We start from the raw sequence: 60,948 nt of genomic DNA on the forward strand, positions 1-60,948 counted from the left end.
ATTGTCTTCCATTGGTGGAAATTCCATTAATCTATTGACTGTTTGCAATTCTTTTTCAGAGTATGAGCTGTTAAAAAAGGCTTTTCTGGCTTTGTGCATGTGTTTCATATTTTCAGAGGCTGTTACCAATTGCAAATTTTCAATTGAATTGTTCTGGCGATTGGAATCAATGTGATTTACCTGTATTTTAGACGGAATATGTGTCTGATTTACGGCCTCATAGACCTATCGATGAGCGGGGCATGTATTGTTACGTCCCGGAGAAATTATATAATAGCCGTTCTCAGACAAATATCCTTTTCTTGGTTCCAATCTTTTTCGGTTGATTATGTAACCATCATCTGAGGCTCCGTAATTTTCAAATGTTGGATGAATAAAATATGTTTTATCATTGTGATCAAAGGTGTTACTCATTTTTCGAATATAAATAAGGTTACATAAAATTGAATAACCGGTTTAAACCGGTTTTGAAAAACCTAAATTTAGGTTTTTGAGAAACCGAGGATAAAAATTTAGGTTTTTGAGTTTAGGGTTGAATTCAAAAATCAAGATGGTGGATAAATCAGTAATTGTGGTTTCAGATAATTTATGCAGTAATTGGGGTGAGATAATGTGGAGTTAATAGGGTTTAGGAAAAATATTGGATTTATAAGGTTTCGTATGGGATTTTTTATCATTTTTTGAAAAGTGAGCTGATACCCTCAAACATCTAACTACTGAAAACTAACACCCAAACGTAAGAATCCTTAACCTCCAAACGTGAGAAAACTAACCCCCAAACGTAAGAATCTCGAGCCCCCAAACGTAAGAAAACTAACCCCCAAACGTAAGAATCCTTAACTCCCAAACGTAACAAAACTAACCCTCAAAGGTAAGAATTACTAACCCCCAAACAAAGGAAAACTAATCCTTAAACGTAAGAATTACTAACCTCCAAACGCAAGAGAACTAACCCTCAAACATAACAAAACTAACCCCCAACGGTAAGAATTACTAACCTCCAAACGTAAGAAAACTAACCCCCAAACGTAATAATCTCTAACCGCCAAATGTAAGAAAACTAACCTCCAAACGTAAGAAAACTAACCCCCAAACATAAGAAAACTAACCCCCAAAGGTAAGAATTACTAACCCCCAAACGTAAGAAAACTAACCCGCAAACATAAGAATCCTTAATCTCCAAACGTAAGAAAACTAACCCCCAAACGGTAAGAAACTAACCCCCGAACGTAAGAAATACTAACCCCCAAACGTAAGAATTACTAACCCCCAAACGTAAGAAAACTAACCCGCAAACGTAAGAATCCTTAATCTCCAAACGTAAGAAAACTAACCCCCAAACGGTAAGAAACTAACCCCCGAACGTAAGAAATACTAACCCCCAAACGTAAAAAAACTAACCTTTAAACCTAAGAAACCTTAACTTCCAACTTAAGAAAACTAACCCCCAAAGGTAAGAATTACTAACCCCCAAAACGTAAGAAAACTAACCCCAAAACGTAATATAAGAATCAATAACCCTCAAACGTAAGATTCCTTAACCGCTTAAACGTAAAAATCCCTAACCCTCAAACGTAAAAAAACTAACCCCCAAACGTAACTATTACTAACCCCCAAACGTAACAATCCCTCACCATCAAACGTAAGAAAACTAACCCCCAAACGCAAAAAAACTAACCCCCAAACGTAGGAATTCTTAACTTATAAACGTAGTAAAACTAACCCCAATCGTAAGAATCCCTAACCCCCAAACGTAACAACAATAACCCCCAAACGTAACAAAACTAATCACTGAACGTAAGAATTACTAACCCCCAAACGTGAAAACCCTAACCTTCAAACCTAAGAATCGCAAACTTCCAACGTAAGAAAACTAACCCCCAAAGGTAAAAATTACTAACCCCTAAACGTAAGAAAACTAACCCCAAATCGTAAGAATCCTTAACCCCCAAACGTAGGAAAACTAACCCTTAAACATAATATAAGAATCAATAACCCTCAAACATAAGATTCCTTAACCCTTTAAACGTAAGAATCCCTAACCCTCAAACGTAAGAAAAATAACCCCCAAACGTTAAAATACTAACTTTCAAACGTAAGAATTTTTAACCCCAAAACGTAGGAAAACTAACCTCCAATCGTAAGAATCCCTAACCCGCAAACGTAACAAAACTAACCCCGAAAGGTAGGAAAACTAACCCACAAACGTAAGAATCCCTAACCATCAAACCTATAAAAACTAACCCCCAAACGTAAGAATTTCTAACCCCTAAACGTAAGAATCCCTAAACATCAAACGTAAGAAAACTAATATCTAAAGGTAAGAATCCCTAACACCCTAACGTAAGAAAACTAACCCCAAAAGATAAGAATTACTAACCCTCAAACGTAAGAAAACTAACTTCCAAACATAAGAATCCCTTACCCCAAAATGTAGAAAACTAATCCCCAAACGTAAGAAAACTAAACCCCAAACGTAAGAACACTAACCCCCAAACGTAAGAACACTTACCCCCAAACGTAAGAATTTCTCTCCCCCAAACGTAAGAATCCCTAACCATCAAACGTAAGAAAACTAACCCCCAAAGGTAACAATTACTAACAACCAAACGTAAGAAAACTAACCCCCAATTGTAAGAATCCTTCCTCCCCAAACGTAACAAAACTAACCCCTAAACGTCAGATATAACAATCAATAACCCCCAAACGTAAGATTCCTTAACCTCCAAACGTGAGAAAACTAACCCCCAAACGTAAGAATCTCGAGCCCCCAAACGTAAGAAAACTAACCCCCAAACGTAAGAATCCTTAACTCCCAAACGTAACAAAACTAACCCTCAAAGGTAAGAATTACTAACCCCCAAACAAAGGAAAACTAATCCTTAAACGTAAGAATTACTAACCTCCAAACGTAAGAGAACTAACCCCCAAACATAAGAAAACTAACCCCCAACGGTAAGAATTACTACCCTCCAAACGTAAGAAAACTAACCCCCAAACGTAATAATCTCTAACCGCCAAATGTAAGAAAACTAACCTCCAAACGTAAGAAAACTAACCCCCAAACATAAGAAAACTAACCCCCAAAGGTAAGAATTACTAACCCCCAAACGTAAGAAAACTAACCCGCAAACGTAAGAATCCTTAATCGCCAAACGTAAGAAAACTAACCCCGAAACGGTAAGAAACTAACCCCCGAACGTAAGGAATACTAACCCCCAAACGTAAGAATTACTAACCCCCAAACGTAAGAAACCTAACCCGCAAACGTAAGAATCCTAAATCTCCAAACGTAAGAAACCTAACCTCCAAACGGTAAGAAACTAACCCCCGAACGTAAGAAATACTAACCCCCAAACGTAAAAAAACTAACCTTTAAACCTAAGAAACCTTAACTTCCAACTTAAGAAAACAAACCCCCAAAGGTAAGAATGACTAACCCCCAAAACGTAAGAAAACTAACCCCAAAACGTAATATAAGAATCAATAACCCTCAAACGTAAAAAAACTAACCCCCAAACGTAACTATTACTAACCCCCAAACGTAACAATCCCTCACCATCAAACGTAAGAAAACTAACCCCCAAACGCAAAAAAACTAACCCCCAAACGTAGGAATTCTTAACTTATAAACGTAGTAAAACTAACCCCAATCGTAAGAATCCCTAACCCCCAAACGTAACAACACTAACCCCCAAAGGTAAGAATTACTAACCCCCAAACGTAACAAAACTAATCACTGAACGTAAGAATTACTAACCCCCAAACGTGAAAACCCTAACCTTCAAACCTAAGAATCGCTAACTTCCAACGTAAGAAAACTAACCCCCAAAGGTAAAAATTACTAACCCCTAAACGTAAGAAAACTAACCCCAAATCGTAAGAATCCTTAACCCCCAAACGTAGGAAAACTAACCCTTAAACATAATATAAGAATCAATAACCCTCAAACATAAGATTCCTTAACCCTTTAAACGTAAGAATCCCTAACCCTCAAACGTAAGAAAAATAACCCCCAAACGTTAAAATACTAACTTTCAAACGTAAGAATTTTTAACCCCAAAACGTAGGAAAACTAACCTCCAATCGTAAGAATCCCTAACCCGCGAACGTAACAAAACTAACCCCGAAAGGTAGGAAAACTAACCCACAAACGTAAGAATCCCTAACCATCAAACCTATAAAAACTAACCCCCAAACGTAAGAATTTCTAACCCCTAAACGTAAGAATCCCTAAACATCAAACGTAAGAAAACTAATCTCTAAAGGTAAGAATCCCTAACACCCTAACGTAAGAAAACTAACCCCAAAAGATAAGAATTACTAACCCTCAAACGTAAGAAAACTAACTTCCAAACATAAGAATCCCTAACCCCCAAATGTAGAAAACTAATCCCCAAACGTAAGAAAACTAACCCCCAAACGTAAGAACACTAACCCCCAAACGTAAGAATTTCTCTCCCCCAAACGTAAGAATCCCTAACCATCAAACGTAAGAAAACTAACCCCCAAAGGTAACAATTACTAACAACCAAACGTAAGAAAACTAACCCCCAATTGTAAGAATCCTTCCTCCCCAAACGTAACAAAACTAACCCCTTAACGTCAGATATAAGAATGAATAACCCCCAAACGTAAGATTCCTTAACCACTTAAACGTAAAAATCTCTAACCATCAAACGTAAGAAAACTAACCCCCAAACGTAAGAATCCTCAACCCCCAATACGTAAATAAACTAACCCCCAAGCGTAAGATTCCTTAACCCCTAAACGTAAGAAAACTAACCCCCAATCGTAAGAATCCCTAACCTGCAAACCTAACAAAACTAACCCCCAAAGGTAAGAATTACTAACCCCCAAACGTAAGAAAACTAATCACTGAACGTAAGAATTACTTACCCCCAAACGTAAGAAAACTAACCTCCAAACTTAAGAATCCCTAACCCCCAAACGTAAGAATCAATAACCCGTAAACGTAAGAGTCGTTAACCCTCAAACATAAGAATCCCTAACCCCCAAACGTAAGAAAACTAACACCCAGACGTAAGAGTTTCTAACCCCCAAACGTAAGAATCCCTAACCATCAAACGCAAGAAAGCTAACCACCAAACGTAACTAAAACTAACCCACAAAGGTAAGAATTACTAACCTTTAAACATAAGAAAACTAACCCCCAAACGTAAGAATCTCTAACCCCTAAACGTAAGAATCCCTAAGTTATAAACGTAAGAAAACTAACCCCCAAAAGTAAGAAAATTAACCCCCAATCGTAAGAATCCTTAACCCCCAAACGTAAGAATGAATAAATACTAAACGTTAGAATCATTAACCCCCAAACGTAACAAAACTAACCTCCAAAGGTAAGAAAACTAACCCCCAAACGTAAGAATCCCTACCCCCAAACGTAAGAAAACTAACCCACAAAGGTAAGAATTACTAACCTTTAAACGTAAGAAAACTAACCCCCAAACGTAAGAATCTCTAACCCCTAAACGTAAGAATCCCTAAGTTCTAAACGTAACAAAACTAACCCCCAAAAGTAAGAAAATTAACCCCTTATCGTAAAAATCCTTAACCCCCAAACGTAAGAATGAATAACTACTAAACGTTAGAATCATTAACTCCCAAACGTAAGAATCCCTAACCATCAAACGTAAAAAAACTAACTTCCAAGCGTGAGCATCCCTAACCCCCAAAGGTAAGAATTCTTATCCCCCAAACGTAACAAAACTAGCCCCTAATCGTAAGAATCCCTTACCCCCAAACGTAAAAAAACTAACCCCCAAAGGTAAGAATTACTAACCCTCAAACGTAAGAAAACTATTAAATCGCTGAACGTAAGAATTACTATCCTTTGAACGTAAGAAAACTAACCCCCAAACGTAAGAATCCCTAACCCCCAAACGTAAGAAAACCAACCCCCAATCGTAAGAATCCCTAACCCCTAAACGGAATAAAACTATCCCCTAAAGGTAAGAATTACTAATCCCAAAACGTAAGAAAACTAACTTTTGAACGTAAGAATTACTAACCCCTAAAGGTAAGAAACTCAACCCTCAAACGTAAGAATCGCTAACCCCCAAACGTAAAAAAACTAACCCACAAAGGTAAGATTTACTACTTGCCAAACATAAGAAAACTAACCCCCATTTGTAAGAATCCTTAACTCCTAAATGAAAGAAAACTAACCACTAAACGTAAGAATTGCTAACCTCCAAAACGTAAGAAAACTAACCCCAAAAGGTAAGAATTACTAACCGCAAAACGTAAGAAAACTAACCCCCGAAAGTAAAAATCCGTTAACCCCCAAATGTAAGAAATCATAACGCCCAAACGTAAGAAAATTAACCCTTAATCGTAAGAATCCCTAACTCCCAAGCGTAACAAAACTAACCCCCAAAGGTAAGAATTACTAACCCTCAAACGTAAAAAAAACTAACCCCTGAACGTAAGAATTACTAATCCCCAAACGTAAGAAAACTATCACCGAAACGTAAGAATCGCTAACCCCCAAACTTAAGAAAACTAACCCCTAAAGGTAAGAATTACTAACAGCCAAACGTAAGAAAACGAACCCCCAATCGTAAGAATTTCTAACCCTTAAATGTAAGAAAACTAACCCCCAAACGTAAGAATTACCAACCCCCAAATGTAAGAAAACTAACCCCCAAACGTAAGAAAACTAATCCCCAAACGTAAAAATCCCTAGCCCACAAACGTAAGAACACCAACCCCTAAACGTAAGAAAACAAAACCCCAAACGTAAGAACTACTAACCCCCCAAAAATAAGAAAACTAACCCCCAAACGTAAGAATCGTTAACCCCCAAATGTAAGAATCCCTAACCCCAAAACGTAAGAAACCCTAACACCCAAACGTAAGAGAACTAACCCCCAAAGGTAAGAAAGCTAACCCCCAAACATAAGAATCCCTAGCCCGCAAACGTAAGAAAACTAATCCCCAAACGTAAGAATCTCAAACCCTTAAACGTAAGAAAACTAATCCCCAAACGTAAGAATCTCAAACCCTCAAACGTAAGAAGACTAACCCCCAAAAATAAAAAGTACTAACACCCAAACGTAAGAATCTTTAACCATCAAACGTAAGAAGCCTAACCCCCAAACATTAATATCCCTAACCCCCGAACGCAAGAAAACAAACTCCGAAACGTAAGAATTCCCAATTCCCAAACGTAAAAAAACTAACCCTCAAACGTAAGAATCCCAAACCCCCAGACGGAAGAAAACTAAACCCCAAAGGTAAGAATTACTAAGCCCCAAACGTAGCAAAACTAACCCCAAAAAGTAAGAATCCCTAACCCTAAAACGTAAAAAAAAGAACCGCCTAAACGTAAGAATCTTTAACCCCCAAACTTAAGAATCCTTAACCCCCAAACGTAAAAATCCCTAACCCTTAAACATAAGAATCCCTAATCCCCAAACGTAAGAATCCCTAACCCCCAAACGAAAGAAGACTAACCTTTCAACGTAACAATTACTATCCCCCAAACGTAAAAAAAATAACCCCCAAAAGTACGAATTTTTAACCCCCAAACGTAAGAAAACTAACTCCAAAACCTAAGAATTTCTAACCTCCAAACGTAAAAAAACTAAACCCCAAACGTAAGAATTACTAACCCCCAAAAATAAGAAAACTAACCCCCAAACGTAAGAATCCTTAACCCCCCAACCGTAAGAAAACTAACCCCTAAAAGTAAGAATCCCTAACCCCCAAACGTAAGAATCCCTTACCTTCAAACGTAAGAAGACTAACCCCCAAAAATAAGAATTACCAACCCCCAAACGTAAGAAAACTCACCCCCAACTGTAAGAAAACTAAACCTCCAATCATAACAATCCCTAACCCCCAAACGTAAGACAACTAACCCCTTAACGTAAGAATCCCTAACCCCCAAACGTAAGAATCAATAACCCCCAAAAAAAAGAATCTTTAACCCCCAAACGTAAAAAAATCCTAACCCCCAAACGTAAGAATTAATAACCCTTAAATGTTAGAATCCCTAACCTTTAAACGTAGGAAAACTAACCCCCAAACTTAAGAATCCCTAACTTCCAATCGTAAGAAAACTAAGCCCCAAACGTAAGAATTCTTAACCCGTAATCGTAAGAAAACAAACCCCGATTCGTAACAATAACTAATCCCCAAACGTATCAAAACTAACCCCTAAACGTAAGATTTCGTAACCCCCAAACGTAAGAATCCCTAACCTTAAAACGTAAAAAAACTAACCCCAAAACGTAAGAATCCCTGACCCCCAAACGTAAGAATCCTTAACCCTCAAACGTAAGAATCCCTAATCCCCAAACGAAAAAAGACTAACCTTCAAACGTAAGAATTACTATCTCCCAAACGTAAAAAAACTAACCCCCAAAGGTAAGAATTTTTAATACCCAACCGTAAGAAAACTAACTTCTAAACCTAAGAATCCCTAACATCAAAAGTTAAGAATTCTTAACCCTTAAACGTAAGAAAACTAACCCCAATCACAAGAATCCCTAACTTCCAAACGTAACCAAACAAACCCCCAAACATAAGAAAACTAATCCCTGAACGTAAGAATTACTAACTGCAAAACATAGGAAAACTAACCCCCAAACGTAACAATCTCTAACTCTAAAATGTAAGAAAACTAACCCCCAAACGTAAAAAATTTAAAAACCATACGCAAGAAAACTAACCTCCAAACGTAAGAATCCCTAATCCCCAAATGTAAAAAACTAACCCCTAAAGGTAAGAAAACTAACCCTCAAACGTAAGAAGACTAACCCCGAAACGTGACAAGACTAACCTTCTAAGGTAATAATTACCCACCTCCAAACGTAAGAAACTAACTCCCAAACAAAAAAAATTTCTAACCCTTAAACGTAAGAAAACGAACCCCCAAAATTAAGAATCCCTAACCCCCAAACGTAAGAATCAATAACCCATAAAAGTAAGAGTTGTTAACCCCCAAACCTAAGAATTCTTAACCTTTAAACGTAGAAACACTAGCCCCCAAACGTAAGATTTTCTATCCCTCAAACGTAAGAATACCTAACCCTCAAACGTAAGAAAACTAATCCCCAAACGTAAGAATCCCTAACCTCCAAACGTAAGACAACTAACCCCCAAAAGTAAGAATTACTCACCCCCAAACGTTAGAATCCTTAACCTCCAAAGGTAAGAAAACTAACCCCCAAACATAAGAAAACTAACCCCCAAACGTAACAATCCCTAACTCCCAAACGTAACACAACTAACCCTCAAAGGTAAGAATTACTAACCCCCAAACGTAGGAAAACTAACCCCCAAAGGTGAGAATTACTAACCTCCAAACGTAAGGAAACTAACCCCCAAACGTAAGAAAACTAACCCCCAAAGGTAAGAATTACTAACCTCCAAACGTAAGAAAACTAACCCCCAAAGGTGAGAATTACTAACCTCCAAACGTAAGGAAACTAACCCCCAAACGTAAGAAAACTAACCGCCAAAGGTAAGAATTACTAACCTCCAGACGTAAGAAAACTAACCCCCAAACGTAATAATCCCTAACCGCCAAATGTAAGAAAACTAACCTCTAAACGTAAGAAAACTAACCCCCAAACGTAAAAATTACTAGCCCCCAAACGTAAGAAAACTAACCCGCAAAGGTAAGATTTACTAACCCCTAAACGTAAGAATCCTTAACCACCAAACGTAAGAAAACTAAACCCAAACGGTAGAAAACTAACACCCGAACGTAAGAAATACTACCCCCCAAACGTGAAAAAAAACTAACCTTCAAACCTAAGAATCCTTAACTTCCAACTTAAGAAAACTAACCCCGAAAGGTAAGAATTACTAACCCCCAAACGTAAGAACACTAACCCCTAAACGTAATATAAGAATCAATAACCCTCAAACGTAAGATTCCTTAACCCCTTAAACGTAAGAATCCCTAACCCTCAAACGTCAAAAAACTAACCCCCCAACGTAACAATCCCTCACCATCAAACGTAAGAAAACTAACCCCCAAACGCAAAAAATCTAACCCCCAAACGTAAGAATTCTTAACTCCTGAACGTAGTTAAACTAACCCCAATCGTAAGAATCCCTAACCCGCAAACGTAACAAGACAAACCCCAAAGGTAAGAAAACTAATCACTGAACGTAAGAATTACTAACCCCTAAACGTGAAAACACTAACCTTCAAACCTAAGAATCCCTAACTTCCAACGTAAGAAAACTAACCCCCAAAAGTAAAAATTACTAACCCACAAACGTAAGAAAACTAACCCCAAATCGTAAGAATCCTTAACCCCCAAACGCAGGAAAACTAACCCTTAAACGTAATATAAGAATCAATAACCCTCAAACGTAAGATTCCTTAACCCTTTAAACGTAAGAATCCCTAACCCTCAAACGTAAGAAAACTAATCCCGAAACGTTAAAATACCACCTCCCAAACGTAACAATTCTTAACCCCTGAACGTAGGAAAACTAACCACCAATCGTAAGAATCCCTAACCCGCAAACGTAACAAAAATAACCCCCAAAGGTAAGAAAACTAACCCCCAAACGTAAGAATCCTCAACCATCAAACCTATAAAGACTAACCCCCAAACGTAAGAATTTCTAACCCCTAAACGTAAGAATCCCTAACCACCAAACGTAAGAAAACTAATCTCTAAAAGTAAGAATCTCTAACACCCAAACGAAAAAAAAGATAAGAATCCCTAACTTCCAAACGTAACCAAACAAACCCCCAAACATAAGAAAACTAATCCCTGAACGTAAGAATTACTAACTGCAAAACATAGGAAAACTAACCCCCAAACGTAACAATCTCTAACTCTAAAATGTAAGAAAACTAACCCCCAAACGTAAAAAATTTAAAAACCATACGCAAGAAAACTAACCTCCAAACGTAAGAATCCCTAATCCCCAAATGTAAAAAACTAACCCCTAAAGGTAAGAAAACTAACCCTCAAACGTAAGAAGACTAACCCCGATACGTAACAAAACTAACCTTCTAAGGTAATAATTACTCACCTCCAAACGTAAGAAACTAACTCCCAAACAAAAAAAATTCCTAACCCTTAAACGTAAGAAAACGAACCCCCAAAATTAAGAATCCCTAACCCCCAAACGTAAGAATCAATAACCCATAAAAGTGAGAGTTATTAACCCCCAAACCTAAGAATTCTTAACCTTTAAACGTAGAAACACTAGCCCCCAAACGTAAGATTTTCTATCCCTCAAACGTAAGAATACCTAACCCTCAAACGTAAGAAAACTAACCCCCAAACGTAAGAATCCCTAACCTCCAAACGTAAGAAAACTAACCCCCAAAAGTAAGAATTACTCACCCCCAAACGTTAGAATCCTTAACCTCCAAAGGTAAGAAAACTAACCCCCAAACATAAGAAAACTAACCCCCAAACGTAACAATCCCTAACTCCCAAACGTAACACAACTAACCCTCAAAGGTAAGAATTACTAACCCCCAAACGTAGGAAAACTAACCCCCAAAGGTGAGAATTACTAACCTCCAAACGTAAGGAAACTAACCCCCAAACGTAAGAAAACTAACCCCCAAAAGTAAGAATTACTAACCTCCAAACGTAAGAAAACTAACCCCCAAAGGTGAGAATTACTAACCTCCAAACGTAAGAAAACTAACCCCCAAACGCAAAAAATCTAACCCCCAAACGTAAGAATTCTTAACTCCTGAACGTAGTAAAACTAACCCCAATCGTAAGAATCCCTAACCCGCAAACGTAACAAAACTAACCCCCAAAGGTAAGAAAACTAATCACTGAACGTAAGAATTACTAACCCCTAAACGTGAAAACACTAACCTTGAAACCTAAGAATCGCTAACTTCCAACGTAAGAAAAATAACCCCCAAAAGTAAAAATTACTAACCCCCAAACGTAAGAAAACTAACCCCAAATCGTAAGAATCCTTAACCCCCAAACGTAGGAAAACTAACCCTTAAACGTAATATAAGAATCAATAACCCTCAAACGAAAGATTCCTTAACCCTTTAAACGTAAGAATCCCTAACCCTCAAACGTAAGAAAACTAATCCCGAAACGTTAAAATACTACCTCCCAAACGTAACAATTCTTTACCCCTGAACGTAGGAAAACTAACCACCAATCGTAAGAATCCCTAACCCGCAAACGTAACAAAAATAACCCCCAAAGGTAAGAAAACTAACTCCCAAACGTAAGAATCCTCAACCATCAAACCCATAAAGACTAACCCCCAAACGTAAGAATTTCTAACCCCTAAACGTAAGAATCCCTAACCATCAAACGTAAGAAAACTAATCTCTAAAGGTAAGAATCCCTAACACCCAAACGTAAAAAAAGATAAGAATTACTAACCCTCAAACGTAAGAAAACTAACCCCTAAACGTAAGAATCTAAAACCCCCAAACGTAAGAAAACTAACTTCCAAACATAAAAATCCCTAACCCCCAAATGTAGAAAACTAACCCCCAAACGTAAGAATCCCTAACCCCTAAACGTAAGAACACTAACCCCCGAACGTAAGAATTTCTAACTCCCAAACGTAAGAAAACTAACCCTCAAAGGTAAGAATTAGTAACCCCCAAACGTAGGAAAACTAATCCTTAAACGTAAGAATTACTAACTTCCAAACGTAAGAAAACTAACCCCCAAACGAAAGAAAACTTACCCCCAAAGGTAAGAATTACTAACCTCCAACCGTAACAAAACTAACCCCCAAACGTAATAATCCCTAACCACCAAATATAAGAAAACTAACGTCTAAACGTAAGGAAACTAACCCCCAAACGTAAGAAAACTAACCCCCAAAGGTAAGAATTACTAACCTCCAACCGTAAGAAAACTAACCCCCAAACGTAATAATCCCTAACCGCCAAATGTAAGAAAACTAACGTCTAAACGTAAGAAAACTAACACCCGAACGTAAGAAATACTAACCCCCAAACGTAAAAAAACTAACCTTCAAACCTAAGAATCCTTAACTTCCAACTTAAGAAAACTAACCCTCAAAGGTAAGAATTACTAACCCCCAAACGTAAAAAAACTAACCCTTAAACGTAATATAAGAATCAATAACCCTCAAACGTAAGATTCCTTAACCCCTTAAACGTAAGAATCCCTAACCCTCAAACGTAAAACAACTAAACACCAAACGTAACTATTACTAACCCCCAAACGTAACAATCCCTCACCATCAAACGTCAGAAAACTAACCCCAAAACGCAAAAAATCTAACCCCCAAACGTAAGAATTCTTAACTCCTGAACGTAGTAAAACTAACCCCAATCGTAAGAATCCCTAACCCGCAAACGTAACAAAACTAACCCCTTAACGTAAGAATTACTAACCCCCAAACGTGAAAAAACTAACCATCAAACCTAAGAATCCCTAACTTCCAACGTAAGAAAACTAACCCCCAAAAATAAGAATTACTAACCCCCAAACGTAAGAAAACTAACACAAAATCGTAAGAGTCCTTAACCCCCAAACTTAGGAAAACTTACCCTTAATATAAGAATCAATAACCTTCAAACGTAAGATTCCTTAACCCTTTAAACGTAAGAATCCCTAACCCTCAAACGTAAAAAAAACTAACCCCAAACGTTAAAATACTAACTCCCAAACGTAAGAATTCTTAACCCCTAAACGTAGGAAAGCTAACCTCCAATCGTAAGAATCCCTAACCCGCAAACATAACAACACTAACCTATAAAAATTAACCCCCAAACGTAAGAATTTCTAACCCCTAAACGTAAGAATCCCTAACCATCAAACGTAAGAAAACTAATCTCTAAAGGTAAGAATCCCTAACACCCAAACGTAAGAAAACTAACCCCAAAAGATAAGAATTACTAACCCTCAAACGTAAGAAAACTAACCCCAAACGTAAGAATCTCAAACCCGCAAACGTAAGAACACTAACTTCCAAACATAAGAATCTTCAACCCCTAAATGTAGAAAACTAACCCCCAAACGTAAGAAGACTAACTCCCAAACGTAAGAATCCCTAAACCCCAAACGTAAGAACACTAACCCCCAAACGTAAGAATTTCTATCCCCCAAACGTAAGAAAACTAACCCACAAAGGTAAGAATTACTAATCTTTAAACGTAAGAAAACTAACCCCCAAACGTAAGAATCTCTAACGCCTAAACGTAAGAATCCCTAAGTTCTAAACGTACGAAAACTAACCCCCAAAAGTAAGAAAATTAACCCCCAATCGTAAAAATCTTTAACCCCCAAACGTAAGAATGAATAACTACTAAACGTTAGAATCATTAACCCCCAAACGTAAGAATCCGTAACCCCCAAACGTAACAAAACTATTCCCCAAAGGTAAGAATCCCTAACCATCAAACGTAAGAAAACTAACCCCCAATCGTAAGAATCCCTTACCCCCAAACGTAACAAAACTAACCTCCAAAGGTAAGAATTACTAACCCTCAAACGTAAGAAAACTAATCGTTGAACGTAAGAATTACTATCCTTTGAACGTATGAAAACTAACCCCCAAACGTAAGAAAACCAACCCCCAATCGTAAGAATCCCTAACCCCTAAACGGAATAAAACTATCCCCTAAAGGCAAGAATTACTAATCCCAAAACGTAAGAAAACTAACTCCTGAACGTAAGAATTAGTAACCCCTAAACGTAAGAAACCTAACCCTTAAACGTATGAATCGCAAACCCCCAAACGTAAGAAAACTAACCAGCAAAGGTAAGATTTACTACTTGCCAAACATAAGAAAACTAACCCTTAATTGTAAGAATCCTTAACCCCTAAATTTAAGAAAACTAACCCCCAAACGTAAGAATCGCTAACCTCCAAAACGTAAGAAAACTAACCCCCAAAGGTAAGAATTACTAACAGCCAAACGTAAGAAAACTAACCCCCGAAATTAAACTCCTTAACCCCCAAAATAAAGGAATTCCTAACGCCCAAAAGTAAGAAAATTAACCCCCAATCGTAAGAATCCCTAACTCCCAAACGTAAAAAACTAACCCCAAAGGTAAGAATTACTAACCCTCAAACGTAACAAAACTAACCCCTAAACTTAAGAATTACTAATCCCTAAACGTAAGAAAACTAACCCCCAAACTTAAGAAAACTAACCCTTAAAGGTAAGAATTACTAACAGCCAAACGTAAGAAAACTAACCCCTAATCGTAAGAATTTCTAACCCTTAAATGTAAGAAAACTAACCCCCAAACGTAAGAATTACCAACCCCCAAATGTAAGAAAACTAACCCCCAAAAGTAAGAGAACTAATCCCCAAACGTAAAAATCCCTAGCCCCCAAACGCAAGAATCAATAACCCATAAACGTAAGAGTTGTTAACCCCCAAACCTTAGAATTCTTAACCTCTAAACGTAGAAACACTAGCCCCCAAACGTAAGATTTTCTATCCCCTTAAACGTAAGATTCCCTAACTTCCAAACGTAAGACAACTAACCCCCAAAAGTAAGAATTACTGACCCCCAAACGTAACAAAACTAACACCCAAACGTTAGAATCCTTAACCTCCAAACGTAAGAAAACTAACCCCCAAACTTAAGAATCTCGAGCCCCCAAACGTAAGAAAACTAACCCCCAAACGTAAGAATCCCTAACTCCCAAACGTAACAAAACTAACCCTTAAACGCAAGAATTACTACCCGTCAAACGTAAGAAAACTAACCCCAAAACGTAAGAAAACTAACCTCCAAAGGTAAGAATTACTAACCCTTAAATGTAAGAAAACTAACCCCCAAACGTAAGAATTACCAACCCCCAAATGTTAGAAAACAAACCCCGAAACGTAAGAATTCTTAACCCCCAAAAGTAAGAATCCCCAACCCCCAAACGTAAGAATCCCTAACCCTCAAACGTAAGAAACCCTAACACCAAAACGTAAGAGAACTAACCCCAAAGGTAAGAAAACTAACCCCCAAACATAAGGATCCCTAGACTGCAAACGTAAGAAAACTAACCCCCAAACGTAAGAATCTCAAACCCTTAAACGTAAGAAAACTAACCCCCAAACGTAAGAATCTCAAACCCTCGAACGTAAGAAAAATAACCCCCAAAAATAAAAAGTACTAACCCCCAAACGTAAGAATCTTTAACCATCAAACGTAAAAAGCCTAACCCCCAAACATTAAAATCCTTAACTCCCGAACGCAAGAAAACAAACTCCGAAACGTAACAATTCCCAATTCCCAAACGTAAGAAAACTAACCCTCAAACGTAAGAATCCCAAACCCCCAGACGGAATAAAACTAAACCCCAAAGGCAAGAATTACTAACTCCCAAACGTAAGAAAACTAACCGCAAAACGTAAGAATCCCTAACTCTAAAACGTAAAAAAAGTAACCCCCAAACGTAAGAATCTTCAACCCCCAAACATAAGAATCCTTAACCCCCAAACGTGAAAATCCCTAACCCTTGAACATAAGAATCCCTAACCCCCAAACGCAAGAAGACTAACCTTTCAACGTAAGAATTACTATCCCCCAAACGTAAAAAAACTAACCCCCAAAAGTACGAATTTTTAACCCCCAAACGTAAGAAAACTAACCCTTAAAGGTAAGAATTACTAACAGCCAAACGTAAGAAAACTAACCCCCAAACTTAAGAATTTCTAACCTCCAAACGTAAGTAAACTAAACCCCAAACGTAAGAATTACTAACCCCCCAAAAAAAGGAAACTAACCCCCAACCGTAAGAATCGTTAACCCCCAAACGTAAGAAAACTAACCCCCAAAGTAAGAATCCTTAACCCCCAAACGTAAGAATCCCCAACCCCGAAACGTAAGAATCCCTAACCCCCAAACGTAAGAATTCTTAACCCGTAATCGTAAGAAAACAAACCCCGATTCGTAAGAATCCCTGATCCCCAAAAGTAACAAAACTAACCCCCAAACGAAAGAATCCCTAACCCCCAGACGTAAGAATCCTTAACCCGCAAACATAAGAATCCCTAACCCCCAAACGAAAAAAGACTAACCCTCAAACGTAAGAATTACTATCTCCCAAACGTAAAAAAACTAACCCCCAAAAGTAAGAATTTTTAACCCCCAAACGTAAAAAAACTAACCTCTAAACCTAAAAATCCTTAACCCCCCAACGTGGAAAAAAATTACACCCCAAACCTAAGAAGTACTAACCCTCAAAAATAAGAAAACTAACCCCCAAACGTAAGAAACCCTAACCCCCAAACGAAAGAACACTAACCTTTCAACGTAAGAATTACTATCCCCCAAACGTAAAAAAAGTAACCCTCAAACGTAACAATCCCTAGCCCCCAAACGAAAAAAGACTAACCTTCAAACGTAAGAGTTACTATCTCCCAAACGTAAAAAAACTAACCCTCAAAAATAAGAATTTTTATCCCCCAAACGTAAGAAAACTAACCTCTCAAACTAAGAATTCCTAACGCCCCAACGTAAAAAAACTAAACCCCACATCTAAGAAGTACTAACCCCCAAAATAAGAAAACTAACCCCCCAAACGTAAGAATCCTTAACCCATAACGTAAGAATCCTTAACCCCCAGACATAAGAATCCCCAACCCCCAAACGTAAGAATTACTAACCCCTAAACGTAAGAATCCCTAACCCCTAAACGTAAGAAAACTAACCCCCAAACGTAAGAAAAATAACCCCCGAACGTAAGATTTACTAACCCCTAAACGTAAGAATCCCTAACCCCCAAACGAAAGAAGACTAACCTTTCAACGTAACAATTACTAACTAACCCCCAAACGTAAGAAAAATAACCTCTGAACGCAAGATTTACTAACCCCCAAACGTAAGAAAACTAACCTTCAAACGTAACAATCCTTACCTTCCAAACGTGAGAAAGCTAACCCCAAAAGGTAAGAATTACTAACATCCAAACGTAACAAAACTAACCCCAAATCGTTAGAATCCTTAACCATTAAACGTAAGAAAACTAACCTCAAAATATAAGTATTCCTGATCTCCAAACGTAAAAAAATCAATCCCCAAACGTAAGAATCTCTCACCCCCAACGTAAGAAAAATAACCTCCATAGGTAAGAATAACTAACCCCCAAACGTAAGAAATTAAACCTCCAAAGAAAACAATCCCTAACCATCAAACGTAAGAAAACTAACCCACAAAGGTAAAAATTACTAACCCCCAAACCTAAGAATTCTTAACCCCCAAACCTAAGAAAACTAACCCCCCAACATAAGAATTACTAACCCCTAAACGTAAGAATCCCTAAACCCCAAACGTAAGAATCAGTAACCCCCAAACGTAAGAATCCTTAACCCCCAAACGTAAGAATCCCTAACCTCCAAAACTAAGAATTACTAACCCCCAAGCGTAAGAATCCCTAAACATCAAACGTAAGAAGACTAACCCCCAAACTAAAAAAGCCCTAACTTTCAAACGTAAGAACACTAACCCCCAAAACGTAAGAAATACTAACCCCTAAACTTAAGAAAACTAACCCCCAAACGTAAGATAACTAACTCTTAAATATAGGAATCCCTAACCCTTAAACGTAAGAAAACTAACCCCAAAAAATAAAAAGTATTAACCCCCAAACGTAAAAATCTTTAACCCTCAAATGTAAGAAAACTAACCTTCGAACGTAAGAATCCCTAACCCCCAAACGTAAGAAAACTAACACCCAAGTGTAAGAATCCCTAACGCACAAACGTAAGAATCAATAGTCCCTAAACGTAAGAATCGTTAACCCCCAAACGTAAGAAAGCTAACCCCCAAACGTAAGAATCCCTAACCATCAAACGTAAGAAAACTAACCCCCAAACGTAAGAATTACTAACCCCCAAATGTAACAAAACTAACCCCACAAAATAAGAATTACTAACCCCTAAACGTAGGAAAAGTAACCCCCAAACGTAAGAATCCCTAACCCCCAAATGTAAGAAAACTAACACCCAAGTGTAAGAATCCCTAACCCCCAAACGTAAGAATCAATAACCCCTAAACGTAAAAATCGTTAGCCCCCAAACGTAAGAATCCCTAACCCCGAAACGTACGAAAACTACCCCCAAACGTAAGAGTCCCTAACCATTAAACGTAAGAAAACTAACAACCAAACGTAAGAATTCCTAACCCTCAAACGTAAGAATTACTAACCCCAAACGTAAGAAAACTAACCCTTAAACGTAAGAATCATTAACCCCCAAACGTAAAAAAACTAACCCCAAACGTAAGAATCTCAAAGCCCCAAACGTAAGAAAACTAACCCCCAAAGGTAAGAACTACTAATCCTCAAACGTAAGAAAACTGACCCCCAAACGTAAGAATCCTTAACCACAAGACGTAAGAAAACTAATCCCCAAACGTACGAAAACTAACCGCCAGACGTAAGAGTTACTAACCGCCAAACAGACGAAAGCTAACCCCCACTTGTAAAAATCCTTAACCTCCAAACGTAAGAATGCCAAACCCCCAAACGTAAGAAAACTAACCTCCAAACGTAACAATTACTAACCCCTTAACGTAAGAATCCCTAACCATCTAACGTAATAAAACTAACCCCCAAACGTATTAATCCCTAACCACCAAACGTAAGAATCCCTAACTATCAAACGTTATAAAACTAACACCCAAACGTAAGAATCCCTAACCAAAAAACGTCAGAAAATTAACCTCCAAAGGTAAGAATTACTAACCGCCAAACGTAAGAAAACTAACCCCCAAACGTGAGAATCTCTTACCCCCTGGAAACATAAGAAAACTAATCCCTAAACGTAAGAATCCCAAACCCACAAATGTAAGAAAACTAACACCCAAGTGTAAGAATCCCTAACCCCCAAACGTAAGAATCAATAACCCCTAAACGTAAGAATCGTTAGCCCCCAAACGTAACAAAACTAACCCCCAAACGTAAAAATCCCTAACCACCAAACATAAGAATCCCTAACTATCAAACGTTATCAAACTAACACCCAAACGTAAGAATCCCTAACCAAAAAACGTAAGAAAATTAACCTCCAAAGGTAAGAATTACTAACCGCCAAACATAAGAAAACTAATCCCCAAACGTAACAATCCCTAACTGCTAAACGTAAGAAAACTAACCCCCAAAGGTAAGAATTACTAACCCTCAAACGTAAGAAAACTAACCCCCTAACGTAAGAAAGCTTAAAAGCAAAACGTAAGAAAACTAACCCCCAAACGTACGTGAAACTAACTCCCAGACGTAAGAGTTACTAACCCCAAACGTACGAAAACTAACCCCCAGACGTCAGAGTTACTTACCCCCAAACGTAAGAAAACTAACCCCCAAACGTACAAAAACTAACCCCCAAACGTAAAAATCCTTAACCTCCAAACGTAAGAAGCCCTAACCCCAAACGTAAGAATCCCTAACCCCCAGACGTAAGAATCCTTAACCCGCAAACGTAAGAATCCCTAACCCCCAAACGAGAAAAGACTAACCCTCAAACGTAAGAATTACTATCTCCCAAACGTAAAAAAACTAACTCCCAAAAGTAAAATTTTTAACCCCCAAACGTAAAAAAACTAACCTCTAAACCTAAGAATCCCTAACCCCCCAACGTAAAAAAACTACATTCCAAACCTAAGAAGTACTAACCACCAAAAATAAGAAAACTAACCCTCAAACGTAAGAATCCCTAACCCCCAAACGAAAGAAGACTAACCTTTCAGAGTAAAAATTACTATCCCCCAAACGTAAAAAAAGTAACTCTCAAACGTAAGAATCCCTAACCCTCAAACGAAAAAAGACTAACCTTTAAACGTAAGAGTTACTATCTCCCAAACGTAAAAAAACAAACCCTCAAAAGTAAGAATTTTTATCCCCCAAACGTAAGATAACTTACCTCTCAACCTAAGAATCCCTAACCCCCCAACGTAAAAAAACTAAACCCCAAACCTATAAAATACTAACCCCCAAAATAACAAAACTAACCCCCAAAACGTAAGAATCATTAACCCATAACGTAAGAATCCTCAACCCCCAGACATAAGAATCCCCAACCCCCAAACGTAAGAATTACTAACCCGTAAACGTAAGAAATCCTAACCCCTAAACATAAGAAAACTAACCTCCAAACGTAAGAAAAATAACCCCCGAACGTAAGATTTACTAACCCCTAAACGTAAGAAAACTAACCTTCAAACGTAACAATTCTTACCTTCCAAACGTAAGAAAACTAACCCCAAAAGGTAAGAATTACTAACATCCAAACGTAACAAAACTAACCCCCAATCGTTAGAATCCTTAACTATCAAACGTAAGAAAACTAACCTCAAAATATAAGAATTCCTAATCTCCAAACGTAAAAAAATCAATCCCCAAACGTAAGAATCTCTCACCCCCAGCGGAAGAAAAATAACCCCCATAGGTAAGAATAACTAACCCCCAAACGTAAGCAATTTAACCTTTAAAGGAAAGAATCCCTAACCATCAAACGTAAGAAAACTAACCCTCAAAGGTAAAAATTGCTAACCCCCAAACGTCAGAATTCTTAACCCCAAAACCTAAGAAAACTAACCCCCCAACATGAGATTTACTAACCCCTAAACGTAAGAATCCCTAAACCCCAAACGTACGAATCAGTAACCCCCAAACGTAAGAATCCTTAACCTCCAAAACTAAGAATTACTAACCCCCAAGCGTAAGAATCCCTAAACATCAAACGTAAGAAGACTAACCCCCAAACTAAAAAAGCCCTAACTTTCAATCGTATGAAAACTAACCCCCAAACGTAAGAAATACTAACCCCTAAACTTAAGAAAACTAACCCCCAAACGTAAGATAACTAACTCTTAAATATAGGAATCCCTAACCCTCAAACGTAAGAAAACTAACCCCAAAAAATAAAAAGTATTAACCCCCAAACGTAAGAATCTCTAACCCTCAAATGTAAGAAAACTAACCTTCAAACGTAAGAATCCCTAACCCCCAAACGTAAGAAAACTAACACCCAAATGTAAGAATCCCTAACCCCCAAACGTAAGAATCAATAGTCCCTAAACGTAAGAATCGTTAACCCCCAAACGTAAGAAAGCTAACCCCGAAACGTAAGAATCCCTAACCATCAAACGTAAGAAAACTAACCCCCAAACGTAAGAACACTAACCCCCAAACGTAAGAATTACTAACCCCCAAATGTAACAAAACTAACCCCACAAAATAAGAATTACTAACCCCTAAACGTAGGAAAATTAACCCCCAAACGTAAGAATCCCTAACCCCCAAATGTAAGTAAACTAACACCCAAGTGTAAGAATCCCTAACCCCCAAACGTAAGAATCAATAACCCCTAAACGTAAAAATCGTTAGCCCCCAAACGTAAGAATCCCTAACCCCGAAACGTACGAAAACTACCCCCAAACGTAAGAGTCCCTAACCATTAAACGTAAGAAAACTAACAACCAAACGTAAGAATTCCTAACCTTCAAACGTAAGAATTACTAACCCCCAAACGTAAGAAAACTAACCCTTAAACGTAAGAATCATTAACCCCCAAACGTAAAAAAACTAACCCCAAACGTAAGAATCTCAAAGCCCCAAACGTAAGAAAACAAACCCCCAAAGGTAAGAATTACTAACCCTCAAACGTAAGAAAACTAACCCCCAAACGTAAGAATCCCTAACTATCAAACGTAAGAAAACTAACACCCAAACGTAAGAATCCTTAACCTCCAAACGTAAGAAAATTAACTTTTAAAGGTAAGAATTACTAACCCCCAAAACGTAAGAAAACTAACCCGCAAACGTAAGAATCTCTAATCCCCAAAAGTAAGGATCCCTAACTTCCAAAGGTAACAAAACTAACCCTCAAAGGAAAAAATTACTAATTCTTAAACGTGACACAATTAACCTCAAAACGTAAAAACCCCTAACCCCCAAACGTAAGAATTACTAACCCCTAAACGTAAGAATCCCTAACCATCTAACGTAAGAAAACAAACCCCCAAACGTAACAAACCTAACCCCCAAACGTAGGAAAACTAACCCCCAATGGTAAGATTTACTAACCCCAGAACGTAAGAAAACTAACCCCTAAACTTAAAAAAACTAACCCCCGAACGTAAGAATTACTAACCTTTAAACGTAAGAAATTTAACCTTTAAACGTAACAATCCTTAACTTCAAAACGTAAGAAAACTAACCCCCAAAGGTAAGAGTTACTAACCCCCAAACGTAAGAATCAATAACCCTTAAACGTAAGAATCGTTAACCCCCAAACGTAAGAATCCCTAACACCCAAAGGTAAGAAAACTAACCCCCAGATGTAAGAATTACTTACCCCGAAACGTAAGAAAACTAACCCTTAAACGTAAGAGTCCTTAAACCCTAAACCTAAGAAAACTAACCCCCAACGTAAGAATCCCTAGCCCCCAAACGTAAGAAAACTAACCCCCAACGGTAAGAATTACTAACCCTCAAACGTGAAAAACTAATCTCGAAACGTAAGAATCCTTAAACGCAAAACGTAAGAAAACTAACCCCTAAACGTACCAAAACTAACCCCCAGACGTAAGAGTTACCAACAACAAACGTACGAAAACTAACCCCCAGACGTACGAAAACTAACCCCCAAACGTAAGAATCCGTAACCCCCAAACGTAAAAATCCTTAACCTCCAAACGTAAGAATCCCTAACCCCCAAACGTAAGAATCCCTAACTATTAAACGTAAGAAAACTAACACCCAAACGTAAGAATCCTTAACCTCCAAACGTAAGAAAATTAACCTCTAATGGTAAGAATAACTAACCTCCAAACGTAAGAAAACTAACCCCCAAACGTAAGAAAACCAATCCCCAAACGTAAGAATCCCTAACCCCCAAAGGTAACAAAACTAACCCTCAAAGGAAAAAACTACTAACCCTAAACGCAAGAAAACTAATCCCTAAACTTACGAATAACTAACCCCCAAACGTAACAGAACTAACCCCAAAACGTAAGAACCCCTAACCCCCAAACGTAAGAATTACTAACCCCTAAACGTAAGAATCCCTAACCATCTAACGTAAGAAAACAAACCCCCAAACGTAAGAAAACTAACCCCCAATGGTAAGATTTACTAACCCCTGAACGTAAGAAAACTAACCCCCAAACTTAAAAAAACTAACCCCCGAACGGAAGAATTACTAACCTTCAAACGTAAGAAATTTAACCTTCCAACGTAACAATCCTTAACTTCAAAACGTAAGAAAACTAACCCCCAAAGGTAAAAATTACCAACCTTCAAACGTAAGAAAACTAACAGCCAATCGTAAGAATCATTAACCCCCAAAAACGTAAGAAAACTAACCCCTGAACGTAAGAATCCCCAACCCTCAAACGTAATTTAAGAATCAATAACCCCCAAACGTAAGAATCCTTAACCCTTAAACGTAAGAATCCCAAACCTTCAAACGTATGAAAACTAACCCCCACACGTAACTATTATTAACCTTCAAACGTGAGAATCTCTAACCATCAAATGTAAGAAAACTAACCCCTAAACGTAAGAATCCCTAACATCGAATGTTAAGAATTCTTAACCCTTAAACGTAAGAAAACTAACCCCAATCGTAAGAATCCCTTACTTCCAAACGTAACAAAACAAACCCCCAAACATAAGAAGACTAATCCCTGAACGTAACAATCTCTAACCCTAAAATGTAAGAAAACTAACCCCCAAACGTAAAAAATGTAACAACCATACGCAAGAAAACTAACCTCCAAACGTAAGAATCCCTAATCCCCAAATGTAAAAAAACTAACCCCTCAAGGTAAGAAAACTAACCCTCAAACGTAAAAAGACTAACCCCGATACGTAACAAAACTAACCTTCTAAAGTAATAATTACTCACCTCCAAACGTAAGAAACTAACCCCCAAACAAAAAAAATTCCTAACCCTTAAACGTAAGAAAACGAACCCCCAAACGTAAGAATCAATAACCCATAAACGTAAGAGTTGTTAACCCTCAAACCTAAGAATTCTTAACCTCTAAACGTAGAAACACTAGCCCCCAAACGTAAGATTTTCTATCCCTCAAAGGTAAGAATACCTAACCATCCAACGTAAGAAAACTAATCCCCAAACGTAAGAATCCCTAACCTGCAAACGTAAGACAACTTACCCCCAAAAGTAAGAATTACTGACCCCCAAACGTAAGAAAATTAACACCCAAACGTTAGAATCCTTAACCTCCAAACGTAAGAAAACTAACCCCCAAACGTAAGAATCCCTAACTCCCAAACGTAACACAACTAACCCTCAAAGGTAAGAATTACTAACCCCCAAACGTAGGAAAACTAACCCCCAAACGTAAGAAAACTAACCCCCAAAGGTAAGAATTACTAACCTCCAAACGTAAGAAAAACTAACCCCTAAACGTAAGAAAACTAACCCCCAAAGGTAAGAATTACTAACCTCCAAACGTAAGAAAACTAACCCCCAAACGTAATAATCCCTAACCGCCAAATGTAAGAAAACTAACGTCTAAACGTAAGGAAACTAACCCCCAAACGTAAAAATTACTAACCCCCAAACGTAAGAAAACTAACCCGCAAAGGTAAGATTTACTAACCCCTAAACGTCAGAAAACTAACCCCCAAACATAAGAATCCTTAACCACCAAACGTAAGAAAACTAAACCCAAACGGTAGAGAACTAACCCCCGAACGTAAGAAATACTAACCGCCAAACGTAAAAAAACTAATCTTCAAACCTAAGAATCCTTAACTTCCAACTTAAGAAAACTAACCCCCAAAGGTAAGAATTACTAACCCCCAAACGTAAGAAAACTAACCCCTAAACGTAGTATAAGAATCAATAACCCTCAAACGTAAGATTCCTTAACCCCTTAAATGTAAGAATCCCTAACCCTCAAACGTAAAAAAACTAACCCACATACGTAACAATACCTCACCATCAAACGTAAGCAAACTAACCCCCAAACGCAAAATAACTAACCCCCAAACGTAAGAAAACTAATCCCAAAACCTAAGAATTTCTAACCCCCAAAAATAAGAAAACTAACCCCCAAACGTAAGAATCGTTAACCCCCAAACGTAAGAAAACTAACCCCCAAAAGTAAGAATCCTTAACCCCCAAACGTAAGAATCCCCAACCCCCAAACGTAAGAATCCCTAACCCCCAAACGTAAGAATTCTTAACCCGTAATCGTAAGAAAACAAACCCCGATTCGTAAGAATCCCTAATCCCCAAAAGTAACAAAACTAACCCCCAAACCTAAATATCCGTAACCCCCAGACGTAAGAAACTCTAACCCGCAAACCTAAGAATCCCTAACCTTAAAACGTAAAAAAACTAACCCCCAAACGTAAGAATCCTTAACCCCCAGATGTAAGAATCCTTAACCCGCAAACTTAAGAATCCTTAACCCCGAAACGAAAAAAGACTAACCCTCAAACGTAAGAATTACTATCTCCCAAACGTAAAAAAACTAACCCCCAAAAGTAAGAATTTTTAACCCCAAAACCTAAAAAAACTAACCTCTAAACCTAAAAATCCCTAACCCCCCAACGTAAAAAAACTACACCCCAAACCTAAGAAGTACTAACCCCCAGAAATAAGAAAACTAACCCCCAAACGTAAGAATCCCTAACCCCCAAACGAAAGAACACTAACCTTTCAACGTAAGAATTACTATCCCCCAAACAAAAAAAAAGTAACCCTCAAACGTAACAATCCCTAAACCCCAAACGAAAAAAGACTAACCTTTAAACGTAAGAGTTACTATCTCCCAAACGTAAAAAAACTAACTCTCAAAAGTAAGAATTTTTATCCCCCAAACGTTAGAAAACTAACCTCTCAACCTAACAATCCCTAACCCCCCAACGTAAAAAAACTAAACCCCAAACCTATAAAGTACTAACCCCCAAAATAAGAAAACTAACCCCCAAACGTAAGAATCCTTAACCCATAACGTAAGAATCCTTAACCCCCAGACATAAGAATCCCCAACCCCCAAACGTAAGAATTACTAACCCCTAAACGTAAGAATCCCTAACCCCTAAACGTAAGAAAACTAACCCCCAAACGTAAGAAAAAGAACCCCCGAACGTAAGATTTACTAACCCCTAAACGTAAGAATCCCTAACCCCCAAACGAAAGAAGACTAACCTTTCAACGTAACAATTACTAACTAACCCCCAAACGTAAGAAAAATAACCCCCGAACGCAAGATTTACTAACCCCCAACGTAAGAAAACTAACCTTCAAACGTAACAATCCTTACCTTCCAAACGTAAGAAAACTAACCCCAAAAGGTAAGAATTACTAACATCCAAACGTAACAAAACTAACCCCCAATCGTTAGAATCCTTAACCATCAAACGTAAGAAAACTAACCTCAAAATATAAGAATTCCTAATCTCCAAACGTAAAAAAATCAATCCCCAAACGTAAGAATCTCTCACCCCCAACGTAAGAAAAATAACCCCCATGGGTAAGAATAACTAACCCCCAAACGTAAGAAATTTAACCTCCAAAGGAAAGAATCCCTAACCATCAAATGTAAGAAAACTAACCCTCAAAGGTAACAATCAATAACCCCCAAACGTAAGAATTCTTAACCCCCAAACCTAAGAAAACTAACCCCCCAACATAAGAATTACTAACCCCTAAACGTAAGAATCCCTAAACCCCAAACGTAAGAATCAATAACCCCCAAACGTAAGAATCCTTAACCCCCAAACGTAAGAATCCCTAACCTCCAAAACTAAGAATTACTAACCCCCAAGCGTAAGAATCCCTAAACATCAAACGTAAGAAAACTAACCCCCAAACGTAAGAAATACTAACCCCTAAACTTAAGAAAACTAACCCCCAAACGTAGGATAACTAACTCTTAAATATAGGAATCCCTAACCCCCAAACGTAAGAATCTCTAACCCTCAAATGTAAGAAAACTAACCTTCAAACGTAAGAATCCCTAACCCCCAAACGTAAGAAAACTAACACCCCAAGGTAAGAATCCCTAACCCCCAAACGTAAGAATCAATAGTCCCTGAACGTAAGAATCGTTAACCCCCAAACGTAAGAATCCCTAACCATCAAACGTAAGAAAGCTAACCCCCAAACGTAAGAAAACTAACCCCCAAACGTAAGAATTACTAACCCCCAAATGTAACAAAACTAACCCCACAAAATAAGAATTACTAACCCCTAAACGTAGGAAAATTAACCCCCAAACGTAAGAATCCCTAACCCCCAAATGTAAGAAAACTAACACCCAAATGTAAGAATCCCTAACCCCCAAACGTAAGAATCAGTAACCCCTAAACGTAAAAATCGTTAGCCCCCAAACGTAAGAATCCCTAACCCCCAAACGTACGAAAACTACCCCCAAACGTAAGAATCCCTAACCATTAAACGTAAGAAAACTAACACCCAAACGTAAGAATTCCTAACCCTCAAAGGTAAGAATTACTAACCCCCAAACGTAAGAAAACACACCTTAAACGTAAGAATCATTAACCCCCAAACGTAAAAAAACTAACCCCAAACGTAAGAATCTCAAAGCTCCAAACGTAAGAAAACTAAACCCCAATGGTAAGAATCCCTAACCCGCAAACCTAACAAAACTAACCCCCAAACGTAAGAAAACTAATCACTGAACGTAAGAATTACTTACCCCCAAACGTAAGAAAACTAACCCCCAAACGTAAGAATCCCTAACCCCCAAATGTAAGAAAACTAACCCCCAAACGTAAGAATCCATAATCCCCAAACGTAAGAAGATCAACCCCCAAACTTAAGAATCCCTAACCCCCAAACGTAAGAATCAATAACCCCTAAACGTAAGAGTCGTTAACCCTCAAACAACCCCCAAACGTAAGAAAACTAACCCACAACGGTAAGAATTACTAACCTTTAAACGTAAGAAAACTAACCCCCAAACGTAAGAATCTCTAACCCCTAAACGTAAGAATCCTTAAGTTCTAAATGTAAGAAAACTAACCCCCAAAAGTAAGAAAATTAACCCCCAATCGTAAAAATCCTTAACCCCCAAACGTAAGAATGAATAACTACTCAACGTTAGAATCGTTAACCCCGAAACGTAAGAATCCTTAACCCCCAAACGTAACAAAACTAACCACCAAAGGTAAGAATCCCTAACCATCAAACGTAAAAAACTAACTTCCAAACGTGAGCATCCCTAACCCCCAAAGGTAAGAATTCTTATCCCTTAAACGTAAGAAAACTAACCCCCAATCGTAAGAATCCCTTACCCTCAAACGTAACAAAACTAACCCCCAAAGGTAAGAATTAGTAACCTTCAAACGTAAGAAAACTAATCGCTGAACGTAAGAATTACTATCCTTTAAACGTAAGAAAACTAACTGCCCCAAACGTAAGAATCCTTAACCCCCAAACGTAAGAAAACTAACCCCCAATCGTAAGAATCCCTAACCCCTAAACGGATTAAAACTATCCCCTAAAGATAAGAATTACTTACCCCAAAACGTAAGAAAACTAACTCCTGAACGTAAGAATTACTAACCCCTAAACGTAAGAAACCTAACCCTCAAACGTAAGAATCCCTAACCCCCAAACGTAAGAATCGCTAACCCCCAAACGTAAGAAAACTAACCCGCAAAGGTAAGATCTACTAATTGCCAAACATAAGAAAACTAACCTCCAATTGTAAGAATCCTTTACCCCTAAATGTAAGAAAACTAACCTCCAAACGTAAGAATTGCTAACCTCCAAAACGTAAGAAAACTAATCCCCAAAGGTAAGAATTACTAACCGCCAAACGTAAGAAAACTAACCCCCAAACGTAAGAATCCTTAACCCCCAAATGTAAGAATTCCGAACGCCCAAACGTAAGAAAATTAACCCCCCAATCGTAAGAATCCCTAACTCCCAAACGTAACAAAACTAACCCCCAAAGATAAGAATTACTAACAGCCAAACGTAAGAAAACTAACCCCCAATCGTAAGAATTTCTAACCCTTAAATGTAAGAAAACTAACTTCCAAACGTAAGAATTACCAACCCCCAAATGTAAGAAAACTAACCCCCAAACGTAAGAAAACTAATCCCCAAACTTAAGAATTCCTAACCCCCATACGTAAGAAAACTAAGCTTTAAAAGTAAGAATTAATAACCCCCAAACGTAAGAAAACTAACCCCCAAACGTAAGAATCCGTAACCCACAAAACGTAAGAAAACTAACCCCTAAACGTAAGAATTACTAACCCCCAAATGTAAGAATCCCTAACCGCTAAACGCGAGGGCAACTACCAGGCCGCCCATCTCCGTTAACTAAAATAAGGGACCCTTCTCCCTCCTCTTCGATGTCGGGAAAATGATCACTTTCAACAGCAGTCAGGTTGAGTCATTCTAATACTGTATTTGGTCATTATTTACTGTTTTAACACTTAACCTAAATAGATCCCAAAGCAAAAAACGGGCCATGGTTTGATAGATCTAGATCAATTCCCAGTGACATTTGCATAAACCAAAGATGCAGTTGAAGATGCCTCGGGCTGACGGCACAGATTTGCATTAAAAATATCGAAAACAGCCGACCAATTTTGGCAAAATTTCTCTAGAGGCCTATTGTATCATGCAGGTATAGTCTTCGTTCTTGCACAATCAGCCGGTTGAACTGGAAACAACGGCAGTGAATTTCAAATTATTAAAGGATAGACGTTATTTCAAATTAGCTCTTCTCACCTCGTTCTTAAGCTCAAAAAGGCAAAAGTAGGTTTTACCTTGAACGAGGCAAGAAGGGCTAATTTGAACGCAAACAAAGTACTGCATTAAAATGGAGCCATTTTGGAATAAGGTTTCAGCATAGCAGCGCAACTCAATTAGCTCCCGAAAAAATCTCAGTTATTCTATACTGAATAAGAAACGATCCGTCATCACCTGCTTACACGGTCAACATATCCGTTTCAGACGGATAATTCCTCTTACAAAAACCAGGTGTTTTTATAGGCGGAAAAACAGAAGAAAAATCTGTGTGTGCTACATTGATGTGTTTACTGAGAACACGCCTGAAGTATAACTTGCTTTAATTAATTATAATCTTGTCCATACAATCATTATTCCTCTAAAGTTCGCACCCAACTTACATAAACTGCTAGTAAAAGTTTTCCCACTCCCGAATTATATTTCTTAGTTGTTTAGATAGGTATTTACACTTTAATCGTCTGCGTTACAAGTCTTCTGGGTGGTAAGAACAGGTTTACATTATTTACTTTGTTATCATTGTGCCTTGATTCATAATTACACCATAAAACGTCAAGTTCTCTATCTTAACAACAGAAAAATGACCATTCAAAAAGTTAAAAAAAATTTGATTACGTATTTATCTCTACCTGATATTTATCCAGAACCGACCACATCTACTGAAGCTGACTCAACCATCGAAAAATTGACAACTTTCAAAGAGCACAATTTCTCGGATAATCCCATTTCAACAAGTTCTTTGAATCTCCTGTCTACAATAGTGCCATTGATATCCAATATTTCCAGGACAATCGAAGGTGAGCTGCTTTCAAATAAAACATGTAAAAATTCATACGCTCCTAAATTTCTTATCAAATTCTGGCCAATGCGAAGAACTTTCAATTTCGAGTTATTAGCGACGCCCTTTGCGAGACAGCCTGCAGCTTGTGCAGTGAATAGATTTCCACAGGCAGAAATTTCGATAAGGCTTTCATTGTCAGCGATTATTTCACCAAGAATTTCAGCTCCTATGTCATGGAAATAATTCCAAGAAATGTTTAAAACACGTAGCGTTTTAGTTTTTCGCAGTCCTGGCCGCAAGGCTTGCAGGCCTGTTGCTTCTAACTGATTTGAACTGATGGAAAGATTTTCGAGAACAACATTCTTCTCCAAAACACCTGACATTTGCTTTGCGAATTGGTCGCACAAAATGTTATTGGACAAGTCTAGGTCTTTTAAAACATTTTTACGCGAGAGAAAATTGAGCAAGACTTCCACGTCTTGATCTGTTAAGTCGTTTCTGGAGAGATTTAATTTTTTTAAAGTTTGGTTTTTGTTCAGCATTTTGCCAATGGAGGATATGGCATTTTCTCCAAGCATATTTCCAGACAAGTCCAGCTCTCTCACAGAGAAGTTCTCTTGCAGGCCTTTGGCAATGGCTTTTCCACCTTCGTCCCCCAGGCGGCTGTTAGCCAGACACAAACGAACAATATTCGTGCACGACACCAACTCAGGTGAAATGATTTCTGAAGCAATTTCAGGCCCAAGAATCCATCCACTAAGATCAAGCTCTTCATCAAAACGATGCAGTTTAAAGTAGTCCAACGGGTTCGAAACAGGTTCAACTAGTTCCTCAGTTCCAGTCTCCTGTTCCTCCTTTTCAGTCTCATATGTTTTCTCTGCATTCATAACCCTGTTCCTAGCACCAAAAGATAATCGAACCAGGCTTGTAATCTTGGGTGATCTGCTGATTCTAGGAATGCCTCGCGATCTTGGATCGTGCATAGCTTTCACTTGTAGCTCGTTCCACCGCGCAGAGTACGATAGGTCATATACTGATGAGGCCATTTCGGTCAAAACTATTTACTCATTAACGCCAGAATTTACGCCAAATTCTCGGAGAATTTTACCAAAGTATCTGAACCAAACCAGCGTCAAATACAGCTTCTATTTCGCTTTTGTCTGTAGGGCAACAGTGTCTAAAGGTCTTCTGTCAGAATTACGTGTACCTTTGAATATTTCACAAGGCATTTTTTGAACCACAAATATAAAGAACCTTACTTGTATATAGTCTAGGTGTTTTTCTTTTCACTAGAAGTGTTTGTTATAGTCTGCGGCTCTATATTTTAATCAAGATAATTTGACTGAACCCGGCTGAAGGGCAAAGAAAACATAAAGATGGCGACGAATGAGTAAGCTTACAGTAAGAATATTATCACTGTCTATACGCTCTTTATATTTAGCAAAGCCCAGTTTGTGGGTAAAGCAACACTTATCTGTCTTCTTTACTCATTTTTTACAGTGCATTTATGTTTTTGGAGAAGGCAGTCTGGTTTGATTCTAACATGTGACAAATACAGATAGAAACTACGATAACCAGTCATTGTAGTTCCTATTTTCGCAGTGCACAAAACTGCATTACCATAACTGTTACCAATGGGGCGACCTTTAGTCAACATCCTACAGTACACTGCAGCTACTCTACTTACACAGTCGCTTTCCTATAAGTGCTGCTAATTATTTTCAGTAAATACATTTTTTAGTCGACTTCTGTTGCCCCGAGGAGTTGCAAGGTTTACTTATCTGTTTGATGTGAAGAGCGTTACGTACTTGTCCAAAGAATTTAAAATTTTCATGTTTCAAATGAACAGCGACGTTTACTTCATACAACCTGCCTTTCTTATCCATTTTGCGCGTTCTCTTTCCAAGTAGACTTCACTAAACGTCGAGCAGGCTAGAAAATGACAGTGCTGTTAAAATTAGGTCGGATCTCACATCGACTATTTATCAACGATCAAACACAACGGAGATGTATAAGAGAAAATGTGGTTGCATCTCCTGAGTTGGTAAAGTCAATTGGCCACCATCTAAACTAGCAGTTGATTGTACAAAATTTTCGTGTTTACACTTTCTCACCAACGTAGCACCACAGTTTCCTTGGAAACTAACCTTTTTAGCCATTCGATATAATTAAGCGGATTACAGTCGGGTTGGAAACGGGATTACTGGCACCGATTCAGACCTAAGCTTAATAGAAAGCACGCGAAAATCAGGAAGGATGAAGATCGATAATCGCCTCAGGAACAACCCGACAGTTAACCGGTTTATATTTAAAAGATAATTTGAAGTAAAATTCTATGATTTTTGTTTAAACAATTTTTGCTTTGCCTTCCGACTAGAATCTAAAGTACGCTATTTGTTTTGGTCTTGTTCCTTCAATGCTTTCGAAAGAACACGGATTCTAATAAAACTTGCCCATCCAATTGTGGACATTTACCTTTCAATCAAGTGTGGTTCATTTAATTTAAAAGGCCCTTGGCAACAAATTAACAGGTTTTTTTTTTAATTTAAATTAAAAGACCGTCCACATGTTCGCATTTTTATTTGCGAAAGCTCTCCATTACAACAATTGTAATAACTTATTATACAACCTAAACAAATTTTATAATTAATTATCGAATATCAATACATAGTCTGCTGTAGAATAATGGTTCTGCTCCGAGATCGTGCAAAACGTTATACATACACAGAACCGTAGCTTTAGTCCCAAACTGTAGTAACATTGCATATAGAAAACCGCGACAAAGATGCAAAAATAAAGTGTACACGTGATTTGACACATTTACAGGTAATTTGGTTGTGTAGTCATTAGTGATAACATTCAACCGTGAAATATACCATGTGGAAATCCTGCTCACTGGTCCATAGATCTAGTGTTAAGGGAAAATTACTGTTTCAAGCATTGCACGAAATAAATTATCCACGAAGTAGAACGACATTGTCAAACTTGAAAGAGTAAGGGTTATGTTTCATTCGTCTCCTCTACAATATCTTTACCAGCGTGCACTATTAATTTTGATAGAATACCAGAAAATCTCGGGCCTTGGCAACGTCCCGTTCAAGACTACGTATCTTTTGAACGCTTATACGAAACGGAAAACAAAAAGACCAGTTCTTTTATTTATTAAAAACAAACAGCAATGCAGATATCTCTAGATGGGAACTCGCCCCATCACCGTGCTATAAGTTAGAACCATATTACACGTGAACGGATGAGGCAACATTTTTTTTTAAGTTGTTAGTATTGAAATAACAAACAGATTTGCAACAAATCGTTAGCAAGGAAGAACAATAAAGTAATTCCTTCAAAAACGAGACATTCCAGCCATTACAGACAGCTAAAACCATGTTAAGGCTCCATTTCTTGGTAAAAAAAAAGTCAATTTTCTCCCAAGCATTAGAGTATTCTGATCCACTTGGGTTTAGGAGAATACATTACCATCAATAATTCTAATAACGTATCATTAACTCATTACAGTCACAAACTTTACATTTTTATGAATAAACAAAAATATCAATTTATATTATTGACAAATAAACAATTAACCTTTATTTGGTTCAAGAATATGCACGGATATGTGTCCTCGGACAGTGTCTGTCTCGAAAAGCGAACAATTCTCAGAGATGTTTAGTTGTAACGACGAATAACCGTGCCTATTTTTTAAAGCCAAATAAAGGTTGTTTTGTTTAATACCCTTCAAATATTTTCGCTGAATGCACGCGTAGGATGTTTGTATTTTACTGTTTTTCGGCGCCATTTTCACAAAGTAAAGTTTCAAATTATGTCTTTCACAGCACTGAAGCAACTAAGTTTTGAAAACTGAGAGATATCACATTGAGACTGGCATCTGGTATGTCCTCAATCGGAGGTCAGCGAAAATATTCGATGGATTGTTATAACCCATATTAACCAAGTAGCTACTAATGACTATGTATCAACGAATTCCTTTAGGGCAACGTCACGCTATTTAGCAGATTTTCACCTTTCATTCAACTACTCCAAACTTTAAAAAAATAATTTTAAAGAATGTGTATAATAGGCAAAATGCTTAGTTGATATACAAATCAATTTACAGCAGCCTGACAGAAATCAATTATCACTTTTTCATTCCTCATCCAGCCTAACTCTTTCCTGGATTCTTGTGTTTTTTCTACTGAGTTTCATGTATCAATTAAAATCCAGTGAAACCACGAAAGTGAATCACACAAATAAAAATCGCGTGACCTAACCCTACACATTATTTCTGAAAAACCTAAACTTATGTCAGAAACGTCAATCTTGTATCTAGTTCACGATGCTCCCACCCCACCTCCCCCCCCCCCCGCCCCAAACAAAAAATGGAAAGAAAATCACAAAGAAAACAAAGCAATAATCGACTCCTTAACAAAAGAGGGTTTCCACAAAACAAAGAATTTGAAGGGACAGAAGTTGGGACACCGCGCACAACGAAAACAGGCCACTTACGAAAAGTTTCTCTCTTTTTTTTTTTTTTTTTCACCGTGAGATCTGGTGCCTAGCCTTTAACTCGAAAATAAGTATCATTCATAAGCAAACAAAACCAACTCCATATGAGAGGCTCGACACCAGGACTCGCTTTGGCAAAGAAGCTTAAGACTTGGTTTTCACTAACGACACAGGCAGAAGCACAAGAGTCAATACAATCACACAAGCACGAGGAATAACATGAATGATCCCTGTGCTGTACTTTGCGCTTCTCAGTGCTTGTATGCGTCAGGTGCTTGCACGCTAGTGAAAACCACGCCTATTTTTACTCGAACATGACCTGGAGCAGTGTGTATGCCCCCTCTCGTCTACCGTGCCTTGGAAATTGCGTACAAAATCGTACATAATGGTGCGAAAAGCGTCCAGGCCTTTAGCCTCCTACTGAGGCAAAAACGAAAACAAAATATACTGAACACGAAAGAAATGCAGCAAACACGTACCTTGACGCGTCGAAATGGATAGCTGTGATAAATATGTTGGACACCAATAAAATTAAGTATTGTTTTGGTATAAAAAAAAAAACAAATGACGGCAAAATAATAATTTTGTTGGTCAATAAAAAGTTCACTTAATATCTCTTTCAGATAAACACTTTACAGGCAGAACGTGATGGCAGCCATATTGAATAAGCAACGAGCCTACCAAACCAAAACAAAATGGTTTGAACGTAAACGACGAGAAATTTTCTGAATCATCGAGGCGACAACATCACTCTACTACTTACAACTAACGGATAAGTTTCCATTTAGCATTTTCTCGTGATTTAAAAGTTGGTTAGCCATCGCCGTAGTTTATTATTTAGTGAATGGACAATTTAAAATTGAATCCCACGACTTAACAATCAGTTATAATATATTCCAATAATTATCAGAAGTCAAACCACCACCTTCATCTCACATCATTCACTTTAGCGACCCCCAAAAATAAATAGCTTTTCACCATACCAATATACTAGGGTCTGTGGGATTATGCCAGCATAATTTTGAGCATAATACTATATCTGGAGCATCAGACGTACTGTTGGCATAATACTAATGTATTTTGCAGCATAATGCTGTTGTTTCTGAAAACTGGGAAAAGTGTACGCAAATTTTGCCAGCAACTCTAGCTAGAATGTACAAAGTTGATAAAAGCGGGAATATTTAAGGAACTGGATACCTTAGACTCGTACCCAGTATATTTTGGTATAATCGAAGGCCTGGTTACCTCTTTATGCCAGGCTTCCAATGACTAGGAATGTTTAATAATAGGTATGGTCCTATGGGGGGTGGGGTGGAAGTGACATTTTAGTCCGGCATAATTGAGCATTATACCACCAGCCGAGCATAATTTTGAGCATAACACCCTGCTTTCCAGGTGACGCCCGAAAGCATAATACTCTATTTTACGAGCATAATCTGACAGACCCTACAATATACCTACTTTCCACTATAAGTATCCTCGATTCAATATGACCGCCAAACGCAACCCCCTCCCCATTCCCCTGAATACTAAATCGTCATTCACGACGAGGGCATGGGGATAGCAGAATTAGCCGTGCTGTTGCTGGTTGCACTGTCGACGCCTGGAGACTTCGGTGGCTGTTCGGCGGTAACCGTGCTATTTCCATCGCTTCCGGGCTGCGTCGTTATCGGTTCGTCCTCTTCTTTCACGTCATCATATTCAAATTCTTCCCACTGCTCGTCAGGGACAGGCTTACATTTGCCACAACAGAAATTACAACAGAAGAAACAGCAGCAGCAGAAATAGCAGCACGTGATGATACCGCAGAACATGAACAGCGCCTGTGCAAATAAGAGCATGTGCGTGTGATTAGACACCTTGGGTCTACAGTCTGCTGTCATATGTAATCACAGTAACAAAGTAAATCCTCACTGTTACACACGTTGAAGTCACTCGTCTCATGGTGTAGTCATCTCACTTGACTGCATCGTGAGAAAAACGATAATACACGCTGTTTTTGTATCTACCGCGATGAGCAATAACCGCCGTTTTCAAGACATGAAAACGCAATATTTACTAAATGCACCGCTGAATGTTATTTTTTTTCTATTGTTTACTCTATGTTGAATGCTTGATTTGTACGAATGTTCGGAAGTGAATCTTAAGGAAGCAATACACCCGAATGGGACGATTTTTATCATCATTGTTATCCTCTTAAGATTTCACGCAATCCAAAGTTGCCACGATTGGTTTGTAGTATACAATCCTTTAAATATCTCGCACTTTTTGGCTGATTTCTGTGGTGTGTACAAATTACATGTAGAAGAAGGGTACAAAGAAGTTACTGCAGTAATTTTTAGTTTAACATGGTTGAAAATTCAATTCGGGGTCGAATGCCTAACAGTCCGTTACCAATTAAACTGAGGTGCTCGCGCGTTGTTGGGTACAGTCTGGGTGTCTGTGCGTGTATTTCTTTCTTTCCTTCTTTAATTTCTTCATTAAATCACTCCCCATTTCATAACCTTTGAGGTAAACTGTACACCTTAACAAAAATAATAAAGAATACGTTTACTTTTATGCCTCAACCTACGAACGACAATAACACGTACCTTACACAATCCACTGTTGAGCCTAAAGTACAATTTGACATTCTGAAAGGAAAAAAGCAGATGATCAGTTCATTGGGAGTTTGCATGTGAGTTGGGCCGCAGCTATACAAGGACTTGTTTGCTTGCACAGACGACATGACTCGTTAAAACAATAGTTCTCAAGTCCAGCATGCTAAATCTCGAACATGCGACCACTCTTGCTTAAGTCACAATTTTTTGAAAATTCTTGCGACATTTCCAGCCGTCTATCGTCAGTGTAACCTTGAAAACACGCGTGGTTTTTGCCGGTGTGGGAGAGAGCCGAATGTAGGATTGCCACACAAACAGGTACCGGGGGTTGGGTACTGAGATATACAAGCAACGGGCACTTATGCAATGAGTGCTGTCTACAGTTCTGGCCTCGGTTGTTCAAGAGCGGATAATTTAGACATCCAGTAGATAAATCGCTATCCAGCGGATAAAATGTACTCCAACCAATACATTTCATCCGCTGGATAGTGACTTATCCTCTGGGGCCTGGGCTACAACACTGAGCACGTGAGAGGGGCGTGACAACAAACAAATATAACTGCATTGAAGTACTAGATCCAGTTCTCTTACGAGCTCAAAATCCTAAAGATCGAAATCTTGAGAAGAGCTTATTTGATCAAGAACCAAACTGGGCCCCAACTGTTTCGACGCATTTCTGTCGTGTCGAAGGGAAGACAAACTGGGCCCAAACTGTTTCGACGCATTTCTGTCGTGTCGAATACATTCAAGTTTCAGGGAAGAATCGAATCTACGGTTTGTTTTACTTTTATGTCATTTAGACTGTGAGTAGTGTCTATTTTTCACAGTGATGGAACAGCGAGCGCGCACCAAAATCGCCTATCACGTGTCTTCTTTTTCTCCGCGCGTGGCTCGCGTCTCCTCGCAGAAGGTCATTCTCGCGCGCGCCCGTGTGATCATTCAGCCTTTAAAGTAAACTAGCAAAGTACATCACTTAGTTATTTGAGTGGTTATTGACTCATTTACTGTGATTTTTTGCCTATTTTCTGGGACTTGAATTACAAAGTGCAGTATACAAGGCTTGAGAGAGACAGAACTAAACTTTTGTAAACTGGCAAAAATTAAATTTACTGTGTAGACCAAGCAATTCTATTTTCAGTATTCCATTATGTACATACTGCAATGCCAAACGCTACGGTTCTTTCTCTGATACACATAATTAAATTTCAACTTCATTTACCGAACACGATATTTTTTGAACAAATCTTTGTTCACGCCTACCTTACAATTATACATAGAAGTTTTTCGCGGCAGTTATTATTTTAAATTTTTTAAATATTTTCTCATATCTTCTACCGACACGCCCATATACTTAAATTCTACTGAACAACCTGTGTAATCTAATTAAAATGGCATTAATTTTAAACATCGTAAATCCACTACTACTTATCAAACATAAGAAAAACGATAAATAATTCAAAACAAGCATTTCGGCAAATTTTGGCGAAAATAAATTTTTTTTTTTTTTGTTAATTTTCGATCTGTTCGCTTTCTACAAATTGTGCAAGTTCGTCATTTATTTCATTGACAAACGAAAAATTGACAACTTTCAAAGAGCAATACCTCGTGGACAACTCAGTCTCGACTAGGTCTTTGAATTTTTTGTCCACAAGAGTTCCATTTATATCCAAAATTTCCAACCTCGTTATCGGTGGGTTGATTTCAGATAAAACATTGAAAAATTCATGTACACCAGAATTTCTCATCAAATTCTGACCAATGCGAAGAACTTTCAATTTTGAATTATTAGCGACCCCCTTTGCGAGCCAGCCTGCAGCTTGTGCAGTGAATAGATTCCCACAGGCAGAAAGTTCGACAAGGCTTTCATTTTCAGCGATTATTTCACCAAGAATCTCAGCTCCTGCGTCATATAAATAATTCCAAGAAATATTTAAAACATGCAACGATCCACTTTTCTGCAGTCCTGGCATCATGGCTTGCAGGCCAGTTACTTGCAAATGATTTGAACTGATGGAAAGTTGTTCAAGAACATTGTTGTTCTCTAAAACAAGCGACATTTGATGGGCGAATTGGTCGCACAAAATGTTATTGGACAAGTTTAAGTCTTTCAGAACAGTATTTTGGCAAAGAGAATTGAGCAAGACTTCCACGTCTTGATCTGTTAAGTCGTTTCTGGAGAGATTCAGTTTTTCTAAACTTTGGTTTTTGTTCAGCATTTTGCCAATCGAGGAAATTGCATGCTGTCCAAGCATGTTTCCAGACAAGTCCAGCTCTGTCACAGAAAAATTTTCCTGAAGACCTTTAGCGACGGCTTTTCCACCTTCGTTCCCAAGACGGTTGTTAGCAAGAAACAAACGAGAAACAGTCGAACAAGGAAACAATCCAGACGCAATTTCCGACGAAGTAATTGGGCCAAGAAACCATCCGCTCAAATCCAGTTCTTTATCAAAGCGGTGTTGCTTAAAGTACTCAAACGGGTTGGATTTTCCACTCTGGACGTTCATAATTCTTGGTAAAACTTTCGCGACATTGTCAACTTCTTTTTCTGGGGATTCGCTTGCTTTTGACAACTCATCAAACATATTTCGAGCGTCCAAAATTCTGGGTTGTGCGCCAGCAATCAGTCGGGCTTGACTCGTAATTTTCGGTGCTTTGTCCAAAGTCGGTGTAACTCGAAATCTCGGGTCATCCATTGTACTAACTTGTAACCGGTTCCACCGCAAAAAGAAAGATCGATCGAATCCAGCGGGGGTACTTTCTTTTCTTTTTGATGAAGACATTGTTAAAACGATTTTCAATCAATTAGCAGCTTAAAAGACAATTCTAACACGCTGCAAAATTTTGATACATTCTCCGTGTGAAAATGTAAACTGCATTAAACATCTACAATTGTTATGGACGCAATTATACTCCTGGAAACAATGAATATGATTTATTTATTTACTTTTTATCTCTTTTTATCTTCACACAGAAATCTTTACTGGTTAGGTTATGAAAAGAGAAATTCCGATTGATGCTTAAGCACAGGCAGTGTTCAATAAATAATTTGTGGGTTTCACGGATGATAAAACATAAATGGTGGTTTGAACATATTGAACTTTATATGTTCTCACTGATAAATGTTTGAACACTCAAACGAAAAAGTGTGTCAATAGAAACCGAAGGAACAATATTGTATCTTCTGTGCAAATACACAAATACCGCTTTGTACTGAAAACTATAGATCTATTTTTCCACCATTGAGCAAACTTTGGTGTGAATTAAAATACATTAAACCGTATTAAACTACACGGTGGTTGGAATGGTCACATGACCCATGAGAAATTCTTACCCTGGGAGGAGGGGAAGTTGAATGATAAGATTAATTTTGTTCTTCTACCATAAATTCACGAACGCCAAGTTCAAATCTGGATTACCGTAAACCCACTTCAAATGTCCAGTGTTCAACAATAAAATGGAACAGTTTACTTACCTCTACATATTGATTGTGATGTTTTTTTTGGTAACATAAAGGCAAAGCTAATAAAATAAATTAAAATACTTACCTCTTCACCAAACTGCTCTGCTATATAGAGACCCATAGATCCATATTTATCATAAATTTCCCTTTTCCCAGGATCCGATAATATACTATGTGCATGATTTACTTCTTTAAACTGCAAGATAAGAACAAAAATTGTGATGTGTTTAAAATGAAGCTCAAAATTCACGTATTTAAGTTTTCCTTTTTTTACAATAAGATTAACTCAAACTACACTCTCTGGGCATTTCATAGAGAGGAGGTGGGGGAGGGGAGGGGATTAATTTTTGTAACTTGAAGTAAATACAAGATATGAGTGAGGTAAAGTTTAAAACACAAGCAGCAGTGTTTTAACGGGATTTAAAACCAAAAGGCGCAACCAAGTGGTTTTAGACCAGATAAAACACAAGCTGTGAGTTTTTTGAACAGCTTCAAAAACATTCCTGGAAAAGCGTGTGTCAAGTGAGTTCATAACAATGATGCTTTTGTGAACATTGAAAATTAACATACGAGAAAAAACATAATTTAAACACCCCATACAAATAAGGAGGAGGTTTTATCGGGTTTTAAAACCACTGCACGTGATGTTTTATCGACCATTAATTTTTATAGGTCAATGGGCTTATGAATTATTAATGAGTTTTTGAAGTGAATGTCGAGTTCTGTTCTAACAGTCGCTTTCTTCTATCTATCATGGGTAAAGTGCAGCGTATGTGTTTGTATCAACTTAAAACCTTTGCTGTCATACCCAGTAATCAACTTGAAAAATGAAAGAGAACAAAATTTGGGAGGTAATAAGAGAACCACATGAGCCAGCCCACCCAAGAAATGATAAAAAATTATGAACAATAAAATAGCAAAAAAAATATTATTACAAACATTAATGGAGAGGAATGGTTTACATGAAAGACAGGGATGGTTTTAACATTTGACTGCTTACAAGTGCAGCAACAAACCTGATTTTTTTCTCAGGCCTTCTTTTTCAACTGCTTAAGTTGCATTGTTAAATAAATGCAAAGGTCTTCCATGATTTTAAATATCCTTCATTTGCAGTTCAAATCAGTGAAGGTGGATTTCCACTGTCGCATAAATTTTACATGCATACAGAGTGAATTTAACTCGCTTTATGTATGTAAGTAAAATTAGAAGCGATGTATGAGCCGAGTGCGTAAACGTAAAAAGTTGAACAGCGCTCAACTTTTTACGTTTCACACGTGGCTCATACATCGCTTCTTATTCTATTTACGTACGTAAAGTCAGCTCAATTCACGTCTGTATGCACGTGAAATTTACGCGACAGTGGAAATCCACCTTAAGACATAATCAACTGAACATTTTGTCAAATTTATGTAGTCATATTTTTCAGTTATCACGTCTATGGAGATGTCATTTTCAAGTGATTATCAGATCCTTTTTACATTTTCTTAAATGTCTATTACTACATTTATGATCTGAATCTTAGATAAAACACTCAAAAATAGAAAGGAAACATTTCCCACATATTTATCTGTCAAGGGAAAAGTTAGCTGTGTTTTCCACCCGCTGAGAACTTACGAAAAATAATTATCTTCATAATTTTTGATTGATAGTCACTACAACGCTAACAACAACTTGATGGTGATTGTTAAAAATTAACAACAGGATATTTCATAACTGTACTATGGACCTGCTGAGATGATCATTACATGTGGTAAGAGTCCTCTAACATTTCATTTTTTGCCAATCCTTGGAATAAAATAAAGTGTACTGTTTTGACACAAATGCTCTTCAGAAAATTGCTTTTTCATTTGAATGTTTACTTTGCAGTTAAAATTGGAGGGCTTGTAAAAACTATGCTAAGTGGAAATTTGGCTGTATAATATCCAGATTGCCTCAAATTCGCTTTATTTTGGCACAAAACAACAACGATTTATTTGAAAACCGACAGAATGAATGGCTTGACTCACAAATAGTTACAAAACTAATCGAGGCGGGGCAAGACGAATACAGGAACACTTTAGAAAACTAACAAATACAGACATGCAAAAAGCTTTGCGTGGTAACAGATTTTTAAAGCATTTTACACTGGTTTACAAAATAAAAGTAGTAAATAAATACTAAAAGGAACAATTATTTAGTAAGTCCTACATTTTTAATTATCATAGGGATTTCAACATAGTCATCTTCTTTTTCCAGGACATCAAAAAGAAATTGGCGAAGTACCATTTTGAATGTTTTCTTCGGTAGGTCTGTCATATGAGATAGTATCTCATTCCACAGCTTGTTATCATCTGAGTAACAAACACTTTCCATGTCTTATTGTTTGACTTGAGAACTAAATTGAACTAATTAGCCTACGAATTTTCCCCAAAAGCTAACACAGATGAAACAAAACATGAATAAGTTTTGTTGCTGACTGTTTGAAATAAAACAAAGCAAATCAATGAAGCCTGGGGTCTTCTTAAAATGTGTTCTCAGTTGCTCAATTTTTTATGCTTTAGCCTAATTCTTCAAATTAAACCCTCATGTAACAAAAGTAAACAGAGAACTTTGTTTCTTACATAAAAACCAAATGTGAGCTAATTGGACTGACTGGGCTTTTTTTCGTCTTCCGTGGATGGGGGACATTCCTCCCCCCCCCCCCCCTCCCATAACTACGCTACTTGTTGTCATCATAATACACTTTAGAACCAGTTGGTGATAACAATTATAATAATAACAACAACAATCTTTATGCAGGGTGGTGGCAAATTATTAACCAAAACTCAAGATAAAAATCATACCCGCCAAACCCGGCAAGTGACCTATGATTTGAACTCACCCAACAGGATTCACACTCACACTGGTAAGTGAGTGAGTGCCAATACAGAATTGGCATTTTTAGAACAACCCCCAAAAAAACAAGATGCCCTTCATCAGCATTACACAGAATGCTTAATGTAGCCCAATTTATTCCCCATGATATGTTTCGCAGATATTAAAAAACTACCCTCGGCTCCCTTCTAATAAGATTAAATTTAGAGATACAGTTTTTTCGCTTATTTTTATAGTCAACTGTATCCTCCCTTCGCAATTGAAATAATCGAATGGTTTTATTCAGAGAGACTGCGTGATATTTCATTGTTGTGTTACTGGGAATCATACCGGGAATAACTCTGCGATAACGTCATAACACCCTCTTGAACTGGTCTGGTTTCCTCTGCGTTGAATTATTCTATCTGTTTGTAAAAGCGTAGTTTCTTCGCAGTGAACTCTCCCAATTTCCACCGTTTTAACTGTGGAGTACTACTTGGAAGTTATTGTTTCGATTTACCGCTCAAAAAACGTTTGTTTTCTTTCTGAAAATGGCAGATCAGAGTCTTAAATTCAGACATGTGGCCGCCATTGAACGAAAACAACCTTCTAAATGATGTTTGTTTGATGTCACACAGGTAATTAAAGATGAGTAGGTCCCCTCCCTCGTGATATACGCGCCGATAATGGATTTTGATTGGGCCGTTTTTGTTCAAGACAATCAGAACAATAAATCCCTTCTGGGAGAGGGCAGAATTTAATGTAGGTTTAATGAATAAATCAAATGATAATTTGACGTCACACAGGAAGGGATGAGTGGGTCCCCTCTCTTGTGATATGTGCCTAAATAATAGATTTTGATTGGGCCGCTTCTGTCGAAGACAATCAAAACAATACATCCCGACTAGGGGAGGACATATTTTTATGCATAGATTAATGTGGCAATTTGTGACTACTACAAAGAAAAAAAACAGCTACCCGACCCAAACCTAGACATGGCCTGCCCTGCGGGCATTCCGTGTAATTACATGAAATGGTAGCTCAACTTACTTTTTCTGTAGCTTCAGGGTTATTTGGATTTTTATCAGGATGATGCTTTAGTGCCATCTGCAAAGGAAAAATAAATTCATTAATAGTAAATAAATAACAATTTATTATATAACAGATTATTTCTCACTGATTGTAGCCTTTGTACATGCATGTACTCAAGGTATCAAAAGTACTAAGCTCTTTCTAAAAGTGCACAAACTATTCTCTGAAAGTGAACGGAGACAATGTGGCCTATTGGTAAGGGGACCAGACCTATAATCCTGTAGTTCTGGGTTCAAAACCTCCTCACTGATAGTCTCAGTTTGTTTCACAGTTAGCACTCCCAAGTTCAAATACCGCACCATGCTATACACCATAACTGGCCAACTGGTCAGCCTTTTTTAAAACTGCATTATGTCCTATTTGTAACACTACTTTGTTTCCTTTACAGTGTCCCCAATTACTACTGCCTGCTAAATACATTAACACTTAAACTGATTTACTTATTTATTTGTCGGTTCATCTCATCCAAGAACTAATTAATAGTATTACTTCTCACACTCAGGAAGAGCTTTGTCTTGCAATGGACCTCGGCTTTGCACATTCATGATAACAAACTCATTGATGGTCTATTTCCAAGCCATTTCAAAGGATAATATTGTAACTTAAATGAATTCATAATTCGCAATGCTTGTAAAACAAAACAAAGCAAAACAACGACAAAACAATCAAACGGTTTGAACTGAACTCTTGATTCCCATCATGGTAAATAAGTTTAGATACCTTTCAGGATCAAGAGAAACTTCAAAGAATTCAATCATGAGCTTTCAACCAGTTCAGTTATACATTGCATTTCAGACAAAAATGATTCAGACAAATTTAATCCAGGCAAGCAGAACAACATCTAAAACCATCTAGTAAAAATAAAATTTTACTCATCCAAACTTAAGCTGTACCTGTCTGGTCACATCTAAAAAGGATCTAAGTTCAGACACATCAAATGAAATGCATAAATTATTTTAATGCACGACAGGAACAGTCTCCATAATATTGATCTGGATATAAAAACAGCCTTGACGGGTTTAAACTGGCCTAACCCCAAACACTCCCTTATCACCCTGGCCATATTTCTTTGCTTCCTTTTGCAGGAATTACTATAAAATCAAATAACTGATACATTCTAACTGAGAGAACACTAATTACATTGAATAAGGGAAGTGAAACAGTTAAAAATTGCTAACTAATTTGTGGCACAAATGGGCTTACACAGTCAAAACAAGACTAGTTTAAGCCTAATATTTGATGAGATGTTGACCAAGAAGTCAAAGAAGAAACAAAAAGCATTCAAAATAGCGACAGAGGTGACAGTTGAATTTCATGTGTTTGTTTTGAAAATGTTTGGCTTTTAACAGTTTTTTGCACTTTTACAGTCATATTTCTTTGATAATTGGACATTGATTTTTTTTATTACAAGTTAATGGCACAAATCGGTTTATAAAGAGTAGCAAATATCTAAAATACATGTAGCTATGAGGAAAATCTGTAAAAGGATAAAAAAAAACACCCCAAAGTGAGACAGATTACCTATTACCTAACCTAATTATAGGGACAATAAATGACAATAAAACTAGTCATGAAGTTAGTTAGTTTATACAATAAAAAGTTGGACTGGGACGAGAGGCCGTCCGAGAAGGACATGGATTTGTAAGCTCTGTAGTCTGGGAGGCCAAAAAAGGATAAACAAAGACTATAATATGCCAAAAGATGAGAAAACTAGGGCTAGAAGAAAAAGAGATGACCTGAGCAGTGCCAGCAGTGCCGATTCCCAAACGTCGCCAGAACCAAAGCGAGGAAACTTCTTTGAAAATTATGACACCGCCAAGATGGCGGACGGCGGTGGAACGGAAACGACTCCTTCACTTGAAACCTTGTGGGCAACAATCATGCGAATAGATGAAAACACTAAAAAGTTAGTAGATGACCATAAAATCCTCCAAAACAATTATGAAGCACTCCAGCAAAGTCTCGAATTTACACAAGCGAAAATGGATGAATTAAAGACATGCAACGACATGCTTAGAGCTAAAGTCAATGAGCTGGAAACCAAGATGGCACGGACGGAAGAACAACATGTGGTCGAAGTAAACGAAATGCAGAAAGAGCAAGCTACAATGGAAAACAAGCTTCAGGCACTGGCCTTGCAACATGACGAGCTGGAACAATACACTAGAAAAGTTAACCTAGTAATATATGGTATTCCTGAGAGGAAAGACGAAGACCTTGTTAATGTCGTTCTTGACCTAGCCGAATGTTTGGATGTTGATTTGCTACCAGAAGACATCGACATCACCCACCGTCTGAATTAAAATAAGGAAAAATTGAGGCCAATTATCATTCGATTTGCGAATTATTGCAGTAAGGATCAAATGTACAGAAGTCGTCTATAGCTTCGTAAGTTGAATGTACAAAGTATGGGTGCCGAGAAGATTTTCATTGATGAAAATTTGACCGCGAGGAGGGCGGCTTTATTCAAGAAAGCTCGCGAAAAGAGCCGCTCCAATAAAGGCTGGCGAGTATGGACAATGGACGGCAAGATATTTATTAAAACAAGCCCTGACAGCAACAACGCGATTAGAATCAAAACGATAGAGGATTTGTAAAAACTGTAAACATATGGTTAGCAAAGTTGTATTAGCTTTTTCCTTCTCTCTTGTCATATTGTTATTCAATTCAAATTACTAGCAAAATTATTCCTTTTTTTCCTGGATTTGCGCTTCCCAGACATGATACGGTTTGATTGTACATATCCCAAAACTTGAGAGGTAAGTCGTTTATGTGTGTTTTCTACGTTATGTCTTCCATCGTTTTTGGATTATTTTTCTCCTTATTTTATTTTGTGTCTTTTTTCTTCATTTGTATTTTCTTTGTTTGGTTTACCGTAAGGCTGTCAGGCAATGCACAATGTTCAATTAGAAATGCTAATTATTTCCTTGTTTATAGGCGGTTGTTTGTTCAATTCCCTGAAGTGAATAGTTTTACGTTCTTTTTCGTCTCCTGTCACATACTGTTTCTAGCTTCTGGGTCTCGCATTAACTTAACAATATTTTGTATGCAAGCAATTCTTTCACATAATAATGATAGGTAATCTAAAAGTTATCTCGCTAAATGTGCGAGGTATAAGAAATCCAAACAAAAGGAGCGCAATCTTTTGCTATTTAAAACAGCAAAAAGCCAATATTTTTTGTTTACAAGAGACCTATTCACAACCAGATGATGAAAAAATATGGTCTGCGGAATGGGGCGGAAAAATTTTCTTCTGCCATGGAACTGCACACTCTAAGGGCGTATGTATTCTGGCAAACCCAGCTCTACTTTTAATCTCAACGTAGTTCAAACTGATCATCAAGGCAGAATCTTGATTTCAAAACTCAAAATCTCTGAGGAAATATTTTTCATTGTATTTTAATATATCAAGAGGAGTCCGTCAAGGTTGTCCTCTAAGTCCTCTTTTATTCATCTTCGCTGTGGAATTGCTAGCAGTAAAAATACGCCAAGATCCAGATTACAGAGGCATTTCCCTCCCAGACGGCCAGGAGGTCAAAATTCACAGTTTGCTGACGATACCACTATAATAACGGAAAATGTCTGTAAAACTTTACTTGCAAATTATATCATGGTTCAACCAGTGCCAAGGTACTACAATAACACTCTCGCACAAACAAATTGTCTTTAGTGATATACATCATGTAACTGATGCGCTCTCGGACCCCGAAAGACGCAAGCTAGATTTACTCATCATCTTGGTCAAACAATATATCTACTCCTCTAAACACCTTCAGAAAGAATTGTCTTTAGATGAACTTGTAAACAAACTTACTATTCAATGGAAATTAGAAAAATGTGCTTAAATGGAATTTCTGCTCTCAATCAAAATAAATGATGTGATGTATTTTTTTTTCTTAACTCAAATATGTAAGCTAATGCAGAGGCTCGATTTTGTAGTTTTTTTTGTTTAACTTCTTTCTTTTGTTATCTTAATAATTTTTTTCTTCTTTTCTTTTCTTTTTCTCGATTACTCAGTTGTCTTTTTTCTCTTTTAACTTAACAGAAAAGTACTTTGTAAAATTCAAATACTGTATACAGTGTAAGTAATTTATATAAGTGTAAGCAACCTAAGTGTATTTGCGTGTTAATTAAAAAAAAATAAAATAAAATAAAAAGTTGACTAGTATTGCAATCAAAAGTTCACCACTCGAGCCTTAAAAATACCTTTAATAAACTTGAACTTGAACTTGAACCAATGGTAGGTGCAAAACGAGTCTCCAAAGGGAGGGAATTCCACTTGTCAAAAATTTTATTCAAGAAATTAATAAAATTGTCCAAACATAGTTCTTTTTGCGAGGAAAACTCATTTGCATGCCTCAGATTAATGTTCTATTAATAGAAACTCACATATTTTCTTACAAAATTAATATAACCAGTCAAAGCCTCATAAAAAATCACATCAAAAAGAAAACACCTTTTTTTCTAGGGACAAATGTTTGAGCTGCTTTAGGCAGGCTTCGTAACAAGCATCTGTTTTCAAAATAAAGTTGGTGGCACTTTATTGAACTTGTTCCAGCCTTGAAATTCCCGTAAATTGTGAAATGTAAATCACATTCATTTGTAACATTGGAGAGAGCAAAAGGCCGCAGACCTCCTGGGAGAGAGAGCATAAGCCTAGCACTACAGGCAACAATGACTCGGAGATTAAACAACCCGCGGAGATGACAGGACATGGCATTAAATATTGGAATGTGGAGCGAACAACCGACAAAAACACATGTTTTCAGAATCTTTACATTCCACTCTTGCCACCAATGCTGTGAATGAACACCACCCTTTCCCTAAGGCTTGCTTGCCTTTTGTTGCATCCCTCATGGATGTAGACAAGCCTTAAGAAATGTTTTAATTATTCATAGTTGTCATTTTAATCCGACAAACACAGCAGCAGGGCTGCCGAAAATTTAGTATTTTTTATACCTTTTTAGATCAGATACAATAATTTTTTGAGAGTATAGGGTGAACAGATCACTAATCTGTATTCTAACTGCGATTGAACCAAGGTACAGTACAAGGTCTTCAAAGTGATAACATCCATCGGGCATCTACATGTAGATGTGTACGTGTCTTTTGATTAGGCCAAACATTTTATTACCCTTTTCATAACAACCCAGAACAACTGAATTTGACATCTAAAATAAACTTTTGAACAGTGGAGAGATTTAATGCGACAACTAAACTCCTATACTGTTATGACAAGAATCTTAAACAATAAATTATTATTTGACAGTAAAAGACCTCAGGACTCACCTTCCTATAGGCTTTCTTAATTTCCTCTGACGTGGCATTTTTGTCCACGCCCAGAACATCATACAGTGAAGCCCCCTGGTTTCTATAAAATTAATGTATTAATACACAAAATTAATAATGACACTAGCTATAATAAGGATGAAAATCCAACTGGCAATAATTGAGACAGTTTTGAGTTAAATGATTTTAGTAATTGGAAATTTGTTGTAAAGTTGTACTCTTTAAAGGAATGGCCAAGGACCTATTGTGCTTTAATTTAACCTAAAAAAGTTTTCGTTCCACAAATCAGCAAATCTCAGACTACAATGCTCATCACAACGGGGTGTTATAATGGATGTTAATAATCCTTGTAACTGTCTTTATTTTTTTCCTTTTTTTTAAGTGATGCTGTGGCTTTTACCCTTAACACAAACTGGGCAGGAAAATGGATTTAAAAACTTTGGGAAGATTTAGCTAGGTAACTGTCACCTCTGGTATGGTACGTAGCAAGGGATTGGTTGACTTGTATGAAAAGCAGTGAATAAAGTGTGGCATTTTGAGGAAGAATTTTACCCAAGTCCTTCATACCCCAATTCCCTTAGATCTGCCTCAGCAGTCTATGTTGGGTCCCAACAAGTGAGCTCCAATGTATGCTTAGTTCTCTCACCATGATTGTAAATTGAAATGAACCACAAATCTTTTAGACTGAAACTAGGCAGTACAATAAAAGCTATATGAAACATGCTGAAGACAATCCTACAAGATGATTTGTTTCAAGTAAACCAGCATGGCACAGAAAATGTTGAAGGATTTTGAAAAATGTTTAATAACTTTAAGGCAAATAGTTGGTAAATAGAATGTCGAATCATGAAGATTGTATCCCATTTTTACATGATGTGAGCAGCGCATAAATGCTATTAAGAATACAATAGTCACTCATGATCAAATCAGCCTTTACATGGTAACCCCTAGAAAGCAGCACCTCCTTTGAAAATGGTTGATGATAAATTTAATATGCCCTTGGCCATAACTCAACCCTCAAAATATCACAACTGTTCTTTGTCATAAAACAATCCTATTAATTAGAGGCATTATCTTCATACATTAGCTGTCTAAAAGCACTTGTGAATAAAATGCTTATTTCAGCTCTTTTTTTTCCTCTTAAATATGCCAGTTATATGCCCCAAAACACACTCTATAAAGATTGCATAAGAGTAAGAACTACTTAAATATTGCATATTTAGGCCCATGATTAGAAACTATTTTGACTTTTGTGATGGAAAAATGCCCAAAGGAAATGACTGACAATTATTTTAAGGTGATGCATGTTATTTCAAGAATCCTGTAAAGTTTCTTACTGTATGTTTAAATAAACAAAACCATGGCAATCCTGAGCACAAGATCATGCTTTTTCACACGTAGCGACAACAAGTGGGTTGTTATTTTCTCTAATCTGTATACAGTTCAAAAGTACGATACAAACATTGCCCATCTGATGAGCTGCGTATGTTAATTTTTCTAGCGAGACTACTGAACAGTTGTCTTAATTCACTGCAAAACGTTTAGAACTGGCGATCGATGGAAAACAAAGTATAAAAGTATCATGAAATTTTGTTGATTTCCGTTTTAATGCACGAGAAATGTAGAAATCACAGAAGGTTGTCGAGTACAAATTGTATGCAGTCACGCCTCGCTGATATGGAACTTTCACCAGCCGTTACAGATCATAAACGTAGAAGACCACTACAAGCGGGCACAGTTAGATTATTATACTGCTAAGGATAAGAGTTTACTATAAAGTACAAACCCTAGGGTGAGATACACAGTTGCTACACTATTTATACAATGTGATCGATAATCAGCAAATTCATTTTTTGATCTAGAATTCGAACATTTCCAGCTGGAAATAAACTTAACCTAAAATCGTTTTCGTATTTTACGACCGCAAACTATCGCAGAACGTCTTACTGATCAAAAAATATTTCACCGGTGACTAACACAACGGTGATAAGAGCACAAAAATGAGTGAAACTGAGCGTTGAAATCTGTACGAACTCTAAGAATTCTCAAATGCACGCGGCGCCAAAAATAGTGTTTGTGTTCTTTGAACGAAGAAAAACCATCGTAAAGTAAGACTTCAGTATCAACTGCTTACGCTGTGTGTTGGTCGTTCTCCTCTCCTTTGCTTCCGCCATTGACACCAGAATGTGGTGCCATTATAAAGGAGAAACAAGTAAATTTAGCTGCTAAAACCTTACTCCTTCAATCAGCTCCATTCCAGTTCACTTCGAGGATCAACTCCCGCGACAGTGACGTCACTGAGGTCATTCCCGAAGCACCTGGACCACGTGACTACATCAACAAGGTAATATCGCGCACGGTAAGTGTTTATCTCAAGATCAGACAAGACCACCGGGCTGAAAACTTGTACAAATGATTTCCTTTTGAGCCACGATGTAACAGTTTCAAATATCTTCATTCATTCATTTATTAATGAAATTCCAGAAATCAAAGAAAATTTTTATTGTACAACGGCCTACCACCTTGATCACGGAGCATAACTTTTCTTCTTTGTAGTTTACGATATCTTAAAATTTCGTTCAGATACTACCGTAACAGGTTGGACCTAAATAAAAGTTAGCTCTTAGACTAATTAAATAGATAAATTATTCACTATTTCTGCGACGGACGGAACGACAGAATCAAATTTTGTGAAAAACGATCTCTTTTTTTTGGTACGTGATAATGAATTCACTTCCTTATGGGCGGTCTGATTCAAAACAACGGTGTTTTCTTTTCGCTAAAAATCCAACAGTTATCTCGGCTATACAGGTGTGGACAATTTATTATGTTGTTGATCGAAATACGTTTACGAAATAAGCATGATTCATAAGTAATGTCTCCAATGAAACCACAAAAATCCAATAATGATCGGTCAAGATCTTTATTTAGATTTTCATCAGAATTATGTATTTAAACACGGAGCGTCAAATGTCACCTTGGCCTTGACAACCTTGTGTGTGATTTTTGAAGTTGCGGAAACGATGAAACTGGTAACTTGTGGCTGCCCACGTATTCATGAATTACACAGGAAACGTTTAGTATATGACCACGCTGATTAATAATTTTCTTTCATGTTCTTCAGTTAATTTTTTTAGAATCACGTTCGTGCACTAAACGGCCCGGTAGAATTGCTTAATAAGGAAGTGATTACCGAGAATTAATTGATTATAATTCATTATAATAATACATATATAATTATCGCGAAATAAAGTAAAGTGAATTGAAGCCGAGAAAAATAAAATTGTAAGTTGTTGAATTGTAACTGAAAATTTTCGATTCTTCAAAGGAGGACTTATAAGTCGCATGCTGTCGAAAAACATGTTGTTATAGCGGGCATTTTGATGAAATACGTGCGGCTTATCATGCCGGATCATTCAGAGTTCACTTTGTGGTGACTCTGATTGGCTAGAAGGTAGTTTTGATCGCATGATGAATCACTTACTGTACATGAACCCGATTAGAAGGCCTGCTGGGTGATTTAATGCCTTGTTAATAAATGTACGAAACCCTTTCCCGTACATTCCATAACTAAGCTTGGTTTAATATGTTACCACGCCTGGTCATCACGTAAACAACTACCGAACAAATTCATACTGCTGCGTCCACTCTCAGTAGAGATTTTATTTCTTTCCACGAGAGGAGAAAGACTGCAGTGTCAAGACTTTTATAGAGCATGCCGGGCTTTGGTTGAAGGGTAAGGCTTTTAATTTTAATTGTTTTAATTTAAACAGTGACATTTTTGTAACATTTTACGTTGTAATTGTTAACTTATTAATATTCTTCATCACATATGCTTCCTATAGGCCGTTAAGATAAGATAAGATGAGATAAGATAAGATAAGATAAGATAAGATGAGATGAGATGAGATGAGATGAGATGAGATGAGATGAGATGAGATGAGATGAGATGAGATGAGATGAGATGAGATGAGATAAGATAAGATAAGATAAGTTCTTTTTACAGATGGCCTATGTCACATAATGTGGTTTTCAATAGGGCACTCCATAAAAAAAGGACAAAATATTAAAATTTTAAAAATATTAAAAAAATATTAAAATTGGATGAACTAAGAGATGTCACACTTAGGAAAAACTTACTGAGATTTAAAAATTTTAAGTAATGAAATTAATATAAGTTTAGAGCACTGTTTGTTCCAGTTAAGTTTCACAATTAACCGAAATACACAAAATGTTTCTTGGAGTAGTTAGATCGTTCTCTATATTTTTTTTAAATATGGCGGCGGGAAAATATTTCCTAGAAAGCCTGTCGATCGAGTAAAGTCTTTCGATGGCAGCATTTGTCTTCGTTTTGACAAAGCAAAGAAAGAACTAGCTGTTTTCCTCCTTCTTTGGGGTTATTTTCAAACGAGGCTCTACTCGCAGGCCGTGTAGTCCGGCAAATGCTTTACTGATAGTCACTTCGCTCAAAGGCTGCTGAAGGTGAATCAGAAGTGAACGTAACGCGCATCCTGTTCCGTTTTATTTGTTTCGATAAAATTGGCGATGTTTACTGTTTACAAACATCGTTTTTGTTAATATGCCTACTGTTAAAAAGCAATCTCTTTTTCTCTCAGTTGTTACATTAATATTGATAGGTGACGTAACGCGAAACATCTCTCAGCGGAAAGAAGGCAAAGGTAACTTACCCACCCCTCCCGTGCTGATTCCGCTGAGATATTCGAAGACCAACGAGGATTGTTTATATTCTACTCATTAAAGCTGAGTTTACGTATCTGCATGGCGCTGGAGTTAAATACACTCCATTTTTGTCGGATCGCGCGAGTTCTTTTCTAGATCGCCCAAAGCTACACATTCTTCCGATTGGGCAGCAACAAAACCATTTAACCAATTTCGTGTTTCAGTAGGTTGAATATCTCAGCATCATTTTTCCACAAGTTCTGTATGGACAATGAAACACATTCAAAGTAACGTTCAAAAAACTTTTTCACTGCAACGCGTCAGTGGCTTAATTAATGAGACAAATCCGGTTATTTTGGCAAATTCAATCAGATAAAGAATTTTCAATAGGGTTCCTTTTGTTAAAACAACAACAGTATATAAACATTGTGACCGATTGCTAAATCACTAAATCTTTTAGATCGACTACCAAAAACTCTCGAGTTTTAATTTAATATGATCTGACTTTCAGGTGAAAAGAAAGGGATACTTGGTGTTAATCGATTAGTTTCTTTTTACATGTATATATACATAAGGAGGGTTCATTTGAAATTCAAATCCGCGTTATTTTCTAAATGAATAAACTTGATAAATCAGTGAATATTTACTATCTTCAATAAGAAACCGGCTGCATTTATATAGTAACAGCATTGGAGGTTTGCGCGTTTTTCAGTCAAAATAACTGCAAACTCGATGATGTGTCGCATTGTAATATTTCCTAGATGGTTTTCGAAAATTGTTAACTTAGTTTATGTTCGTGCTCAAATAGATCCTTTGAGAGCAGACTCATTATTTTAACATTAGCCTGGACGTCAAAAATTAAATATTCTAGCACACAATAACTCATGTATCCTCAAGAAAAATCCGATTAAATCAGAGTAGATAGCAGCTCTTCGAAAAGCCGAATACGTTGTGAAGTAGAATTGTACAAAAATGCTTCTTGCGCAAAAGCTTAACTCAAGTCAAGAGAATGATGAGCTCTACTTAATCAAAGTTCTAGAATACACTGAGAATACTTGATCGATTTAACGACAACTACCAGCCTGTGAAATTAGCATATTATCGTAAACAGCGATTTGCATCCTCCAAAAATTGGCAGAGAAAAGCTTCTCTGCTTGCAGATCAGTGATCTTATGTTACCGTGTTCTCTTTAGCTAACTCGATGTGACGTCACTTGAGGGAAACCATTTGAATCCAAACAAAGATGTTATAAACAGGTGATTTGAGATGTAATGGTAAACAGGAGTATTTCGCTCGTTGGAAAATGAAAAATACTGAAAATATAGTCATACTTTACCAAAACCTTTAGGTAAGCAACTTTTATGCTGTGCAATGCGTAGTATGACCAATTTTATTTTAAATCTAGGAAGCACCGAACCAGCAGTCTATTAAAAAAAATACCGACAAGTGATCCAAATTTCCCATCGGCGTCAATATTATTCGTAATTTTTCAAAATAATTCCCGACGAAATCAACGGGAAGCAAAGAATATATCTTTATGGAGGAAAATTTTGGTTCTTACCTTTCATCCTCCATTTTCTCATATTCCATTCTCGCCAGTAATTGCTACGCAAAATATCTGGCAATCTCGCAAGTCTTACTTTCATGTCAAAATATTATACCCGCCATATTCCATCGGTCGATCGAACGAACGGTTAAACCCACGACTGAGCATGCGCAGTTGGCCGACTTTGCCTCCATTTATGGTTTTAAATACCAGCTGGTTATGGGTTTCCCCATTAAAAGGAAAAGTTGTGAATAAAACACAAGGAAAGAAAAACACAGGTCTATAGAAACTGGTTTAATTGAATTCCGGAAACAAATTTGATCAATTGAAATGCGTTTTTAAGGAAACGTTTCGTCTGTTTCTGACACAAAGATACTGATCTGCATTATTATCCCGACAAAACATGAATTCGCCGTGAATCGAAAACAAAGCAGTGCAGAAAGCTAGTCTTTCGTCTTGAGTGGTAATAAAAATAAGTCGCCATTTTGTATGATTACACGTGAAAAGAAAGACCTTTTTTCCACGTAGCAATTCTCAAACCAAACCACGGAACTCGGTATAAGATTGACGCCAAGAAATTCTATAATTAATTAGACAACTCGAGGGTTTTATTTTATTTTATGAAAATTCGTATTTCGATTTAATTTAAGCGATCGAAGAGCCGTAAAGGTGTCATAAAATGTCTGCATATTCGTATACGTTATGTAAATCCATCTGACGCGGTGTGTGTGGCATTCCACAGGAATTTTTTCACTGAAAACTGAAACTTGCACCTGTCCGCAGATCAAAGCTCACTGCCTAAGCTCATGACAGGATTATGGTTGCGTTTTATATTAAAACCATAAAATGATGTCTTTATCTTCAATTATAATGGGCAACACCTTATGATAATACAGTATAGCATTGGACCCAAAAAAATACATCAAGTAATAAATTACCAAGCCTCTTGGATGCTTCGAAGATAACAAGCGCGGTAATGGCTATGTGAAAAAAAAAAACAAAAAAAACCTGCAATCAACCAGGTGAGCGTGACCTTCAGTTAAGCTTCCATTTTCCCCCAGTGCTCGATATAAGTTAATCGGTATCACAGAACGGTGACTGCAAGTCTGTCAGTCAGTCAGTCAGTGTATGAGTCCGGTAGGTCAAACTCTTCGTTACCGTTTCGTACATAAAAGAAAGAATCGTAAACCTTTTTTGTACCTCAAAAAGAAACAACAGGAAAATAAATATTTTTTTCCGAATTCAAGCGAACGTGGTTGAATTACGTTGTAGTTCCTGCCAAAAACGAATTTTTAAAGGCTGACTGAACAGGTAAGATTATGTGCATTTTTCTCCAAACTTTCGTCAGGCACGGCCTTCTTTTTTTTTATCCATTATGGGCTGCTGAGAAGTCAGACCGTCCCCGCGACGAACTATTGGAAAACTGAAATATTACAATCAGTAGCTGTTCAGTGCCTTCTATCATTGGTAGTTTGTATTAGCTGTGGTCACACTACAGGGTTTTGTCCTAGGGAAACTTGACTTGTTGACAGTTTCCCTAGGGATACTAAAATTTGCAAGTGTGACCGATTTTTCCCATTACCTCGGGAAAGTTTTATCGTCTGGGGCTTGAAAACCGCAAGAGAACAAAAGAATGTCCTGTGGATTTCCCTTGACAACTACCCTAAAGCAGAGAGAGGGAAAAATCAAATCCCAGAGTAGCCGACCAATGGACGCTCGTCGGCGATCACGCTGGTGACAGATCCGGAATTATCGCGTTGTGAAACTAATTTTGGAACGCTTGAGAACGTGACTTCTTCTTGTCGCTGGATTACAGGACCAACAGTCGCGCAAATGAATTTAAATGTTTCCCTTGAAACTCGAAAATTTTCCTTCCACCACATGTTTAACGCGTTGGAATGGAACAAACCAATCCTGCGGCCTCGGAAGAACCCATGCTACACGTTTGGGCCGTTGTTGTTTTCGGCACGCAAAAATAGTCAAGAATTGACTAAATGCGGCTCTTCGTCGTCTTTGAATCCTTCGAGAAATCAGGCGCTGCAGTAAAATTACTCTTGCTCGTCTTGCTCTTTGAAGTAAAGTAATGAACAGCAATGAAATAAGAATAAAAACCTTTCTTTGATCCGTTTGATTCTCGGCATGTTTTCCATTTTTGCGTGAACACGCGAGCTGAAATTTAATCCTTTGAGACGTTAAACCTCCCAAAGTCACATGGTCTCCAGTGTGACCTTTTAACCTGGGGAAAATGAAACCAGAGGTAAATTTAACTGGGGAAATTTTTCCTAGGTAAAACGAATTTCCCCGCGGGTAAAAGCCTGTAGTGTGACCACAGCTATTATTTTCTAAAGTTTTCTCGGTAGATTCCCCAGCAGAATCGGCGCCTTTGCCTTGTCCAGTTGGCCCTTGCTGGATTTTAACCAAGTCAGTAATTTCTGCCAGGAATTTCTGTTTAGTTTTTGCTACTCTCTCTAATACTTTGACCTCATTCCTACCCTCAGCTGAGCTCACAGTCTACTTTTGAGACCCTTTAGAATACAAAAATATTAATTTCGCTACCCTTTCTCATCCCATGGAGGTGAAAAGGGCCATTTCACGAGAATTAGCCGCCATTTTGAATTAGTTCACATGCCTGCCCGTGACACAGAATACAGTGTTTAGTATAGTTTAGTATGGGATTTTACTTTACTTTACTTTATTACAATTTAATGGCAAAAAGAAGTTCATACAGTGAATTAAATAGGAGTGATAACATAATATAAGTTATATATTAAGTTAAGTAAGAAAAAAAGAGAAAAGAAAGCAGAGAGAGAGAGAGAGAGATAAAGAGATTAGAGCCGGTGAGAGGAAGAAAGAGCGAGAGAGGGAGAAAGAAGATAAACAGAGCCATAAGGATAGCCTACTATTTCCTTACAAATTATTGATTTTGGAGAGACTCAGACAACATAAAGCAACTTGACAAAATATCTTGCTAATCAAGTTTGAGAGGACAAGTAGACAAGGTTTGTTGGAAACCGGGCATTCACCAGATTCGATCACGTTTGGTCTCGTGACTCCTGCTCGCATTCACAAGTCTCAAGTTTACAATTATTGGTAAGTAAAATCGTTGGCCAGTTAACCTCAGTACCTGATTACAGTTTACAGAGTTTAGTTTGAATATTTACCGCACCATAGACTGTTCACAGTCCCCTATTTTTCCGTGGGATTTTCGAGACTGGTACGGTACGCTTTGATCGAACTCCCGCCATCAGTTTGTAAAGGCGAGCACAACCTGGGAAGAGTGGCGAAACTACCAAGGGGGGCCTTAGTCAGGGTACGTCAGGAGCCCATCGGCTCCTGGGTACGTTGAGTCGGGGAGGAGCGAGAAAATATTTTCCGCCACCTCCCCACTCCTGCTCCCCTCGGTAGTTTAGACACTCTCCCCAGGTTGCCTTCGCCGTTAAACCATGATGGCGGGAGTTCGATCGAAGC

General features: G+C 37.6%; 3 protein-coding genes across 4 annotated transcripts; all 3 read right to left on the reverse strand.

Annotated features, from left to right (window-relative positions):
• Positions 1-30,418: 30,418 nt before the first annotated feature.
• LOC146456528 (uncharacterized) lies at positions 30,419-33,248 on the reverse strand. Its single transcript, XM_085092982.1, has one exon. It carries the CDS (start codon positions 32,522-32,524, stop codon positions 31,334-31,336), a length of 1,191 nt encoding a protein of 396 aa, XP_084949108.1. The 5' UTR covers positions 32,525-33,248; the 3' UTR covers positions 30,419-31,333.
• Positions 33,249-34,043: 795 nt separating this feature from the next.
• LOC146456529 (dnaJ homolog subfamily C member 5-like) lies at positions 34,044-57,651 on the reverse strand. 2 transcript variants are annotated; one of them, XM_085092998.1, is made up of 6 exons: positions 57,496-57,651; positions 51,255-51,336; positions 45,924-45,980; positions 42,127-42,237; positions 38,573-38,614; positions 34,044-37,804 (listed from the first exon to the last, which is right to left on the reverse strand). In XM_085092998.1, the coding sequence occupies exons 1-6, from the start codon at positions 57,522-57,524 to the stop codon at positions 37,523-37,525; spliced, it is 603 nt and encodes a 200-aa protein (XP_084949124.1). In that variant the 5' UTR covers positions 57,525-57,651; the 3' UTR covers positions 34,044-37,522. The 2 variants fall into 2 exon arrangements, with proteins under 2 accessions (XP_084949124.1, XP_084949123.1); XM_085092997.1 differs by lacking the exon at positions 57,496-57,651 and adding an exon at positions 53,389-53,538.
• LOC146456530 (uncharacterized) lies at positions 38,621-42,110 on the reverse strand. The gene has a single exon (XM_085092980.1). It carries the CDS (start codon positions 41,359-41,361, stop codon positions 40,090-40,092), a length of 1,272 nt encoding a protein of 423 aa, XP_084949106.1. The 5' UTR covers positions 41,362-42,110; the 3' UTR covers positions 38,621-40,089.
• Positions 57,652-60,948: the final 3,297 nt, after the last annotated feature.

This window comes from Pavona decussata, unplaced genomic scaffold (genome assembly GCF_977016875.1).
Source record: "Pavona decussata unplaced genomic scaffold, jaPavDecu1.1 SCAFFOLD_254, whole genome shotgun sequence".
Taxonomy (NCBI): Eukaryota; Metazoa; Cnidaria; class Anthozoa; order Scleractinia; family Agariciidae; genus Pavona; species Pavona decussata.

Bases quoted from the DNA above. Each gene is read 5' to 3' on its own strand.
- LOC146456528 (XM_085092982.1), bottom strand. From the start codon at position 32,524: ATGGCCTCATCAGTATATGACCTATCGTACTCTGCGCGGTGGAACGAG.
- LOC146456530 (XM_085092980.1), bottom strand. From the start codon at position 41,361: ATGTCTTCATCAAAAAGAAAAGAAAGTACCCCCGCTGGATTCGATCGA.
- LOC146456529 (XM_085092997.1), bottom strand. From the start codon at position 53,450: ATGGCACCACATTCTGGTGTCAATGGCGGAAGCAAAGGAGAGGAGAAC. The intron at 45,981-51,254 runs GTGAGTCCTGAG...TTTCCTTTGCAG, and splicing joins TTAAGAAAGCCTATAGGAAG to ATGGCACTAAAGCATCATCC. The intron at 42,238-45,923 runs GTAAGTTGAGCT...CTTATCTTGCAG, and splicing joins ACCCTGAAGCTACAGAAAAA to TTTAAAGAAGTAAATCATGC.